This window comes from Acartia tonsa, chromosome 5, assembly GCF_053477335.1.
Source record: "Acartia tonsa isolate MP-2025a chromosome 5, ASM5347733v1, whole genome shotgun sequence".
In the NCBI taxonomy this organism is placed as follows: Eukaryota; Metazoa; Arthropoda; class Copepoda; order Calanoida; family Acartiidae; genus Acartia; species Acartia tonsa.
Genome location: NC_137264.1, coordinates 14,192,921 through 14,255,536, shown reverse-complemented (window position 1 = coordinate 14,255,536; position 62,616 = coordinate 14,192,921). Strand labels below are relative to the sequence as shown.

The 62,616-nt window shown below is 30.6% G+C and overlaps 1 protein-coding gene across 1 annotated transcript; it reads right to left on the bottom strand.

Moving 5' to 3' along the window:
* Positions 1-37,438: 37,438 nt before the first annotated feature.
* Positions 37,439-56,439, bottom strand: LOC145319943 (uncharacterized). The gene is made up of 10 exons (XM_080162344.1): positions 56,426-56,439; positions 55,943-55,998; positions 55,411-55,546; positions 50,846-51,677; positions 46,737-46,806; positions 40,936-41,003; positions 39,741-39,824; positions 39,339-39,400; positions 38,758-38,836; positions 37,439-38,186 (listed from the first exon to the last, which is right to left on the bottom strand). Exons 1-10 carry the CDS (start codon positions 56,437-56,439, stop codon positions 38,127-38,129), a joined length of 1,461 nt encoding a protein of 486 aa, XP_080018470.1. The 3' UTR covers positions 37,439-38,126.
* Positions 56,440-62,616: the final 6,177 nt, after the last annotated feature.

The window sequence follows — 62,616 nt, the reverse complement described above, 5'->3', positions numbered from 1 at the left end:
GTGTCTGTATGTATGTATGTCTGTCTTTCTGTCTGTCTCTCTGTTTATCTAACTTTGTTTATCTTTCTATCTGTCTTTCTGTAGGTTTATCCTTCTGTCTGTCTATGTATCTGTTTATGTTTATGTTTATCTGTCTGTCTGTCTTTCTGTTTGTCTGTCAGTCTACCTGTCTGTTTATCTAACTATGTTTGTTTATCTATGTCAGTCTTTCTGTCGGTTTGTACTTCTGTCTGTCTGTTTGTCTGTCTGTATGTCTGTCTTTTTGTTTAACTAACTATGTATATCTATAGGTTTCTCCTTATGTCTGTCTATGTGTCTGTATGTATGTCTCTCAGTCTGTCTGTCTGTTTTTCGGTCTGTCTATTTGTCATTCTGTCTGTCTGTCTGTAATGGCTATAAGTTTGTTTGTATAATGATTAGGACACTCTTACATTCTATTTCTAACTTGTCTGTCTATTTGTTTGTCCTACAGGTCCAACAAACTAGGTTAACAACTAAGCAAAGCCAAATTACCTTTTATGTCCCAACACCCAGGATATTATGTTAAGTAACACTCAACAGACATTCAACCTTTGTCTGGAAATCCCATCTGTGCATTGTGATAAGTTGCGCCTGTTTTGGTCCAAAGAGTTTCCCTTTCTCTAACTTTCATTGTCTTGCAACTGACATAGCAGAAGTAGGAACAATTTTTAACGTCTTTAATTATGACACCATTGACGAGTGAATGCGCCATGTGTTGAGCCCTGGGCGAGTTTTTTTATATAAAAACATCCACAGAAAATAAGCAACACTAAGATATATAAGTTGGAAAGAATTTTATTGTTAGAGGGAGATTTGAAATATGCATAAAATATTATAGATTTTTTATAAAATTCGTTTTTTGTATTATTCTTTATCTAAAAGCGGAAATACAATTTAAGTTACTTAATTCTCTATCTTAGGCTTCTCTAACCAATTAGAGCACATGTAGTTTTCAATCCACCTATCACGGATGTCAAAATCAATTAATTTAAATTGTATTTCCGCTTTTAGATAAAGAATTATACAAAAAAAAATAATTTTATAAAAAAAATCCTTAAAATTTAATGCATATTTCAAATCCTACTCTAACATTAAAATTCTTTCCAACTTATAGGTATATCTTAAGCAAAACACAAATTACAAATATGATATAAAAAAAAGTATGAATCAACAATTCTATATTCTAAAATCTCAAGAGGGTCGAGGCTTTTATTAACATAATCTAAAAGTTATTCAAGCTAGTTAGATAGATAGAATTGATATTCTTACAAATAAAGAGGGTCAAGGGGACTTTTATTAAAATAATCTGAAAATTATCTGAGATTTCAAGGACTTAAAGTTATATCAAGTTGAATAAGCTTCAATTAGACAAGTAAATAGGAAAATCTAGGGAGGGAGAGGACATTGCTCTGGAAATTACACCAGTAACCAAAGATGATTAGAAGCTCCCTCTCCTTTGTTGGCTTAAAATCTTTGAGTACTTTTATCAAATCATGATTGGTTAGTTCAAACTAGCAGTGTTCAAACTTTCTAAACAATAATTTTGGTCAACATAGGGGTAATTTTATTGATAATTCTCACCAATTTATCTCTCATTGGCTTATCTCTTTATAAACTTTGGGAAATTTTAGGCAGCAGCGTTATTAAGTAACTGTCTGTCTGTCCGTCAGTTATGAAAAAACTTACTCAACATTTATTTAAGATGGATGGCTAAATTTTTTTTGGCACTTTTACACATGTACCTTGGTAATTGGCAAACTAGTTCTTTGTTTGTTTGCTTATTACTTTAGAACAGGTTAGGTTAGTTTCAATTGGGTGTTAGGTAGTCCCTTAGAGTTAGAGCAGCCCACCTACTAATTAACAACCCACCCCCCCTTCTTTTAATTTTAATTTATTAAAGGAATTTGTGCCAAGCCGGCACTTTTTTGTACAGATTCCTCTATACATTTGATAAGCTTTTACGTCTAACTCAACTTTTTGGTCAGAAAACAATAAAGCTAGGTAAGATCAGGGAAAAAGGAATGTGATTCTGACAAACAACACTAAATGAAATTTCCCCAAAACCCCCTTCCCTTACGTTACATCAAAAAACAGTTTTGCGCCAACTCTACGCCAAAAAAAAATATTTTATTTTCGGTAATTTCAAATGGAATTAATTAGCTGAATAGCAGCAAAAGGGAAAATATTTTTTAAATTGGGTTAACACTTTTTAAAAGTTACTTTATTATAATAACATTGGTAAAACTTAAAAGTCCTTTCAGAAAACTTTTCAAGACAAGTTTCAATTTTAAGTGTCCTTGCTTAAAGAATTGATCTAGAGAAATAAATATGTGTTTTGTAACGATTGATTGATAGGATTTAAATCACTATAGATCTCAACCAAATAGATTTTTTGTACTATGATTTAATTTTGACAAATTGGCGGGTAAACAGACAGTTGGAATTATGTAGTTGCCTCGATACTAAAAAATATTCAAATTGTACTTTCTTATATTTATGAAATGTTTTACTGTTTTAATGTACAATATTATTAATGACGTAATTAAAAACTGTAGCATATATTTAATTATTCGGAAAAATGTACATTATTCATAATGTTCTTGATAAATGTATAATATTTCAGGGATCTTGAGGGATAAGACAATGGACGATTAATTGATATACATTCCTTATGATGACAAACAAAATCATTTCTTCTGTAGAATAAGTTATTGGTTGAAAAAGTTGGAGCCATCCAATCAAAATTCAATGAAAGTATCCAAATTTTTTGACCCAAAGGTATTTTTAAAACTTTGGGTACCTATTTTATACTACAAGAGGCCTCTAGGGGCACGGGGGATTGGTTGGGAAAGGGGGTTGGGAGTTACGTGGACCTGTGCCCATTTGTAATTTTAGTTTAAAGAGAAAAGGTTAAAACAAAATTTGGCGGTACCATTCCCAAAAATAGCTACAAATATTCTCTATGAACTATGGTATAGACAGACACACATACAAACATTATACTGTTATTTTTATATAAGGATTACTAAGATTATGCTCTGTTGACTTCCATCCCAGGGATCTAAAGGGATAAAACAATTGCCGATAAATTGATGCATATCCTAATGATAATACACAAAATTACCCCTTTGGTAGTTTACAATTTGTGATTGAAACGACTGGACACTCAACTAAATGAACTAACCAATATAAATTTATTAAAAGTCTCCAAGGTTGTTAAGCAAACGAATAAGAAAACGTTATTATGAGACTTTGTGGACTGGTTTAATAAACATCCCAATGTCCCCTCCCTCCCTGCTTCCATCCATATTATTTATTGCTAAATGACGTAATATAAAGGAGAGAGTTATTGTGTAAAACAAAATATTTTTTGCCATTAATTTTTTTTTATAAAGCACTATATAGAAGAATATTTTGTAAATTATATTTCATGATGGCCATCCTCCATTTATGGGCGATTTGCTTTGAGTGGTACCCTCCCATAAAAAAGCTATAAATCTTCCCAGGACCTAGGAGAAGATGCCCTGTAAAGAAGAACCATATTGGCTAGATCCTGTTATTTTATGCTAGGATTATCATTCATAACAAATTATTTATTAAAATTATTTGTTGTTTTGCTTCCTTGGAATTTTTGGCTTATTGTTAAAACACCAAATTATAAGAATATAAAAATATTCGAAGCGCGTACATCCTATTTCCGGATTTACTTAAAGCCGAGAATAGCTCTCTCATAAAATGGATTTTATAAATATTTTATATAAATTCTTTATTTTATAAAATTCCTATTTTTTTCCTTACTTTTATACTGTACAAAATGTAGAGATCTAAATGGATAAGACAATGGACGATAAATCGATGTTTACAAAGTTACAATTTTTGTAGATTAAGTTAATAGTTGAAAATATTGTACATTGTTAGTTTGCGCTGCGCCAATATAAAAATTTGAAATAAAAGTACCCAAAGTTTTTATGCCAACAGATGAGAGATTGTGTCTATAAAACATTGGGTACTATTGTCCTCCCTCCCCTCCCCCTCCTTGAAAAAATTGAAAATAAAAAAAAAGATTATAATGCATTAACATTTCGCAAAACCTGAAATTTGGATAGAAGGACATTCTCTATTAATTCTCAAAGCTTTTTAAAAATCCCTATCAAATACCTTTCTTTAGTCAAACTGAATTTAATTAATAACAATAAAATTAGCCATAAAAAAAATTTGTGAAAAACGTTTTGTTGATATCTATTTTAAATTTGGAATTAAAAAGGGGAGGGCGAGGTTAGTGAAGGATTTTAAGATCCATAGAAGGCTTATAACTATTTTTGTCTAGGGTACCTCAACCCTCCCAAGAGAAATAGCCCCTAGAATAAAGAAATGTTTTACTTTTTCTTTTTAAAACTAAAATTGAAAGTTAGGAGGTAGACTTCTCCCCCCACCTCCCATCCAACACTCTTTATTATAGGATATCTATTTTTCTGAGGAGGATCCCGCTAACCGCTGAACTAGTAAGGCTCTACTTTACAGTTAAGGTTCTGGAAAGGTTTAAAACTATTTTCATCGGAAGATACCTCCACGTTCCCAAAAGAAATCACCCCAAAACTAGAGGACTCTAATAAATGAATAGTAGAGCTATCTAATAATCCATTTATCTCCCAGATTCCTCAAAACAAAAGATAAATTTTGTTGTCAAAGGAAGAAATCAAATTTCCTTCATTTCTTTCTTTTACGTCCTAGTAGCGCAGCTACTATATAATAAAAGGCAGAACAACTTAATTCAAAATATAAAGATTGCCTTAAATTGAATCAACAACGTAATCAGGGATCTTAAGGGATAAGACAATTGAAGATAAATTGATGTATATCCTTGATAATGATAAACAAAATTACCCCTTCTTAGGACTAAAATTATTGGTTTAAAAGTTTGGAACCAGCTAATTACAATTCAAAAAGTACCCAATGCTTTTAAGCCAATGAATAATAGTTATAAAACATGCTTGTTTTTTTTATCCCAGAACAAATTTCCTCGCGCAGTATTTTTCTCCTACTTTATAACCTTTGCTCTAAAACTGTCATTACATACCTTTCAGGGTTATCAATATGAAATAATTAAACCACTGCTACTTTTTTGATATTTCTTAAAGCACGTTTATTTTATAATGGACATACATTAATAAAGTTTTAGAATATAAGAATAGTCCGCTTGATCTAAAACTTTGAATAATACATTAAAATTATTTTTCTTCTACTTTATAACCTTTGCTCTAAAACTGTCATTACATACCTTTTAGGGATATCAATATGAATTTTTTAAACCACTGCTACTTTTTTATGTTGTTGAAAAATAAGTTTTTTACAATAAGAGTGCATTAATAAAGTTTAAGAAAATTATAATTGGATACAAAAAGTTCATTACATACCTTTCAGTGTTTACAATATGAAATACTTAAACCACTGCTACTTTTTAAAGTTGTTAAAAGTTAAGTTTTTACAATAAAGATAAATTAATATGTATGTATGTATATTTCAAATTCAATTATTATACATATGACAACGTTTATGTAAGTTTATAGAAGAAAAAACAATTACAATTAATAATAATGCAAAATAGAACATAAAGTCAGTCATAAGTAAATAATTGCGACTTGACACCTAATTTATGACCATTAGTCAAGTTAGAGGATTTACCCAAGCCGCTGATTGTATTATCTGATAAGGGAGTAAAAAAAAAAACCCTTGGAGATATGATTGCAGTTATTTACACTGCATTAAATTAAATGTGACTTAACTGGTGTTTATTATGTGTTTCTATTGGAATTTGTTTGTATATATAGAAATGTAGTTATAAATGTAGTTACCTTGTAGTTATATATGTAGTTATTATTGTAGTTATAATGAAATTTTGTAGGTAAAACAATTGTAGAAATAATGAATGTCATTTAAGAGTTCTAAAATGTAAAAAATATGCTGATTTGTGTGTTTAGGAGAAAATTATGCTGATTGTATCATAAATAAAAAATTTGGATCATGGAAAGAAAACAAAGTCATTCCTAAATTAGGACAGAAGTCACCTTCCTAGGAAGGACATAAGTAGCCTTCCTTAAGTGAGAATTTGTTAGATGAAGGGCATAACATGCCTCCCTTAACAAAGATTTTGCAAGATTGAGGACATAAGTAGCCTCCCTTCACCTCACAAAACCTAGCTTTTTTATCCTTCACATAGCAAAATCTTGCATAGAATTGGTTTTTGGTCCATCACATAGCAAAATTTTGGAAAACTTAGCTTTTCTGTCCTTCACATAGCTAATTCTTGCAAAACATAGCAAATTCTTGCAAAAAATAGCAAATTCTTACAAAACATAGCAAATTCTTGCAAAACATAGCAAATTCTTACAAAACATAGCAAATTCTTGCAAAACATAGCAAATTCTTGCAAAACATAGCAAATTCTTGCAAAACATAGCAAATTCTTGGAAAACTTAGCTTTTCTGTCCTTCACATAGCTAATTCTTGCAAAACATAGCAAATTCTTACAAAACATAGCAAATTCTTGCAAAACATAGCAAATTCTTACAAAACATAGCAAATTCTTGGAAAACTTAGCTTTTCTGTCCTTCACATTGCTAATTCTTGCAAAACATAGCAAATTCTTACAAAAAATAGCAAATTCTTACAAAACATAGCAAATTCTTGCAAAACATAGCAAATTCATACAATGAGGGTCCCAAACTCAAAAACGAATTTTCAGCGTGATCCGACCACCGGTTCTCAAGATATGGTGACCTGGTGTCCTTAGTACCGATGGTAAGATTTGGGAAATGGTTCGAATCCTTAGTAAATTTGGCTAAGTCCAAAAACTTTTTGACACTTAGAATATTTTCGACCTAGTGTCCTCTCAGTAGGTACGCTTGGTGTCACCTGGGTATTTTTTCTTCAAAAATTTGACTAAGTGTCAAATTATTTTTGGACTTATCCAAATTTACTAAGGATTTGAACCATTTCCCAAATCTTACAGTCGGTACCAAGGACACCAGGTCACCGTATCTCAAGAACCGGTGGTCGGATCGAACTGAAAATTCGTTTTTGAGTTTGGGACCCTTAATGCAAGAATTTGCTATGTTTTGTAAGAATTTGCTATGTTTTGTAAGAATTTGCTATTTTTTGTAAGAATTTGCTATGTTTTGTAAGAATTTGCTATGTTTTGCAAGAATTAGCTATGTGAAGGACAGAAAAGCTAAGTTTTCCAAGAATTTGCTATGTTTTGTAAGAATTTGCTATGTTTTGCAAGAATTTGCTATGTTTTGCAAGAATTTGCTATGTTTTGTAAGAATTTGCAATGTTTTGCAAGAATTTGCTATGTTTTGTAAGAATTTGCTATGTTTTGCAAGAATTAGCTATGTGAAAGACTGAAAAGCTAAGTTTTCCAAGAATTTGCTATGTTTTGCAAGAATTTGCTATGTTTTGCAAGAATTTGCTATGTTTTGCAAGAATTTGCTATGTTTTGTAAGAATTTGCTATGTTTTGCAAGAATTTGCTATGTTTTGTAAGAATTTGCAATGTTTTGCAAGAATTTGCTATGTTTTGTAAGAATTTGCTATGTTTTGCAAGAATTAGCTATGTGAAGGACAGAAAAAGCTAAGTTTTCCAAGAATTTGCTAAATTTTGGAAGAATTTGCTATGTTTTGCAAGAATTTGCTATGTTTTGTAAGAATTTGCTATGTTTTGCAAGAATTTGCTATGTTTTGTAAGAATTTGCAATGTTTTGCAAGAATTTGCTATGTTTTGTAAGAATTTACTATGTTTTGTAAGAATTAGCTGTGTGAAGGACAGAAAAGCTAAGTTTTCCAAGAATTTGCTATGTTTTGCAAGAATTTGCTATGTTTTGCAAGAATTTGCTATGTTTTGCAAGAATTTGCTATGTTTTGCAAGAATTTGCTATGTTTTGTAAGAATTTGTTATGTTTTGCAAGAATTTGCCATGTTTTGTAAGAATTTGCAATGTTTTGCAAGAATTTGCTATGTTTTGTAAGAATTTGCTATCTTTTGCAAGAATTAGCTATGTGAAGGACAGAAAAGCTAAGTTTTTCAAGAATTTGCTATGTTTTGTAAGAATTTGCTATGTGAAGGACAGAAAAGCTAAGTTTTTCAAGAATTTGCTATGTTTTGCAAGAATTTGCTATGTTTTGTAAGAATTTGCTATGTTTTGCAAGAATTAGCTATGTGAAGGACAGAAAAGCTAAGTTTTCCAAGAATCTGCTATGTTTTGCAAGAATTTGCTATGTTTTGGAAGAATTTGCTATGTTTTGCAAGAATTTGCTATGTTTTGCAAGAATTTGCTATGTTTTGTAAGAATTTGCTATTTTTTGCAAGAATTTGCTATGTTTTGTAAGAATTTGCAATGTTTTGCATAAATGAGCTATGTTTTGTAAGAATTTGCTATGTTTTGCAAGAATTAGCTATGTGAAGGACAGAAAAGCTAAGTTTTCCAAGAATTTGCTATGTTTTGCAAGAATTTGCTATGTTTTGCAAGAATTTGCTATGTTTTGCAAGAATTTGCTATGTTTTGCAAGAATTTGCTATGTTTTGCAAGAATTTGCTATGTTTTGTGAGAATTTGCTATGTTTTGCAAGAATTAGCTATGTGAAGGACAGAAAAGCTAAGTTTTCCAAGAATTTGCTATGTTTTGCAAGAATTTGCTATGTTTTGCAAGAATTTGCTATGTTTTGCAAGAATTTGCTATGTTTTGTAAGAATTTGCTATGTTTTGCAAGAATTTGCTATGTTTTGCAAGATGACGGACATAAGCAGCCTTCCTAATTTAAGAATTTGTCAGACAAAGGACAAAAGTCACCTTCCTTAAGTTAGATTTTGTTAGATGAAGGACATAAGTAGCCTTCCTTAGATCAATTTCCAGTGACTTCTGTCCTAATTAGGAATAACTTTGTTTTCTTTCCATGATCCTTTTTATTGTGATATTTAGAAGGAAGCTACTCTATATTTAGATGTCTAAATTGTTTGAAGCTGTGATTTATTAGAATGGAATGTGGTGGCCGTTTAGGATACGGTAGTTTGGTTTGGAGAAGTTTACATTGCTGACATTTTTGTTAAATCATATTGACATTCCTGAAAGTTTAGGTTAGTATATGTAGTCATAAATAGATAAATGCCCTTGCCCATCATTCAATAAGCATAATCTAAAGACTTTTTTTGTAGACCTTTATAATTGAAAATGCTAACCCCACTACTTAGCTAGAAAAATTCTGATACTAGGCCATTGTTGTCACGTTGTTACAGAAATGAATAATGTAAGTATGATTTATAACTAATGTCTAGCAGATTAAGAATTGAACGTGGTGGCCGATTAGGATACATTATTTTAGGTTTGCAGTTTATATTGGTGACATTTGCTGTTAAATCTACTTAATAAAAAAACACCTATGAAGTTTAAATTATTATATGTAGTCAATATAGATTCATGCCCCATCTCATTAAGCGTAAATCTAAGGACTAATTTTTTGGAGACCTACATAAAACCTAGAAAAATGCTAACCCCTCCCTTAGCTAGCAGAATTCTGATGCTAGGCCAATTTTGTTATGAATATTTCAAAAGTGAGTGATGTAAGTATAATTTTACAACTAATGTCTGGCAGATTAAGTTATATTGGAAGATTTGATGGAAGATTATTTTTTGAAGGCTAAGTTGACTAGGAAATATTGCTTATTTTTTTTGGAATAAGTGGCCGATTTAGGTAAAATATTTTAAATTTGAAGAATTTTATTTTTATAAATGAAGGCGGAGATGACATAGTAGCGATTTTAATTTATGAGGATTATGAAATTTTGAAGATGAAGTGTTGATATTGTCTAGGAAATGTGGTTGACATTGAATTGGGTTTGTAGATATTATCACTTAGATCCATTTTGAGTTGTAGTTTCTAGAAGATATGTCTTGGAAAAAATATTTTTATAACTAAAGTTGATATTTATAATTTTTTTGTGTGAAGTTACTCACTTAAGTCACAAGTGAGTTTACTGTAGCTTTCACATTGTGCATGCGACTGTATGCTCTGAGAGCCTACACTAAACTGAGAGCCTACACTAAACTAATAAAGTTTAAGAATATTAGAATAGTCCTCTCAATTTAAAACTTTGATTGCTACATTATAACCTTTGCTCTATAATTGTAATTACATACTTTTCAGAGTTGTCAATATGAAATATTTAAACCAATGCTACTTTTTTAATGTTGTTGAAAGAAAATAAAGATGCATTTATATAAATAGTTTAAGAATATTATAATAGTCCTCTCCTTATAAAACATTAATTGGGTCATGGAAAGAAAACAAAGTTGCGGGTTTTGTCGAATTTTTACAGAAGCTTTTGAAAGGTTGTTTTAGGTTATGTAAGTGTTAACAATTGTCCCGCAGGGGGGGGGGGGCTAGAAATAGGAGAAAAGCTACTGTGAAAATGCGACGAAACCCGAAATTTCGTTTTCTTTCCATGATCCCATTAATTATTAGATTAAAGTATATTTAAGTTTTTTTTGACCATTACTCTATGACTACATGCACATTACCAATAATGATAAACAAATTTACTCAACCTTTAATTGAAAAGTTTGGACAATACTAGCTTAAACCAACCAATCATGATTTAATCAAGTAAGCAAGTAATAAAAGTTTTGCTAAAACTTTAGGTAAATGTGTATTTTACAGTCAAAAAAGCAACATCAGCCCAACTCTAAAAAAATAACATAAAACTATTACAGTATTATCTTTTAACAGTGAAGTTTTAATCAAGTTAAAACCAACCAATTAAAATTTAATTGCTAAAACTTTGGATAATATTGTTTTTTACATTCCAAACTACCCCTACCCCACAAAAAAGGTTGAACTCCAAACTAATTTCTAATACATTTTAAAGGCAAAGTTTTTCTAAAAAAGCAGTTATTTAATCTTTATTTGCTGGCATCCCGGTATTTTTACATTAATCCTATGCCAAGATTTTGAATTATGTTACAACTCCCACACCTTATAATTTATCTACATATCTTTCCTTATTCTAGGGAGGGAGGGGACAATGGGCTGTTTATTATACTAGTCTCCAAAGTTCTACAACATATATATGTCGTTCTGTGCGTCCAAATACCAAAATTTTGATTTATGATACATTTCGAACATTTATAAGTAGATTTGTTTAAATTTTAACCGACCAATTGGAATTATCATCACTATATAATGCACAGTTATCTCGAAGAGCACATAAATGCGCGAAAAAATGTTTTGAGCGTTTTTTCTTCAGATTGCCCTGTTCATCATCGAATCTTGACTATTCCAGATCATTTATGGGCCTTCAATTATGGAGTACTATCTAAAACACTTATCAATCTATCTTTCTGTTTATCTATCAATACCTTTATTAGGAGGTAGAAATCATATTCAAAAGTGCTAATCAATCTATCTTTTTATTTATCAATTAATACCTTTATTAATAAGGTAGAAATCACATTCAAAAGTGCTAATCAATCTTTCTTTCTATTTATCAATTTATCTATCTATCTATCAATACCTTTATTAGGAGGTAGAAATCATATTCAAAAGTGCTAATCAATCTATCTTTTTATTTATCAATTAATACCTTTATTAATAAGGTAGAAATCACATTCAAAAGTGCTAATCAATCTTTCTTTCTATTTATCAATTTATCTATCTATCTATCAATACCTTTATTAGGAGGTAGAAATCATATTCAAAAGTGCTAATCAATCTATCTTTCTATTTATCAATTAATACCTTTATTAGAAGGTAGAAAGCATATTCAAAAGTTCTAATCAATCTATTTATCTATGTATCAATCTATCAATACCTTTATCTAGAAGGTTGAATGCATATTCAAAAGTTCTAATCAATTTATCTTTCTATCTATCTATCAATACCTTTATTATATGGTAGAAAGCATATTTAAAAGTGCTAATCAATCAATTTTTCTATTTATCTATCTATCTATATATCTATTAAGAGGTAATCAATATATCTATCTATCTATCAATACCTTTATTAATAAGGTAGAAATCATATTCAAAAGTGCTTCTCAATCTATCTTTCTGTTTATCTATCTATCTATTAATACTTTTATTAGGAGGTAGAAATCATATTCAAAAGTGCTAATCAATCTTTCTTTCTATCTATCTATCAATACCTTTATTAGAGGCTAGAAACCATATTAAAAGTGCTAAATAATCTATTTATCTATCTATCTATCAATACCTTTATTAATAAGGTAGAAATCATATTCAAAAGTGCTTCTCAATCTATCTTTCTATTTATCTATCTATCTATCAATACTTTTATTAGGAGGTAGAAATCATATTCAAAAGTGCTAATCAATCTATCTATCTATTTATCTATCAATCTATTTATCAATACTTTTATTTAGAACCTAGAAAGCATATTCAATAAGTGTATATAACAATCTATCTTTCCATCTACCAATACCTCTGTTATAAGGTAGAAACCATATTCAAGTGCTAATCGATCCATCTTTTTATCTATCTATCTATCAATACCTTTATTTAGAAGGTAGAAAGCATATTCAAAAGTGCTAATCAATCACGGTAAACCATTACCGCAGTCTTGGACATGTTAAAACATTATGAAAAAATATTAATAAATCTTTGTATTAAAGTAACAGGATGTTTTTGTATCTGTCTGTAGTAAAGGATCTCACTAACTACTGAACCGATATGGTTCTTCTTTACAGGGAAGCTTTTTAAAGATCCAAGGAAGGTTTATAATTCTCCCCCCCAAATCCGCCCCCCTCCCAACCACTGAACCAATTTGTTTTTCTATTTTAAAGGTCTTTGGGTGGTTTTAGGCTTTTTAGATTATGGGATTTTGATGGTTTTAGGCTATAATTCTGCACCCTTCCTCACACCTTTGTATACAAAATTTTTTTAATAATGTTAATCTTTAGCTTTGGTCCAAGAGAGTTGTTTAAGAATACTTACTTTTACTTATTTTCACTGATTATTGATTATCTATACATAGATAGATAGTGGGATAGATAGACATATAGATGGATGGATAGATGGTTATATGGGTAAAAAGATTGATAGATAGAAGGAGAGATATTAGGGATGTAAAGGGGCGAGACAATAGCTGATAACTTTATGTACATCCCTTCTGTAGATTACAATTAGTGTTGGAGAAGTTTTGACAGCCAATTTTATGAACCAATCAATCGAGGTACAACAAAGTTATTAAGCCAACAAATAAGAAAGCGTTATTATAAAACTTTGGGTACTACTGTAATAAACAGCCATATGTCCCCTCCCTTCTTGAGATATATAGATAGATAAAAAGGTCATGATAAGAGTAAAGTTACAGAATTATACAGAACTTCTTATACATAATACTACTATAAATTGATGTACACCCCCAATGATGATACACAAATACCCCTTCTGTAGATTACAATTAGTGGTTGAGATGTTTGACACTCAAAATAATTAACCCACCAAATATTTTTTTTTAAAGTTCCAAAGTTATTAACACAACGAATAAGTAAACGTTATTATAAAACTTTGGGGACTAGTGTAACAAACAGCCTAAAATCTTCTATTTCCCTGAGAGATATAAAATAGATAGATAAAAAGGTCGCAATGCGAGTAAAGTTATAGACTTATAATACAACTGCATTATTAAGTCTGACACACAGACAAACAAAAACTCTCAGCTCATAACATTATAGAAAAATAAATACAATAAAAATCAATGAAAAGGCAAAATAAATATATACAATAGAAATAGATAGGTAGGAAGATAGCTAGATAGATAGATAGATAGACTACACAGCTAGATAGATGCATAGATTGATAGAAAGATAGATAGATAAAGAGATAGAAAGATAGATAAATAGAAAGATAGATAGATAAATAGATAGATATATAGGTAGGAAGATAGATAGATAGATGATTCTCATTTACAATGTAGCTTTTCTTAGTCATGAGAAGGTTTATAACCATTTTGGGTAGAAGTACCACCACCTTCCATAAAAACGCCCTTTAGAAAAAAATGACACTCCCCTCCCCCCCTCTAATATTTTTTTAAATTTTCTTTTTAAAACTAAAATCAACCTCCCTCTACTTTAAGTTCCACTAGAGTCCTCTAGGAGCGTAGTCGCTAGTAGATTAATATATAGATAGATTGATAAGGAAAAGTAAAAAGGTATCTCTAAACAATTTGTGATTTTTACTGCAGTATCATTGTAATACAATACAAGGATAATATGGGATAAGACAATGGACGATAAATTTATATAGAACCATCCAATCAAAAATAAAAGAGTATAATAAGTACCCAAAGTTTTTAAGCCAAAGAATTAGATAACTTGTTTATTAAAACTTTGTTTACAGTGTCCCCAACCTTCCTTGATATAATATCAGAGAGGGGAAAACCTTTTACTTAGGATGGCGGAGGTACCCTCCCCTAAAATAGTTATAAGCTAACACTGGACCTATAAGAAGCTTCACGCACTGCAAAGGAAAACCATATTTTATGAGAGACACACAGAAGGACAGACATCATGTTTCTTTGTATAATGATTAAACTTCATCCCTCTCTTTCTGATACAATAATGGATGTAGAATATACGTGGATATTGTAACAGGGGAAAAATTGTCATAAATTTAGGTTGCTATTTCCCCTGTCCATTGTTGGTTGGGCCATAAATCCATTTGGAAGTGAGGGGATGGAGCAAAGGGCGGTGATGGGTGAGATTTTTTTTTACCCCGCTATACGGTTCACTTTACTAGAGAACACGAAAATCTGGTGTTATATCCATGTAATAATAAATCTATTAGAAGAATACAGACAAAAAGTCTGTCAAGAAAATATAAAGATGCAGTAATAGCAGGAATCTTAAGGGATAGGACAATGGAGGTAGGATTAATGTCCTTTTCTAACTACGTTAAATGAAATAGATCCCATTTTGTAGAGTAAAACACTCAAAGTCGACAAATTAAAGAACATGGTTTTAAAACTTTGGGTATCATGTTGATATACACTATACAGTCCAAAGCCCCTAAAGGGGGTAATGCTATTTTAGCCAGCTGCAAGTATCGCTTTATCTATTTTTTAGGTTCTCAGCTAACCAGATAAAACAAGGGAGGAAAAGGACATTATACTTTTATCGCACTGGTACCCAATGTTTTATATGCAGGTTTTTTTTCTATGACTTTTAAGACTTTGTATTCTTTTACTGAATTTTGATTGGTTAGTTCAGAACAATTCGTGTTTAACCGCTGCAACCAATAATTGTAATCTAAGGATGGGATATTCGTTTTTTTCTCATTGGGGTATCTGTATCTGTCATCGATTGTACAAAGTATGTACTGTACAAAATCGGAACCTGAATCAATAGACCACCTAAAAAGATAATATGCTTTTATCTCCCTCTTACTTTTTTTATGTGTAGCATCACTATCATGATTTCATCTTTGCATTTTCAAACTTGAAACTGTTTTGTTGTCATATAATCTCTATGTTGTATATAGGGCAATAAAAATGTTCATGACTGATATATGACTCATATTTCGTCACTTTTTAGTAAACATGCATGTAAGAAAAATTATTTTAAAAAGCGGCTGCACCTCTGGCATCTAGTAGCTTTGTATTTCACAGGGTTTTGTGTGAACATATAATAGCCTAAAAACCACCCAGAGAGGCTCAAATCTAGAAATAAATTATCTTAAAACGATACTGGTACTTTCTTTAAAAAACCCAATCAGTCTAGTTGTAATTAAAATCTTAAACTTCAGACAGAAACCTTTCTACTTGATTTAAGAGGATTAGATATTTATTTTATGACACACACAAAAATATTATAATAACAGTATTATAATACAGGTATTAAATATTCATAAACAGACAATAAAATTGAATATAAATAAAAAAATTAATGATTATGTAAAGTGTCAAAGGACTAGACAATCTCGTGAAGGGGAAATTTTTTGTCCAATTACGCAACGAATGCACAAGAAAATAATATTTTTTCTTGACAATCCCTTGCAGCTATGAATATTTTCATGCTTGTTCTTTCATGCTGATGTTTGGGTTTTCTTTCTATTGGTAATCAATAAGCTGAGAAATAACTGATATTCATATCTATCTATCTATCCATCTATCTATCTATCTATCCATCTATCTATCTATCTATCCATCTATCTTTCTATCTATCCATCTATTTATCCATCCATTTAATTATCTGTCTATCTTTAGATTTTTCTATTGGAAATCAATAAGCTGAGAAATAACTGATACTCATATCTATCCATATATTCATCTATCTATCTATCTTTCTGTCTGTCTATCTATCTATGTATCTTTCTATTGGTAATCAATAAGCTGAGAAATAACTTATATTCATATATATCTATCTATCCATGCAGTGGCGTGCGAACCGAAGGGGACACTTGGGGCGATCGCCCCCCCCCCCTCCCTAGACAACGCCCCCCTGCCTCACCCCCTAAATGAACAAAATGCCCCATTTTGCCCCCTCCCCTCTCCATAAAGCAAAACTGTCCCAATGTTTCCAAAAGATCAAGAATAACCAATTTTAAACTTATTATTCAATTAATCATACCATATTTGGAAGTTCCCAATTATTTTTTTAACTAGTGATCTTCTATAAAAGATAAATGGCAACATTCCTATAATCAAGGAGCATAACCAACTATAAAACATTCATAGCAGTTGGACTGTCATTTAGCAGGTTTTTGGCTATTTTTATATTTTACATTTTCCCTTATCTTTGGTGTTTTGGTAAGATTTTCAAACTTTTTTTGGATAACAGTATCAAAATATTTTTCTCCATTGTTCTTAGCATCCAGTATTCAATTTACTTTGACTGTCGGTCTAACAGTCATCATACAAAATAAAAAAGGGTTTTGTGCTTATTTTCTCAAATAAATCTAAAATAATCATCTACGTTTTTTTGTGCTTTGCAGGGATCTATAGGAAAAAGACAATGGCCGATTAATTGATGTACATCCCCAATGATGATACACAAAATTAATCGTTATATAGATTATAATTAGTGGATAGAACGTATGCAAAATAACAATAACCTTCTAAAGGTTGGTACAAAATATTTGTTTTAAAACCTTTAAAGGTATGATAAATGATGGTTTACAAAAAGAGTGTTATTAAACTTCCTGTCTCATTTTTAAAACAAACAAGAAAGATTTTGTAGAGAGGGAGAGTAGTTAATAAAACATTGTGGTCTATATTTAGCTTGAAACTTTAAGAAATATAAAAAAATAATGGTGAAACTTTTAAAATAATATTCTGAACTTGAATATATACATATATGAAGTATCCAAAAATAAGAAATTAATTCCAAAATATTCTTTATTGATATTGATCACAGTTTTGAACTAAAACTAAAAGTTCATATTAGAAATAACTTTATTTTTCTGGTATAATTGTTTTTGACAGGCAGAAATGTTAAAGGAAAAATATCTTTTAATTATTTTATAAAAGTAACAGGATCTCTGTCTATCTATACCAAAGGATCTCACTAACCGCTGAACCAATATGGTTCTCTTTCACATTGTAGCTTTGCATAGATCATGGGATGGTTGATAGCTATTTTGGACAAAAATCAACAAAAATATCAACAAAATAAAACAAAGAGAGGCATAAAATAACATTAGTATAACATATAATAATGTTTTCTTATTCGTTGGCCTTACAACTTTGGGGACTTTCATTGAACTTTGATTTTTTGGTTCATTTAGTTGTAAACTAAAAAAGTGGAAATTTTGTGTATCATCATCGGGGATATACATCAATTTATCGTCCACAGTCTTATCCCTTTAGATCCCTTAGTTATACCAATAAAAAATATAGATAAATTCGATGTATATATAAAAAAAAAGTTTCACCATAATATTCTCAACTTAATGCATTTAAAGTATTCAAAGGTTAAAAACTTTTATCACAACATTTTACAAAATTTTCCACAAAACAAGAATGGCAACCCACAGAAAAGTAGAAAAACGATTTCAACAGAATAAAGTTACTCAATTTGAAGCACTTTACATTTAAAGACTTTATAATAAAGAAACTTTACATTTTAAGTTTTAAAAATAATCTAGCTTTCAGGCAAATTTTTTTTTTTAAATCATGTTATAAATTATCATTTTATATTCAGTCACTTATTTAGGGTTCCTGCCAAAAAATGATTATTCAGATAATTCTTTTAAAACAACATTATTTAATTCTTTGCTTTTTTAGTTTTGTTTATTGCTGTATAGAATTTAAAATTTATTATTCCAGTATGGCTTCGAATCCCATAATTTTTTTGCAGGATAATAACCTGAAACATAAGGATCACCTTAAGCTCTTGCAATAATAGAAAATTTTGATGCTTTAATAATGTGATATGTTATGCGGAAGTGATTTCACCCCCTCAACAATTATATACCTAAATTCTAAATCCCTCTATATGGAGGAAAAAATTCTTTATTTAAATTTTGTTCAGCTCCTCTATAAGTCATTTTGTCAGTCACATTGCCTTGTGGTAACTAAAGTTAAACCGCGACCAAGTAGGTTCAAATCTCGGCTTTACACCACGCCATAACAAAAGACGTTCAAAAATAGTTGCTATTGCTACTATGTTCTCGTCATTAATAGTTAGAGTAAGGGGAATGCCTTGGCCCTTAACAGACGCAACTCGTTACCATGCACAGTTATCACTTCGTGACAAAGGTCTTGCAATCAAAGAGTTGGTTGTCTGATGGGTGTTACTTAAGCAAATACTCTGTGTTAGGACAAGAAAAAGGAGTTATTTAAATTCCTTTAGTTATTTTGGATTGTTGGAACTGACGTTAGAGTGTCGTGGACAGGAGCTTCGCCTGTATGAGATAACTGATAGGAAACCTATAAGGCTATATTGGCTTTAACACTTGTATTAATTTACATTAGTTTTTATTATTTTAGGGAAAAATTAGTATTTCATCAATTTTTAATGCTTTGTTAAGTCGCCCTAAAATCCCCGATTGATTAAAACTTAAGTCATTAGGATAAAAACTTACTTAAATTATTCCCCATTTATTTATCCTTGTTTATTAGCGTAAAAAGCTCTTAGATATGTCCTAGTAATCCTAATCCTTGTAAAATAGCATAAACCTTGCTTAGATTTTTCGGGTATAGTCGGGTATTTTTCACAGTAGCTTTTCTCCTATTTCTAGCCCCTGCGGGGGGCTCTAACCCTGTGGGGTAATTTCCAAACACAATATAACCTAACCTAACCTAAAATAACCTATAAAAAGCCATTTTAAAAATACGAAGAATCGCTCCTTATGGAGGGATGTCGTGGAAAGGACTATACCCGATTTTTCTTTACTTAGTTATGTTATCCTGGTATAGAACTTGCTTTAATAATTCCTATTTATTGATGCTATTATCCTTGTTAAATAGCATTAAACTTGCTTTGATTTTTCCCTACTTTTGGTTATGGTATCCTAGCGTAAAACTTGCTTTAATCATTCCCTCTCTATAAATGTTGTCATCTTTGTTTAATAGCATAAAACTTTCCTTGATTTCCCCTACTTTTCATTATGTTATTCTAGCGAAAACTTGCTTTAATATTTCCTAGTTATAGATGTTGTCAACCTTGTTTAATAGCTTAAAACATGCCTTAATATTTTCCTACTTTTGGTAATGTTATCCTGGCGTATAATTAGCTTTACTTTTTCTATTTGTTGATGTTGTCATCCTTGTTTAATAGCATAAAACTTGCTCAAAGTATTCAGTAGTTGTCACATTATTTACAAATTATTGATCCATTTAGTAGGAGCGAAGCTACTACGTAAATACATTTCATGTTAGTCTGCCCGTCAGTTAGAATGTATAGTATACAAGTTAGTATATAGTAGTACCACTTTTAGCAGACTTTATAATTTATATTAGGATTTATATTTAATTTTTTGTTTTCAGGATTTTATTTTCATGAGATTATTTCTTTTCTTACAATTGACATATACCAAAAAGTAAGCTTTTCTGATAAGGAGAGCCCTTTCTAAGCTAAAATTATTACATAGGCAGACAGTTCAAGGTCTTAAGAGACAAACAGACAAATTTTAAATAGATATATTCAGAAATTTACCCTACAGTGCACAGAAAACAACATCTCCCTTACTTTTAAAAAAGTAAATTGAATTAACTTAAGGAAGACCTTTTTTCGTTATTCGTTTTTTTATTTACTAATTTAGGTTTGGAATATATTTTATTTCAAATATACAGGGGGAGATAATTGATTTTTCAGTCAGAACTTTGGGGAAGACGCAAGATTTATCTTATCGTATTCTTAATTTTTGTTAAAAAAGCTGCGCTACTTTATACTCAAATCTTCTTGTTAAAAGGCTTGGATTTTATTTTATTCCAGCCATATCAATTAAATTAAATTCTATATCTATATTTTTAAACATTATATCTATAAAGATGATACCTATTTATTTAAGTACTAGCGGCCCTTAAAGCCTCTAGGGGCACTTGAGAAGGTGTAAAGGAGAACCCTTTCACTTAAGCAGTTAGCGAGATCCTTCGGTACAGACTAAAAAATAATTAGACATCCTGTTACTTTATTATAAGGATTAAAATATTTATTTCTAATGATATACTATATATCTTTATAATGTTTATAGCCATTATTTTTATTAAAGCTTTATCGATTTAGTCAAATTTATTTTATTAATCGTCTCTAAAACCCTCTCCGAAATAGTTATAAATTTTCCTGGTACCTATAAGAGCTACCCTGTAAAGGAGATCCTTCGGTACAGACGAACATCCTGTTACTTTATTATTAGTGGCTATGTCCTTAGCAACTAGAGTTTATAAGTTCTAAAAGGGAAGGGATAATTAGCTTAAATTAAAATACTTGAATTTAAAAACAAAATACGTGGATATTCCCTGAAATCGTAAGCGAGATCTTGATGGACAAACAAACAATAAATCCTTATTTAGAATATAAATTCTGTCCTTGGTTAGATTTCTACATCCATATATCTACGAACTTGATGTGAAATGCAAGGTTCTGAAGGGATAAGACAATGAACAATACATTGATACATACCCCAAAGACAAAGATACTAGTTTTGACTCTACTTGTTTGAACCAACAGAGAACAATATGATTTACATTCCAATGTCCCCTCCCTATCTCCCTGATATTGAAAGCAAAGCTATGTCCGTGACAGTTATTATAAATTTCAAGTGCAGCTGAACTTTTATATAACAATTTCCAGTATGGCTTCCAAACCGAACAATATCCGCTGGATTAAAATCGGTTCTAAGCCACACTAAAAAATCAAGTTTAGCATCTTTTACAGACAATTTTCCACGAATATCAAAATAAAAAAAACATAAAATTAAAACCAGTTTTGATCCCTTGACACCTCGTGGCTAACAAAACTTTATCTTATTAATATCCGCGGAAATCTGTCTATAATACGATGCGATAAATAACTTTTATATAACCTTAATTTTAGTAGTAGTACATTTTACACAAAATATTCCTATATTTCAAAGTTAAAAAATCCTCCCTCTAACAAATATTACTTTTGTAAATTTTTTACCATTTTAGGTAAAATCTTGTAGATATCATTATTATCCAGCACTAGTTGCCGGAAGGAAAAAGCAGTTTTTTGAAAGGGGCTATCTGAGATTATTACAGATTCTGATATATACATATATAGACTAATGAAAAATGCAAAAAACGAAATCAAAAGCATTCCTTCTTGGGAGAAAATCCGGGAAAAAGATTTTAGCTATTTTTAACCTAAAATTCACATTGGCAAGCCTGCAAAAAATATACAGACATTTTAAACATGTCATTGCTCAGCGCATAGAAAAGGTAGAAAAATGATATGCATACCATTGGAAAGCTTATAACCTCTATTTTTCATATTGGTATATTACGTTTTTGTACTATTATTAGTTTTTGAGCTATCCTCTGAAATATGCACAAGTTTTGAAAATGCAGTTTTTTACTTGAATTTTAAGTTTAATACTTGTTACACAAACCTTTTAAAAATTATATTGCTTAGCACCTAGAGTTATATAATTATTCTATATATATATCTTTGTATATTTTAGATACATTGGGTACTTTAAATTTTTGCTTAATTACAAATTGTCTTTGAAATGTGTATAGTTTGTAGTAAGAACCAAGTAGGGAGGGGGAAAATTTATACACTTATAGGCAATGAAATTCAGTATAAAATTTTGTCATGGATGTTTTTGGGCTTGTTGTTATAGCCATTAAACTGATTCTTTTTGTAAAATCTCTTATACGATTAAATATACCAGTAAACCTAATGTTTGGTATTTTCCTTCAAGGGGTTAGTGGGGTAAAACTGCACCCAAAACTACTAAAACTTTAAGTTCTGGGCTTATTTTTAGAGATATTAAAGTATACTTTTTTTTGCATAATTGAGCCAAGTAGACACTTTTTATTTCATTTTGGCACTTTCCTCCTTAGGGCTAGTGGGATAAAACATGCCCCAAAACACTATAAATTTAAGCCTTTAAGACTTGAGCTTATTTATAAAGATTTCAAGCTGATTTTTTAATGTAAACTTTTTCACATAATTGAGCTAAGTAGCAACTAAAGATTTCATTTTAACACTTTCTTTCTAGGTGGTAGTGGGGTGAAAGACCCCCCCAATAATTAAGTTATAAGATCAAAGGGGGGGGGGGGAGTTTATATAATTTTTATAAATTTGGTACAAAATTTTGCTCTAGATGTTTGGACTTGTTGTTAGAGTTATCAACCTGATTATTTTTGTAAAATCTCTTATATCCTATTATATAAAGTAGTAAGCTATTTTTGTCTGTAGCAAAGGACCTCTGTAACCATTGGTCAGTTATGGTCCTTCTATACTGTGTAGCTTTTCATAGGTTCTGGGAAGGTTTCTAACTATTTTGGGGGAGGGTACAATCACCCTCCCAAAGGAAATCACCCTAAAAAATTAACTCTTCCCATTTTTAAAAACTTTTCTTTTTATAAGTACTATTGATAGTAGAGGGGTCACCTTCACCACAAGGGCCTCTAGAATCCTCTAGGGCCTAACCGCTAGTGATTAAATATACCAGAAAGTCTTAAGTTTTGGCACTTTCCTTCGAGGGGATAGTGGGGGTATAACTGACCCCAAAACTACTAAAACTTTAAGTTCTGTGCTTATTTTTAAAAATATTGGGCTGATTTTGTTAATGAAAACTTTTTTTAAATAACTGAACTAAATAATCATTAGATTTCAATTAGGCACTTTCTTTCAAGGACTATATCATTTTTTTCAATTATGTGAAATATGTTTTCATCAAAGTTCAACATGATATCTTTGAAAATAAGCTCAGAACTCATAATTTTTGTATTTGGATGTGTTTTACCCCACTAGACTCAAGAAGGAAAGTGCCATAAGGAAATCTATAATAGCTACTAATTCAATTAGTAAAATATGTTTATATAAAAAAAATCTTCAAAAATAATCTCATAGCTTATAATTTTAGTGTTTAGAGGCTTTTTTACCCCACAAGCCTCTAGAAGGAAAGTGCCAAAATTCAATTTTAAAGTTTTACAGGTAGATCTATTCATATAAGAAAATTTTAAAAAAGAATCATTTAATAACTATAACAACAAGTCCAAACAGCCAAGGCAAAATCTGGTACTGACTTATGATTTTAATGTTTTAGGGAGTGTTTTACCCCACTAGCCCCAAGAAGGAAAGTGCCAAAATGAAAAAAAACTTAAATTAAAAAAATCTTCTTGACATCTTTAAAAATAGACTCATAACTACTCCAAGAAGGAAAGTACCAAATGAAATCTTCAGTGACTACCTAGCTTAATTATGTAAAAAAGTTTACATTAAAAAATCAGCTTGATACCTCTAAAACTAAACTCAGACTTTAGATTTTAGTGTTTTTGAAGCTGTTTTACCCTACTAGCCCCAAGAAGGAAAGTGCAAAAATTCAATTTTCAAAGATTTGTTGGCAGATTATATCATATAAGAGATTTTACAAAAAGAATCAGGTTAATGACAACAAACCCAAAAACATCCAAGGCAAAATTTTATACTAAATTGCATTGCCTTTAAGTGTATAAACTCCCCCCCCCCAAACTACAAACTATGAACATTTCAAAGACAATTTTTAATTAAGCTAAAATTGAAAGTACCCAAAGTACCTAAAATATACAAATATCTATAATACAAAGTAGATGGATGTCTGTCCGTCTGTCTGTCTGTCTGTCCGTCCCTTAAGATCTTGGTAACCACTAAACCGATCGGATTCTACTCTTCAGGTTATATTGGTCCTGTGGTGGTTTTAAGCTATTTTCTTGGGGGGGTGGGACACCTCCAACCCCCCAAAAAATGAAAATCCCCCCCCCAAAAAAAAAAAAAAAAATTCCTGGTGCTGCTCATAAAATATTTTTTTAAAATTACCTCATAGGCCAAAGCCCCTAGAGGCTAGGGGGGAAGCCGCTAGTATCTATATAAAATAATTATATAACTCTAGGTGCTAAGCAATAAGATTTAAGGTTTGTGTAACAAGTATCAAACTTAAAATTCAAGAAAAAACTGCATTTTTAAAATTTGTTTATACTAGTAGAAGATAGCTCAAAAAATAATAATAGTACAAAAACGTAATATACCAATATGAAAAATAGAGGTTATAAGCTTTCCAATGGTATGCATAGCATTTTTCTACCACTTCTAGGTGCTGAGCAATGACAAGTTTTAGGTGAAAAATAGCTAAAAAATTTTTCCCGGATTTTCTCCCAAGAAGGAACGCTTTTGATTTCGTTTTTTGCATTTTTTATTAGTCTATATATGTATATATCAGAATCTGTTATAATCTCAGATAGCCCCTTTCAAAAAACTGCTTTTTCCTTCCGGCGACTAGTGCCAGCTATCTTAAGGGATAAAGTCTGTATAATAATTTGGAATCAACAAATTAAAATTCAATAAAATTTAGGAACCAACGAATAAGATAACCTAAATTTTTATTTTACAAATATTGGCTCATCTCCAAGATATTCAGGGTGATAGTCTTTAGCGTTGTTAGTAATAAATTTTGCTAGAAATAGGTTTAGTGCTTTCTTTTGAGGTGCCTATCGAGCAGTGAAGCACATCCACTTTCTTAGAAATAAATTGAAAATATGTGAGAGGTAGCTTTTTTTCTTTGCATAACCTCTGCGGGACTACCCAGTACCAATAAACATAACCTAACATGAATTAATGTAAAGATCAAACAAAACCACCACCTTACATTTAATTTAGACACAACCCAATCTGTCCCGATTTTGTATCACTTTGAAAAGTGCGATTCCAGTTACGTCATATACGTTTCGGGAAAGAAAAAGGGAAGGGGGGAAGAAAATCTCTTCAAAAGAGATGGGAGAAAAGGGAAGAGATTTTCCTCCCCCCTTCCCTTTTTATATGACGTCACAGGAATCGCACTTTTCAAAAGTGATACAAAATCGGGACAGATTGGGTTGTGTCTTAATTTATTTTGAAAATTAGAGGGAGGTTTTTGTGCTCAAGAGGGCACTTTGAGAAAAAATTTCCATAGGTAAAGTATTTATATAACCCATATGATATGAAATAGCATTTAAATAAGATGAAAGGTCGAGAAAAGTTTTATAAAAACGTTTGCTCAATCGTTGGCGCACACACTTTGGGTACTTTTCTGTTGAATTTTGATGGGTTGGTTCAAAACTTTTCATCCACACGAGCGGTAATTTTGGATTTTATTATTGGGAATGTATTTGTATAACGCCCATTGTCTTATCCCTTAAGATCCAAGGACAGAAAACAATAAGTGGCTTGCTAAATAGCAAAAATATGCAGGGAGGGAGGGGACATTAGACTGTTTTGTAACGTTTGTCCTGTGCCTTGGTTGCATTAAAAAAAATCGCAATAATATCGTGATAAAAATTACGAAACCTTAACTCACCACCCATAAGATTGACGTGTAAATTACCCACAAGCCCTAATTGAAGTGTCAAGGGAAATGATGGGAAGGATGCAAACTCGAATCCGCATCATACCAAAGACGTTAAAAATGGTACCTACCTGCTCTGTTCGGCATAGGACATCAAAGAGTTTGAGTGCAATCAAAGAGTTGGTTGCCTGCAATGTACTGTACCACGGGTATGAGGTGAAGGACCAAGAGTCTGTCCTTAAGTTGACAAGTTGACTGTTCAGTCCAGGTGCAACTCACCCACACGACATTAACATTAACAACGTTTGTAACGTTTTTATCCGTTTGCTCAACAACTCTTGGGGACTTTCAATAAATTTTGATAGATTGCTTCATGCATTAAGTTCAGTGTCCAAATGTTTAAACCACTATTCGTAATCTACAGAAGGGGTCATTTTATGTATCATCATTGGGGATGTCAATAAATGTATTGGCTATATTATTAGATCCCTGAAAAATACGTCTAAATAAGATTTTAAGATTACTTGTCATTGGTTTAAATTAAATATTTAATTAAGATTACTGTCATCATGTCCAAATTTCTGACCTTCTCTATAATGTATTTCAAAGTTAAGTGAAGATTATCCTTAATCTATGGATCGTAAGGAATAAGACAAAAGTTGATAAATTAATAGACATACCCAATTACTATGAACAAAACTACTACTTCTGTAGATTAAAATTACTGGTTGAAACGTTTGGGCACTACTAGCTTACAATCTACCAATTACGATTAATAAAAGTACCAAAAGTTTTAAAGCTTACGAATTAGATAAAGTGGTTTTAAAACTTTGGGTACCAGAATAATTTACAGTTCAATGTTCCCCTTCCTCCTTGTCATCGTTTCAATTAATGTCACTTTGACATTAGAGTAGTGTTTGATAAAATTAATTTTATCCGCCCACTCGAAAAAATTTCCAGTATGGCTTCGAAACCGATTAATATCCGCTATATTAGAACCATTTCTCAGCCATACTGATAAACCATATATAGTATCGTATTACAAACAATTTTCCACGCATATTAAAATAATAGTCATAAAATTAATACCAGTTTTGTTACCCAGGACTTTAGCTCCTCCTGACAACAAACTTGGTATTAATTTTTTATTGTAATATCCCTGGAAAGCTGTCTGTAATACGATGCGATAAATAACTATTAGTACCTACCTTGAACTTATACCAATTTTTATAAAAAGATAACAGTGTGGACTTTATTAACAAAATTATTTATATTTAAATAGACATCTGGGACTTTCCCTCAAATTAGCCTGTCAAGCATATACTTCCCCCCATCCCTTATATTTTCATAAAAGGTGTTGAGTTTTATCCCCTGACTGGCCTTATACCTATGGTGTCCTAACCCGTAGTTGAAACGTTTAGACACTCCACGTAATAATCCAACCAATCAAAGTTCATTAAAGTCCCCAAAGTTGTTAAACCAACGTATAAGAATTTGTTATTACAAAAGTTTGGGGACCTGTATAATAAACAACCCAATGTCCCCTTCCTTCCTGGTTTCACGTGCTCAATAAGGTAATTAAAGGGAAACATTTTATTTTATTATTTCTTTCAGATAGATTATTAGATCAGACAGAGAGGTGACATTGGGCTGTTTATTATTCTAGTACCCAAAGTTTCATAATAAAGTTTTCTAATTCATTTGCTATATAACATTGGGGACTTTAATGAATTTTGAATTATTGATTCATGAAGTTGAGTGTTCAAACGTTTTAACTACTAATTTTAATCTACAGAAGGGGTAATTTTGTGCATCATCATTGGTGATGTAGATAAATTTTTCGGATATTGTCTTATCTCTTTAGATCTTTGTTATTAGATAGTTGCATAACTGCACTTAAACTTGAAATAAAAACCTTTAAAACTTATTTTATTCTTCTTTATTCCACTATGTATTACATAGTTTAGATAGAATAGAATTTTAATCATGTAGAAAATTGTTTAATTGAAAAAAAAGAATTACAAAAGAATAATTATGACAACATCCATAAAAGCGAAGCTACCAAATTTTACAAAGTAACGAATAACATTAGCAAACTATTTTTTTGGTTTCTAAAGTATACTTTATTGCAAATTTCAAAAGGATCATTCTAACAAATCTAAAATAACAACTTGAGCTAACCATTACTGAATAACATAGACTAATTTTATAAAAGTTTAATGACCAATTAAATGTAAGTTCTATTTCATGTTCTATGTTACAAATAAGATTAAGAATTAAATTGATAATGCAATGCGTCGATTGAATACATTATAGATAGATAAATCCTGATATAAAATCAAAATTATGACTCTGTGTGTGTGTAGCGAAGGATCTCGGTAACCGCAGAACCGCTATGGTCATCCTTTATAATGAAGCTTTTTATAAGTCTAAACATTATTTCGGGGGAAAGGGTACCACCCCACTCCCAAGAAATACCCTTCAATAATTTTTAAACATTTTCTTTTTTAAACTAAAAATCAAAAGTAGAGGTATTGATCTGGGGCAGGTTTTGATATTAGGTCTTAAGAAAAACAACATACTCCTTATGAAGAAAGAAGAAAAATGTTATTGAAAACATGAAATAAAAATATGTTATGTAGAATTGAGAGGGGATGTGCATAACTTCATTTTAAATCTATTTGCATTCAATATTGTTACTAACCTATGGTTGCAACAGATATTTCCACGAATTTTAAGTGATGATGATGACCTCTTGGGGACTTTATGTCACTTTGGGCTCTAGACTTCTCCATGCACCTTAAAACATACTTAGTCAAAAAGCGTCAAATCGCCTTATAGACAACCAACCTTTAATAAAACAAACTTTGTCTTAATGTCCTACCTGTGCATGGTAATGAGTTGTGCCTGTTTCTGGGCCAGGTCATTTTCCCTTATTTTACTATTGTTGTTACACGACTGACATAGCATCAAAAGGTACTATTTTTAACATCTCTAGTATGAAGTGGTGTTGATCAGACTCAACCAAATGAAATAACCAATAAAATTCACTAAAAGTAAATAAAGTAAGAAAACATTATTAAAAGACTTCGATGACGCGTGTAATAAACAGCCCAATGTCCCCTCCATCCATGTTTTCAATTACTATAAAGGACATAACCCAATCTGTACCACTTTTGATTCCTGTGACGTCTTAACAATGAGGGAGATGAGAGGAAACGTGGAATAGAAAACCCCTAAAAAAGAGAAGGAGAATCTTTCGTTTTTATTACGTCACAGGAATTAAAAGTGGTACAGATTGGTCTTTGTCAGTCACTATTATGTAAATATTATCATATATGATACAATAAAAAAAAATGATATTTCGCCAAAACTCCATAAATTTTACTGTTTACTGTACATTCCCCGCAGAAGATACAGTTTCCCATATGTAAATACATATTCAATAACACTGTCAAACTTTTGTGCTGGTATTATATCAACATAATACTGTAGTCATAATGCCAAAATTATGTCAATAATGACTACCTGAATGCTTGTCGAAAATTATGTTAAACAGTTGGGGAGTTGAATTCATTTTTATAGAAGCAAAAATATATTCTATGATTACGGTTTTGACCCTCTAAAAAAACCGTAATCTACCATTTCACTTTCCCCTCTCTTGGTGATGATATCATCAACACAGATATGATTTTTGTAATCTACCATTCCAATTTTGCATCTCTTGGTGATGATATTATCAATGATGATATGATTTTTGAAATTTACCATTCAACTTTCAAGAGAGGCGAAACTGAAATGGTGGTTTACACTTTTAACATCGGCATAATTGAAATCATACATGCTATTTTTAAATTATGTTAATCGTAGGAATGTATAAAATACTATTTATTATTTTAAAAATTTTATGTAAAATAAAAATAATAACCAGAATATATACAATGTGTTTTAGAAAAAACTGCGTTTTCCAGTTTTGGGAATTAACCAGAAGGAGCATGAAAAAAATAATTATAGGTCCATATTCTCTATAAAAATGCACATAACATTTACTTAAGGTGGTTTTCGATATCTCTAAAAATGTGGCTGTACTGATAGGTTAAAAATGTCTGATCCTAAATCTGTGACAACAATGAGATTCAATTAACTTATTTTTTTGCAACATATAGGCTGAAAAGTGCAATATTAAAGTAATAAAAGGTTAAATCAATGTCCGCATTTGAGACTTTTTACATATTTTCTTTTTTTGGCTACATGCACAGAGCTTTTTGAGTTCCTCAGAATTTAGTTTTTTCTATTTCTATATTGCAAAGGCATTTTTCATAAAAAATCTCTTTTAATTACATGCGCATTGATAAATAAAACAAGTCACTTTTTAGTTCATTTCAATATCTTAAAAAATAAGCAAGCTATCTTAGTTTGAAAATGTTGTTAAAAGTGCTTCTATTTATATCATATTAGGTTAATATGTCACAAATGTCAAATCAAAAGGGATTAAAAGATTAAAAGGGGAGGGGTTGGAGGAACAGTTATGAGAGCATAATTGAATGATCATGAATGAATCGTAATTAAAGCAAAAATTGGTTATTTATTCTTTAACCCTTACAGATCTAGTTTTTTCAATCTCATTTTTTTTGTAGGTAAGATGGAGAGTTGTAACTTCATGACTTTTTAAGTTTAGTAATTATACGTCGGCAAGAGTTGATTTTATTAGGATATCTGGTCTATGTCGGTCGTGGTGTCCGGTCAAAGTCGTTTGGGTAGCAAAAAAAATTAGAAAAAATTCTAAATAAATCTTAATTTCTACATTATGACTTTTGTGTATAAGGTAGAAACCTAGAATTTTTTTGGTGAATACTTAGATATCAATGACCATCTGAGAAAAGTGGTGTTATGACCGTTTGACCGCTCCCTGACCGACTTTATGACCAATTTTTGTCCGGCTTTTACTACAGACATATATCATGAATATTGTGGCTTCTATTACAGCTAGAGACCTATAATTTTTATTGGTAAATCCTTGAGCAATAATAAACAGATAAAAATATTAATTTGCGCCGCCAAGCGCCGTTTTACCGCCGTAACTGCCAAAATTGGCGGTTTCCGTTATTTGCCGTTTTTCGGCGATGATCAGAAAAAGTAATTTTTACTGTTATGAAAAATAAAAGTTCGTCCTAAAATTTAGTCATCCTAGCTGCAAAATTGGCCGCTTTACAGCTGTTTTAAAATTTAGCGGCTGGCCACTAAAAAGCAGCTAAGGAGCGGTCTTAGCTATGACTAGAAAAAGTAATTTTCTCTAAAAATACACATGAACCACCAGAAAAAAAATTTATGTCTTTATCTGTACCAGGAGCCGAGATAGAGGGGGGGGGCTCTTTGAGCCCTCCTCCCCCAATCTATTAAGGTGGGAATTGGGGCCTGATCTGTAAGGGTTAAAAAAGAATTATTGAATTAGATTTTAAATGTAATTATTAGAATATTTGGTTGAGCATGCTATAATGTCGTTTCCAAGAAAAAAGAAGAATTTAATTGGTTGTTATAGCCCTAAATTCTACAAGAATAAAGCAACACACATACATTTTGAATTCTTTAAGCTCTAAAAAGCGCTATTGTTTTAAGAGATATTAAAAAACACCTTTTATAAAATTGATCCATATTTTTATAGAGATTAAGAATATATAATTATTTCTTTCATACTCCTACTGGCTGTTTCCCAAAACCGGAAAACGCAGTTTTATTTGAAACACCTTGTATGATATCATCACCAAGAGAGGGGAAAGTGGAATGGTAGATTACGTTTTTTAGGGGTCAAAACCGTAATCATAGATTATATTTCTGCTTCTATGAAAATGGATTCAACTCCCCAACTGTTTTTTTGCACTGTTCTTTAGTTTTTGTATACTTTGCAATATAAAACAAGGGAATAAAAGGAATAGAGAGAATTATTGATGTTTTGTAATAGGACTTGTATTAACTACATAGATACATCAAATTTAATTTTTGTTTTATTTTACTAAGTGACATGTGCAACATGTCGATGTAAAGAAAGACCCTTCTCAAAAGCCTTTAAAAAAAATTTTTTTTTAGTAAAATATGTTTATATTAACCCTTAACGGTCGGGGGGGGGGGGGCGTTGAACGCCCCCCCATCCGGTTTTTTCTATCTCATTTTCTGTGTGTGAAAGATAAAGAACCCAAACTGCGTGACTTTTTAAGTTTGGGTATGACACATAACTGAGAGTTGGAATTTTTTGAATATCTCCATCCTGGCGGGCACAGGATGCCAGCAAACCTGGCAGGGTCATCCAGGTAAAGAGCAAAAATTCTTTTTTTGACTTAAACAAAGTATTTTATCTTGCCAAAATACTAAAATATTCTCTAGTAGTACATTCTTATATGAAATACAGGTGTTCAAGTCAATTTCAGGTTCCAGGTATGATCCTGCAGGTCCTGATCCTCCAGGTCTCCAGAAATCTTTAAAAGGCTCCTGTGGCCTCAATTTTTGACTTAGAGACTTCAAATTTTAAACTTAAGCTTATCTTACATGTCTACATAACGTATTAAAATTTCATAAAGATCCACCGCCGTTTTCCCGCCGACCGCCGACTGCGGCGGCTGGCAGCTGCCAAGTACAGCTGCGGCCGCTGAAATTTATATTTTGACATTTCAAATATAAAATTTACATAAAGATAAACATTTTCTGCAAAAAAATGTTCTTCTAGCTTCAAAAATAAGAAAATTACAGCCGTTTGAAATTTTTAAGTAAAAAAGGACCTAAAAACAAAGGTTGTTAAATAAAAGGGTGAAGGAAGCGAAAATTGACTTTGACTTACTTAAGGTCGGAAATTCATCATAACACAGGGGACTTGTACAAAAAAAATTTGCCCCCTAGCTCTAATAGGAACTGAGATAATATGGGGGGCGTTGAACGCCCCCCCCCCCCCCCCCCCGACTGATTAAGGTGCGGCAAGGGGCCCGACTGTTAAGGGTTAATAAAAAAAAATTTAGACATTTAAATTGACGGAAAATTGATAAAAATAGAAACCGAGTAAAAATCAGGTTTTTCCTGATCATATCATTGGGAAAACTCTCACCATCCCCCGAACTCAGAGAGGAAGGAGATATTATATTGTTAATCATATGCCGTTAGTACTAAAGACCTAAACAAAAAAGACCTTAGAGACAAAAGTCCCAAAGAAAAAAGACCTAATTGGGCACTTGACCTATATTTGACTGTCCATTTCCAATTTACCTTTTTCAAATGGGAAAGGGTTATTTCTCCTGAGAGTGTAGAGGTACCTCCCTCAAAATAGTTATTTACCTTCCCTGGACTTATGAGAAGGTTTCCTATAAACAAAATTGGTTAAGCGGTGTTTGCTACACCGAAAAACATCATGTTAATTCTTTATAAATTTGCTGTTGTTTTGTTCAATATCAACTAAATGGAACATTCCGCCAAAAATTTCCAAGTCACTGTGTAGTAAAACTACATGGAAATGCTTTTTGTCTCACATTTTTCAAACTCTGCTCATTCATTACAGCTCAATATTTCAGCCAATTTTTAGTGAAATAGATTTTAGCCTAAAGTATAGTTTACTGTATTTTAATTCAAACACTTTGCATGGTGATTCATGTATCAATAAGACATTATTTGAAGTGCAACAGTTTTCAATTTTAGAACACGTAAATTTCTATTTGTTTTGAATTTATTTCAATAATATAGATTAGATTATACAACAATTATATTTATAGCAACTAAATAAAAGTAAGTATAGTTCTCTCATTCTATCTGATTTGTAGAGATTCACTTTTATGGATGTTGTCATTCTTGTTTAGTAATATTTGAAAAATTGCTGTTTTTAGAAGAAATTAAATGAACAATATAAATAAAAGAAAATCTGATTGAAGCAGGAAAAAAGAAAAGAAATTAAAATGAATCCTAGAAGTTTACAATTATTTTATTTAAAGGATATTGCACATAGGGGACATTTGGCTGTAATTTACACTGGTTTTATATTAGAGTAAAAACACTAGAGGGAGAGAGGGTTAAATAATAATGTATCTCAACATTGCAACTGCCTTGTGCAACCTTTCTATTGGGTCATTTGTGGAATTAACGGCATTTTATTACAAAAAGATCAGTACAAAACCGTGACATATGATCACACTGCCAAAAAAAATTAACTCAAATGACATTTTCACATCTTTATTGATAATAACTGTAAAAAAATACATACTTGAACAGTAGAGATTAACAGAGGATACAAATGACCAACACTTGGCCCTTCCAACTTTATCCAGGGATGTTTATCTTTCAAAGTGGTTGGACACAAATGTGGACACCACACAAACTGGATCAAACAACGGAAATTCTAATAAATACATAAAATTACTACAAAACAAATAAAAAGATAATTTGCATAAAAAGCCCTATAAACTTGAATTGTAGAAAAAATTACTTAAATTAGAAAAGAAAAACTTAATAAATGAAATAAAATGATTTAAATGAAAGTACCTGATTAAATTTTGCCTATATATCACTAAAATGCAAAGATAATATGTACAGCTCGCACTTTTATACCTTACTGGCATTAATATTTACAAATAGAACTGGTTTTTCTTAATATTTGCTGTACACAAAAAATAAATTTAACTTATACTCATTTTTTTATATATATATTATTAACATTACACAAAATTGATTATTTAGACATAAAATGCATAAATTTTAATATTTCAATTGATTTTTTTTATAAGTTTAACCCTTTTCAGACGACATCATTGAAAATCAACCAATGGTGACGCTTATATTAACACAGTTAAGTAGCAGACAATAATTTAGAAGCAGACGAAAGAGGTCTTTGAAAAAGGAAGGAAGGTAGTTGCTTGTATATACATCTATACTATAGATCTGTTGGTTTTATAACCACGTTTGCCTATTTTTTTTAACTATAGAAGGGGTAGTTTCGTTTATCATCATTTAGGATGTATGATGTCATTTACCATTATCTTCACTATTAAGATCCTTAGATTTTTGAAGAAATTTAAAGAACAAAAGAACGAAAGAAAATAAGATCGAAGGAGGAAAAGGGAAAAAGATTTATAACATAAATAAATGAAGTGAACAATTATATTTTTTAAAGGATTTTGCACATAGGGAGGGAGGGCACATTTGACAGTAAAGTTCTCTTGTACTCAAAGTTTAATTACTACGTTATCTTAAATATTAGCTTGAAAACTTTGGTTACTTTTATTAAATTTTGATTGGTTTTAACCTAGTAGTGCCTAACTATTATTATTGCAGGAAGGTTTGAAGATGATTGGACAATTCTAACATGCCCAAGTATATATATTGAGAACATTGCGCAGATACGAACAGACATACCATAATTCTAGAAAAGCTTCGCTACCGATAAAAAAGTAGATAGTATGGTGACAGGGATCTTAAGGGATAAGACAATGAACGATAAATCTATACAAATCCCCAATGATGATAAACAATAGTATCCCTTTATTTTACAATATTTTTGATCCAACCAATCAAAATTCAACAAAGGTACCCAAAATAAATTTTGCCAACGAATAAGATAACGAGGTTTTTTAATTACATGTTTAATTCACACTCCAATGTTCTCTCCCTCCCTGGTATGTAGTAGATAATGTTAATAATGTGGTTTATTTTTTTTCTCTTTGGACAAATTTTAAATTCAAATTTTATACTGCGACAAAAACACCAACTTTTGTTGTTGTTTTGAGCGAAGCTTTTCACAATTGGAGCCTGTACGTCTGTCCATAAGGAATGACTCTTTTGGGAGTGCGCACCATAAAAATGATTTAAAGATCCAGCTCTGGAAAAAGTTTTTTTTTAATTAGACTAATTAGTTGATATTTGTTTGAATTTTTAAGCTTTACCTTTCAAAACGTTGTCATCCTTTTTTTTTTGCTTGCAGTATATTGAGTATTTTTCTCAATTTTTCTCTTTGTTTTTCATATTTGATGGTATTTTTATAGAAAAACATTTTGGCAAAAAGTCAAGAATCTTAAGGGATAATACAATGACATAAATTGATATACAAGCCCAAATGATAATAAAAAGAGTATTGTAGATTGAAATTAATGGTTGAAACGTTTGAACACTACTAGTTTTTAACTAACTATTAAAATTCAGTGAAAGTACCAATAGTTTTGAGCCAAAGAATAAGATTACGTGGTCACAAAACTTTAAGTACAAGTGTAATCTACAGCCCAAAGTCGACAACATGGAAACTGTCCCAATTTTGTATAACTTTTGCGGAACATGTTCCAGTTACGTCATATTTTTCTTTCCCGAAAAAGAGAAGGGGGGAAGAAAATCTCTTCAAAAGAGATGGGGGAAAACCCCCTTTTCTCCCATCTCTTTTTTCTTCCCCCCTTCCCTTTTTTTCTTTCCCCCTTCCCTTTTTCGGGAAAGAAAAATATGACGTAACTGGAACATGTTCCGCAAAAGTTATACAAAATTGGGACAGTTTCCATGGTGTCCCCAAAGTCCCCTCCCTCCCTGTGATTTTAGCTTGCAGTATATTGGGTATTATTCTCAATTTTTCTCTTTGTTTTTCATATTTGATTGTATTTTTATAGAATAACTTTTAGAAAAAAAAGTAAAGAATTTTAAGGGATAAGACAATGGACAATAAATTGATATAAAAGCCCCGATGGTGATATAAAGAGTATTAAGAGCCAACGAATAAGATTACGTGGTTATTAAACTTTGGGTACCAGTGTAATTTACAACCCAATGTCTCCTTCCTCCCTGGAATTTTTAGCTTTACCTTTTTTAACGTTGTCATCCTTGTTTTTTTACCTTGCAGTATATTGAGTATTTTTCTCTTTGTTTATCATATTTGATTATATTTTTATAGAAAAACTTTTGAGTAAAGAGTGAATATTACACAGAGGCGTGCAGAAGGTAGGTTTATGCACACCCCTGGTAATATCCTGGTTGGATATACCCCCTAGGTGTCCACCCCCTACAATCCCCTTGACAAGGGTCAACATCCCCCTGATGTATCCACCTAAAACAGTCAATGGGGTTGCCAATATAAAACTTTCACACTCCCCTTAAATTTAAGGTGGGGTTTATAAAATTTTATCCACCCCAAGGAAAATAAAATAACACCCCTTTGTTGTGTATTCAACACCAACCTCGATTTTGTTTTAAGGGGGGTATCAAAGTTTTCACCCCCCACCCCCCACCCCTGGCGAAACATTGTACACGCCACTATATGATAGATAATATGATAAAAACAAAACTATGTATATTGAAATAAGAAAAAAGTTAATTTTGAATCTTTTTTATTTTTTAAACAAACAATAACATACAGTACAAATAGTAAAAGAATAATATAACAACTTATAACATCACTAGCGGCTTCGCCAGTAGCCTCTAGGGGCTTTGCCCTAAGAGGTAATTAAAAAAAAATAAGTATTTCTGGTGCTGCCATTTATTTTAAAATAACTGCCTAAACAAAATAACTGCCTAAAAAATGGTGGGGGGATTTTTTGTTTTTGGGCGGGTTGTGGGTGTCCCACCCCCCCCCCCCCCAAGAAAATATCCAAAAACCACCACAGGACCACCAGGAGGTATATTCCCTGAAGAGTAGAATCCAATCGGTTCAGTGGTTACCGAGATCTTAAGGGACGGACGGACATACTTCATTCTACTTTGTATTATAGATTAACAAGTAGTGCTTTGTACAAACAATAAGATCATATAGGGTACCAATCAAGAAGGGAGGGGATACTGGACTGCAAATTATAGACCGGTACCCAAAGTTTTATAAACATTGTCTTATCCCTCAAGATCCATGGCAAGACATAAACTGCATAAATACAGGGATCTTAAGGGATAAGACAATATACGATAAAATTATGTACATCCTCAATGATGATACAAAAAAATGTGTATATTAAAATTATTGGTTAAAAAGTATGGACACTACCAGGTTTAAAACCAACAAATTACAAGTCAAAGTTTTTGTTACAACAAATGATGAAACTTTGGGGACCAGTGTCATTTACAGTCCAATGTCTCCTCCCTCCCTACATTAACAGTAACAATTATAAAACCAATAATATTTTATGGAGTAGCTTCAAGTTGAGACTGTAGATCCTCTATAATCTCATTCAGCGAGGGTATCTACAAAATAAAACAAGGATGACAACATCCATTAATAGATGACAATTTAACTTTAGGCCTCTAGGAGCATTTAAGGGTGGTAAGTTGACATTTCACTTTCCATATTAGTTTTAAAAAGAAAAAAGTAAAAAAAAACTTTAGTGGAGTATTATTTTTTTCCAGGGGTGATTTCACTTCGGGGGTTAGAAGTACCCTTCCTCAAGACAAAAATAAGCCTTTCCTGAACCTATAAGAAGCTTTGCTGTAACTATATAGGCCCAGTGATTAGCGTGATCTTTAGCTACAGACACAGACAATAATGATGTCACTTTTATTTAAAGTCAGCCAAAAAAAACATAGACAAAATGAATAGGAATCTTCACTGGTTCACAAGAAAAGTCAGATATTTATCTTTAAAAGCTTGGGTTACAATACCTCATACTAGAAATGTCAAAATTATATTAAGGGAGGGGGGAAATGCAAAAAATAGGTGTAATTATTTATAATTAACAAGTAGAACTTTCCGACAATAGTCATGCAATCAAAGAGTTGGTTGTCTAATCTGTAAAGCATTCTAGCAGACATTTCTCACCTGATAAAGTTGTTGGAACTGTGATGTTATGTTGTTTTCACTTGTAGCGTTCAGGTTCAAAGAGTTGTGAAATATTGCACTGAAAAATAATATTATGAAATTTTATATATACACCTTTAGATCTTGCAACTGTTAACAATATCACTAAGTAGATGTTTAAACAGATAAATCATTTTGGTTCTATTTTCATTAATTTTTAAAAAAAATTTTATTGAAAATGATTATGCGCAAAGCTGAAAAGGCATGTTTTAAACGTAACAAAGTAAAAATGGAAAAATCCTATTGTTACTGCTACTCTACTAACTTGCTTATAATTTGGTCACTGGTGCTTGGATTAAAGCATTTAGATACCTACCTAGCAGATGATGCAGTTAATAATGTAACCAGAACAACATTTATGATAATGGCATGATATAAATTTAAATAGGAAGTAGATTTTGCTATTGGTTTTTAAAACTTTACAAAAATTTCTTTAAATCTATTCTAAATACCAGCTGAGTAACTGTCATTTTCTGGATTGTATAATAAATGATTGAACAGACATAGTAAGTGGAAGAATTTCCAGGAATGGAAATTTTTACCTGGCAAACAAAGCAGCCATTGATGTGACCAGCACAGGATTAATTACATCTGGAGAACCAACCTAAAGAAAATCTCTTAGAGATTCATATACTAGAAAGTTAAAAGTTTTCATTCAATTTTGAATGGATGCCAAAGACAGGGGAGCAAAAAATTCATCCCAAAAAAACTTAAGCTGCTTCCTATCTAGAATTTTCCTTTGTTAAATTGTTTTAATTGTACTAGTTAAAAAAATTCTATTTCTTGCCTTTAAATTTTTTTCATTCTTCAGATACATGATAAACTTAACATTTTATTACTTATGGGAGGGGCATATTAGAGAAAACCCTCTTTCTAATCCAAAGTTATTATTGGTCATTTTTATCTTTGTTGGGTAAATATTTAGTATTAGAATCTTTAATAGCCTTTTTCATGACATGTTGAACTACACTAGCAATTGGTGGCTGAAACCCTTTTGATATTGATAAAACTTTTGATTTTTTTACAGCCTAGATTAAAAAGGAAAATTCTATCAAACTTCAACATAGCATAGAATTATGGAATTGATAAGACTTACATAAAGTTGACATTACTTTTTTGATATTCATATATAAAAGTAAGAGATTGTCTGTGGAGTCTGTCTATCTGTCTGTTTGTACAAAAGAATCTTGCTAACCAATTACCCAATATGTTTTTCCTTCACACTGTAGGTCCTAAGAATATTCATAACAATTTTTGGGGAAGAATGCTATCTCTTCCATTAGAAATCATCCATAAAAATGAAATTCTCTACAAAATTTACTTTAAAATCTGAATGTTGGTAGGACGACCAACCCCCCTGCCCCCCATCTTAGAGGAGTTATAGGAGTTAATCTAAAAAAGTTTATATTTTAATTATTCCTGAGGGAAGTTTGTTGTTGATATGGTTAGCCAAAGCACCTTTTACACCATCTCCAATACTTCTCAGTCCTGATATCAAAAGCTTGCACATTGGGGAGAAGGGGGCAATGACTGTAAATTACAATAGTACTTAAAAGTTTTATAACCAGGTTACCTCATTTTATAAATTTATATTGGTTGGTTCCTAACTTGTATTGTCTAAACATATCAACCAATGATTTTAATCTAAAATTGGGATAATTGTGTTAAACATCATTAAGGGATGTACTTAAATTGTCTTGTAACTTGGGAAGGAGAATTGGAAGTAAATACTTGTAATTAAGATCAAAATTTTTGATTATGTACAAATTTGTGCATTTTTAATCATGTGCAAGCCATTGCCTGATACTGTTCTTAATAACCCATTATTAACATCCTTTATTAGCATTTTGTTGATATTTGACTAACTAATATTGCTTTAAAATCATATTTGTTGTTATCTAATGTCTCATACCTATATTTTATTAGACAAAGGGAATTGGAAATGATTGCTAAAATCAAAATGTATCTTCATGTCTTAGAATATTGTATTTTGTATTATAAAGTATCAATATTATTAGAAAATAAAATTGTAATTTTATACTTTTGGTGCAAGGTTTACTTATCAACAAATTTATAGATAAAAAAATTAAGATCTAATAATTTTAACTTCTTAATAAGATATGGTTTTTCATCATCAACTAATTCCTGGATTGGATTGGCAAGTTTCGCAGTTGCTGGATTGATCAGCTTCTCAGATGTTCCAATACCTAATAAAAATATTAAAAATATGTATATTAACAATTATTAGATCAATTATATTATAACAGATCATATTTAATTTCAATTAAGGCAATAATTTGTATAAAAATAATCTCAATAAGCATTGAAATTAAAACTGGTCATCAATACTAGCTTATACCAGTTTGTTTTAAGACATACTCCTTAAATAAAAGACAAAAAAATCATATTTTAGAAAAATAAAAAAGTTACATAGCAAACTATGAATCTATGAGAGACAGACATATACTTGTATAACAGATTATCTATGGGAATAATAAGAAAATTAATCTAGGTTATGACAAAAAATATTATTTTTCTTGTAAATGCTTCCATACATGAAAATGAAAGTAAGATTATTGTTCTATTATGTTTGTCTGTTTGTCTGTCAGTGTGCATGTCTGTCTATCTGTCTCATGTTATTTCCTGAGAATATCTAGATAGACAGTATCTTTTAGTCATGAGTAGGATAGATATCCTCTTCTTGCAAAAGATAGAAAAAGATATAGTTAGAAAGGTGGTATAAGAAGAATAATATGTTCAATTTATAAACAGATATAAAAATAGATTGATAGTTAGATCAGTGGATAAATAGATGTACATAGTAAGACAATCAATTAGATAGATAAATACATACTTTAATATATATATATAAATAAAAGCAAATATGTATAGATTTCTTGATTGATAAAGTAAGACATAGATAGAAAGCTACAATCAAATAATAGATAAATGAATTCTAGCTGAATAATTAAGACCATTAGAAATCTATCACAAAATACACTTGTTAGTGCAAAGATATAATGGATATGAATATAGGTATTCACTAATATAATATAGTTCTTACAACACTAGGGTTGGTTAGTAATCCTGGATTCCTCGATTATTCCGAGAATCTTCTATAATCCTAGAATCTACGATTATTCCTCCTGCAAAGATATAATGGATATGAATATTGGTATTCACTAATATAATATAGTTCTTACAATACTAGAGTTGGTAATTATTCCTGGATTCCTCGATTATTTCTAGAATCTTCAATAATCCTAGAATCTATGAGTATTCCTCCAGCAAAGTTATAATGGATATGAATATAGGTATTCACTAACATAATATAACTTTGCTACGCTACTAAGGTTGGTTAATAATCCTGGATTCCACAATTAATTCTAGAATTCTTGATTATTTTAATAATATTCAATGAATCCTTGATTCCTTGATTATTCCTAGAATCTTTGCTAAATTCTCATATCCATACAAAGTTATAACATCTAGAAAATCTGCAATTTGATGTGAAACACCCTGAAAAAAAAGATCTTTAGCTTCAGACAAAAAAATAAGAATGCATTTATTATTCCTTTTTGTTTTTATATGTTTATTTTAAATCAGATTTTTCATCACTACCCTATCAATAGCTAAGAACAATAAAAAGATAAAGATAGACAGGAGACAAGGAGAGAGAGAGAGAGAGAGAGAGGTATATAGGAAAATTGCTATAGATGAATTGGTAGATTAGTTTTTTTGGGTAAGGATCAAATTCTTTCGCTGCATAATCAATATAAGTAAACAGGAGATAAGGAGAGATAGAGAGATAGAGAGAGAGAGAGAGTGAGAGGTAGATAAGAAAATTGCTATATATGAATAGGTAGATTATTTTTTTGGGTAAGGATCAAATTCTTTCTCTGAATAAGCAATATAGATAGACAGGAGACAAGGAGAGAGGGAGAGAGATAGAAAGAGAATGATAGAGAGAAAGAGAGATAGGAAAATTGCTATAGATGAATTGGTAGATTAGTTTTTTATTGGGTAAGGATCAGATTCTTTAATAGATAGGAGACAAGGAGAGAGTGTAAGATCTCATACCTACTTAACTGATTAGGTTCTCTATTTTAAGTAAGCTTAACATAGGCCCCTTGATTTCATTTTCAGCCGCTAGTTAATGATATAAAGCCCTTAGTTTGTACAAATCAGATGAATATGAGTATGATATATAATAATCTTAGTTAAAAAAAGAATATGATCCAACTATTGTATAGAAATTATTATATCTTACACATAATAACAATAATATATATGTAATATTCATATATTTTGTTTCATATTTATGTATCAGTGTATCAGATTTATTCAGGGATCTAAAGGGATAAGCCAATGACTGATAAATTGATGTACATCCCCAATAATGAACACAAAATTACCTTATCTGTAGTTAACAATTGGTGGTACAACTTTGGAACACTAAACTTAATGAATTAACAAATCAATATTCCAAGTTCCGAAAGTTGGTCAGCCAACGAATAAGAAAACATTACTATAAAACTTTGGGGACTAGTGTAATAAACTGTCCTCTCTCTCTCTCTAGATTTTTTACATAGCTTAAAGAAAGCCATGCAGTAAATACACCCTTTAACTGCTGAAAATAAGATTTTACTTCTAGCTAGTGAGATTTAATATTGAAATTTATTATTAAAATCCCTAAAATGGCATGTTTTGTCATTAAAGAGGGAGGCTTTAAATTTAGATTATTGGGTCTACTTATGCCATTAGATTAGAATTATGAGCTCAATGTTTCACTGTAAAACTTTTAGCTGTTGTTAATTCAATTCAATTTCTTGATATAAGTACTAGCGTTGCTGCGCTCCTGGCATCTAGGAGCTATGCATTCAACGTAGTTTTAAAAGTAGGAAAGGTACCTTAATCCAAACTATGATATAGGAATTAGATAGCCTAAAAACCACCCATGGGACCTATAAGAAGGTTCCATATAATGGAAAATTCAATCGGTCCATATAATATCGAATTCTTAATCTACAGACAAAAAACGACTACTTTCTAAGATACAAGCGGCTTCGCCCCTAGCCTCTAGGGGCTTTGCCCCAAGTGGTTTAATCAAACCAATTTTTCGTATTTTAGATTTAAAAGAAAAAAAAAATTTAATTTTTTTGGGGGGTTGGGGGTGTCCCACCCCCCAAGAAAATAGCTTAAAACCATCACAGGACCAGTAGGTCTAATCCCTGAAAAGTAGAGCCCAATCGGTTCAGCGGTTACTGAGATCTTAAGCTTCAGACGGACATACAGACATCGTTCTACTTTGTATTATAGATGATATGGAAAAAATATTTCAAAGGTCAATTATATGTCAATAAATACCATTTAGTTGACATAAACTATTGAAACTATATTTCAACAAAATGCCTCTAGGTTTAATTTGGTTTTGGATGGCTGGGTGGGAAACTAAGCAAAAGGAATGGATATATGATGTACGTGGATATATTGTCAGGGGAAAAATTTGTTTTCAATTTAGGATGCTTACATGGACTTGCTTATTAGTCAGTTCGATCATCCAGATGGAGGGAGGAATGGATAAAGTAAAAGAACTGGATTGTGTTAATCATTATTACAGTCAGCTGCAAGTATCACTTATTTAGAGTACATGAAATCTGTTGCAACATCCAAGTAATAATATATCCATTGGAAAAGGTTTCTCACATTTCCTTTCCTTGTGCACTTACTACAAGATATTCTCAAAATTGGCTAACTAATAAATTGTGCGTGTGAGGTTATACGTAAAATATACAATTATTAAATATAGATCTTTAGAACACTCTAAAAATAGCAAGCTAAAAATTGACATCATGGCATTTCCTTTCCTTGTGTACTTAAATCAAGATGTTTTCAAAATTAGCAAACTTTTAATACCGCCTAATTTACAAATGAATTTATGTTTAAAATTAGAAAATGTAAAATATGCAATCCATAAAAAAAATTCTTAAAATAACAAGTTTAAAATATGGAATCATATGTTTGGAATGATGCATTATCTACAAATTTCTTTAAAATATGGCCCAAATATTTGTAGCTATTTTTGAGATAATCATAGCAGGAATGTAAATTAAAGTAGTGCATTTAGTAGTTTTAATGATGTGAAAGTATTTTGACTGATGCTAAATTTATATAAGCTACATTTGAGTATACTTTTTTTAGTGTAGCAAAAAATGAGAAGCTTATTTTGAGAAAATATAAGAAGAAGGAATGGAGCTGGAAGTAGTGCATTTAGTGATATGATATGATATGATATGATTTATTAGCAGTAAATTACAGATTAATTTAACAAATAATTTAATACATTTTAAATTACATCAATTTTTATAGATATATTTATTTACATTGACATAATTAGGGTAACTGTACTACAGGGCCTTTAAAGTCAATCTTGACTGTCCTTCGGCCCAATTTTCATTTAAGTTTTTTTTTCTTATATATTTACAAGTTTCACAAATGATATAAAATAATACTAGCTATTTACAGGGTATGGCATTTAAGTAGCTTACTGGTTGCGATATTTAAATTATATTTAGGTTTTTCCACAGGGATAACACTTTCTCTCCCTGCATTGAAATGTTTTGTACTTTGATATACACTTATTTTTTACATATTTTTTAACAGCTTTGGATGAATTTAATGATCTTAGCTCACCTGCCCAACTATTCCAAATTTTCGGGATTTTTACTGATAGTAATAGATGCTAACAACAAAAAATTTTACTAATGCAAAATTATCAAATGCTTTATTTCAGTACCTTTACATTTTTAAATGTTGCCAAAAAATGATTAGCTAATTTTAAGATAATCTTAGAAGAAGGAATGGAGATGGAAGTAGTGCATTCAGTAGTTCACAAAAATTGTAATGGTGCTTAAAATCAAAAGCAAAAAATGAGTATTTTCTTAAATACATACTATTTAAATGTAACCTAAATATTAGTAGCTAATTTTAAGATAATCATAGAAGAAGAAATGTAGATAGAAGTAATTTACTAGTAATGATGATGATTGATGCTCACAAAAAATTCTGACGCAGAATTCATGAAAGCTACCTTTGAGTATACCTTTTTTAGGTGTAGCCAAAAAATGAGCAGCTAATTTTGAGATAATCTTAGAAGAAAGAATGGAGATGGAAGTAGTGCATTTAGTAGTAGATGATGATTGATGACAATATAGAGTTACTCACACACATACACAAACACTAACATATTAACACCAAAAAAAAGTGTACAATAAATCTTTGAAGGAACATTATTAGTTTTCTTTTATAGAATAGAAGAAAACAAATACTAAAAGATCTTTATGAAGCCGGTTTTAGGCTATTTGACATCTTTTTAATGCTCATATGAAGAAACAATAAGCCAAAATCTATAAACACAGACAGACATCCAATATAAAAATAATACATTCCAAATATATTATAATGAAACTTCAACTTAAGTACACTAGGAAATGCTTCTGACTTTTAAACTATGAAAAGTTTAAACAAAAGTTTAACACTTATCTTCGATTTGACAGTGTACTATTATAAATAAAAATTGACAGATGAATTAGTAAGCAAGACAATTATTAGATAGATAGTAGAATCAATAGATAGTTAGACAGGCAGACAGATGTATAAATATCTTGATAAATTAAGAGTTATCAGAATTTAGAATTTATTGATTGCTCTATTAAATCTATTTTTTGCTAAACTAGCTGATCAAGAAATATACTGAGAAAATTTTCACATTTTATTAGGGAAATATTATACCTGGAAAAGTTAGTCCATCAGTATGATAATATACAGGGAGAAAAACTATACCTGGAAAATTTAGTCCATCTGAATGATAATACGCAGAGAAAAATTATACCTGGAAGATTTTGTCCAACTGTATGATAATATGCAGTGAAAACTTATACCTGGAAAATTTTGTCCATCTGTATGATAATATGCAGGGAAGAAATATTCACCATAAATGTCTCCTGATACCTAAATAGATTATTAAATGTCAATAGGTGCATTGATAAATAGAATGATAGATTTCTTTGGTACATAGATAAATTAATTCAATAGAAAGGTTGATAGATAGATTAATAGATAGAAAAATAGATAGATTGATAGATAGGTTGATAGATAGATTGATGGATAGATAGATTGAGAGATGGATATAATTAGGGATAGATTGATAATTAAATATACTTGTGGATAGATTAATAGACAGATTAAAAGATAGATAGAAAAATTGATTGATTGATAGAAAGATTGTTACGTAAATTGCTGGATCAAGAAATAGATGGATAGAGGCATAGATAGACAGATAGATAGATTAATTCATTGTTTAATAAGATAATAGAAAATTAGAAAGATAGATTGTTAGGTGAATTAAAAGAAAGATTAATATATACATAGATTAATAGATGTATTGATAAAAAGGATGATGGATAGAGGCATAGATAGTTAAAAAGATTGATAGATATATTTATAGATAGAATTATAGAAAGATTGATAGATAGATTGGCAATAGATAGATTGCTATATCGATTGATAGCTATATTTATGGATAGATATTTGGATTGTTATATAAATTGATAGATAGATTTTAGATAGATTGAGAGATAGATAGATGGAAATAAAGATGGATTAATAGATCAAAAGAAGGATAGATAAATATGTAACACACAAATTCATTTTGTTTGTTGCTCTATTGTATATAATTGACCTTGTTTATGTTACAGAATATTATATCCCTATGAAAAATCTTTGACATAACCAACCAAAAAAAATATTAAATTGATAGATGAATTGATGGTTAGATTGATAATTAGATTGATCGATAGATATACTGATTGATAAATAGAATAATAGATTAACAGATTGATAGTAAGATGAATAGATAAATGGAAGGATAAATTGATATGTAACACACAAATTCATTTTGTTTATTGCTCTACCGCAATAAAAATATTAATTTGATAGATAAATTGATGGTCAGATTGATTATTAGATTGATAGATAGATTTATAGAAAGATTAACAAATTGATAGATAAGTGAACGATAGATTTTTTATTGATAGATTGATAGATATTTAGATGAATAGAAAGATGGATTGATAGATAAAATGAGGATAGATAGATATGTAAAAAACAAATTCATCTTCTTTATTGCAGCACTGCATATGAATGACCTTGTTTATGTAACTGAATGATACATCTCTATGAAAATCCATGACAATCCATAAAATGATATTACATTTCAAAGATGGAAAGGAAAATGGTTATAAGCATTGCAATGGATGATAAATTGATAGTAACCCACAATTATCATAAACAAAGGTACCCCGCTTCCAATTTATATGGATTATATTAACTTTATATACAAAATTGTGAGAATAAGGAAGAATTTGTGAGAAATGGGAAGAATTTGTGAGAAAAGCTAGATTTTTTTTGAGAATTAGGAAGTTGATTTTTGTGCTCTCTCACTTATGAGAAAAGGGGAGTGGTCCAAAGTTTTAATTCATATATGTACAATTGCTAACTTTATATTGGCTATGACAGTGAAGTAATCTAGGTTCAGGGAAAGAACGGTGTGTATTCAATAATTAACCATATATCTGCTATATTAGGGAGGAAATAATCAGTGAAGGGATAGAAATATGTATTTATTTTATATCAGGAATCTTAATGAGAAGACAATGGACGATAAATTAATACACGCGCATAATTATCATTGACAAAATTACCCCTTCTTTGTTAATTAATATAATATGAAAAATGAATGGACACTGCTAGTTTGTAACAACTAATAAAGATCTAATCAAAGTACCCAAAGTTAATAAGATTGGTTTAATTACTCTTTGGGTACCAGTGAAATTTACAGTCCAATGCCCCCTCCCTCCCTGATATGATAAATATGTATTCTATTTGTATTGCAGCCCTGCATAAGAATGACCTTGTTTATGTAAAATGTTTTTACAGGGTAGAAAAAAATATTGATGATTTCCTAGAAATTTAATTTAAACCCACAGTACAGCGATAAATTGATATTCGTTCCCAATGAACATACACAAATTACCCCGATTGTGGATTAAAATGTGTGGTTGAAACGTTTAGACACTTAACTAAATGAATCAACCAATCAAAATTCTATAATAGTCCCCAAAGTTGATAAGCCAACGAATCAACGAATAAGAAAACGTCATTATAAAAATTTTGGAACTAGTGTAATAAACAGCCTAATGCCCCCTCCCTCCCTACCCTAGTATCTATAAACAGCCAAGCTTTTATATAATTAGAGTATATACTTCATTAGGTCACAATGTTGATTACTTTTTGAGAATTTACTCATCTTTTTCAAAATGTATTACAATTTTTTGTAATTTAAAAAAAATTGTTATTTGTCTTAGTGAATGTATACAAACTTTTTAACCAATAGTTTAAGTACAAAGAAGTGAAAATTTTATTTGTCGTAATTGTAAATGTACATCAATTTATCATCCATTGTCTTTTTCCCAAATTTATTTCTAGGGTAAAGTTAAACCAAAGTGGAAATTATCGAAAAATGCACCAAAAAAGTTTTTTTTTCTACATAAACAGAGAAAAGTTAAACCTGGGCTGGATTAAAATCACGGATAGGTAAGAAACATGCAGGAAAAAATTGTAGATTGTCCGAGGTGGGGGAAAAAAATTTACTCAACACATTTTCCCCCACTCCCACCCCAAATGGGGGGCACGTAGTCAACATTAAATTTTTTGGAAGAATTTTAGATTTGAACCCCAAATAAAAATTTACTACCTGTTTAGTAATGCCACAGGCACCGCCAAACTTTAGGGGGTCGCCCCTATCTAGATTTTTTGAGTCAAAGCAAGTAAAGAGCTTGGACGTCCTTATCTAAGATTGATGATACGAAACCATTTCAATTACCAGTCATAAGCAAACTGGCATTTTCACTGATTATTTATAAATAACCATTTTTTTATTAATTAATTGGGTACTTTTATCAAAGTTTGTCTGTGTATATGCTACTATTGGCTTAAATACAGGCTAACCACAGACTTTAAATTGGGCATAATTTCTTGCATCTTTGGGAGCGCAGCTTCTCTCCGTTTTATTTGCCAGTCCGTTAGTCCTAAGTGGATAATCTATTTGCTCATCTGTCATTGGGAATGTGTGGTTAAATGTTTGTGACCAATGAGCAATTATTATATAATTTATTTGGTCTGCCTGTATGTCTTTACTGCTCTAGAGATATAAAAAAAATAGCCGTAAAACATCTTGAGACCTAAATTTAAGGATGAAATAGCCTAAAATTACCCGGGAACGTGTGAAGCTTCCTTACATGTAGAACTCAATTAAAGTAGTTGTTTGTGAGATCTTAACAGTCCAGAAAAAATCCGTACTTCTTTATACAATAGGTTGAAAATCAAAAAAAAAAATTTGCTAGTTTTGCTGAGCTACTTATAGAATAGTTATTTATCGCATCATAAAATAAAAATTACAAGAATTACACCTTGTAAACAAAACTGGTATTAATTCTATGTTTTTTATTTTATTATTTGTGATTATTGTCTGTAATACTGCTGTATATGTTTTTTTAGTGTGGCTGAGAACCGGTTCTAATCGGTTTCGAAGAAATCCTAGAAAAAATCTTCCTTGTTCTATTTATATTTAGGTAAATAGAATATTCAGCAAACAAAAAAAGGCAGGCGGATTTATATTAATCTGGGCTAAAATTATTTAATAGCAAAAAGATAAAACGAAAAACAAATATTATTGTATTCTAAAGTTTATTTGTTACTTTAGGCTTTTACATTTTTGGCTTTGATTATTTTGATTGCCTACTGTTTAATATATATACATATATTTATGGTTTTATAAGACAGTTTTTATACCTTAGTCCCTTCAGGGCCAACAAAAAAGGAACAGATATTATGATTTTTATAAAAGACACGGTAAAATTTCCTGTGTCTCTACTTTCTACTTTTAATTATAAATATAATAAAACCATTTTTGTAAACATACAAACTTTACCTTTGGTACGTAAACAGGATAGTTGTTGGTGCTTGCTGTCTCTCCTTGATGGCTAGATATCTCATCTAGATATCTATATGTCTCTGGGTAGCTTGACATTTCTGGATAGCTAGATGTCTCCTCTGGATACCTAGATACCTCACTCTGATAGTTAGACATATTATCTGGATATATAGTTGTCTCTGGATAGCTAGACATCTTTTCTGGATAGCTAGATATCTCAAACCTTGGAGGCTGTTGAAATTTAGATAGCAAGCTAGAAGTATAGGTACCCAATTGATAGCTAGGCAGACTTGTCAATGAAATCTCATTTTTAGGGGTAGGAATCTCAATCATATCAGATGTGTCTATTTCATAATTAGGAAGTTGATCAGTTGTATAAATATCATCAAAATATTCTGGTGATTCTGCTTCATAATTGTCTACACGATTAGGTATCTCATTTTGGCTTGCTATCGCATTTTGTTGGACTAGATAGCTGGGATTGTAATTTGATGTCTTGGGATTTCTAGCTTGTTCATCTGGATAGCTAGGGTATTCATTATATGTCTCTTCTTGATATCTAGCTCCAGGATAGATAGAACTTGATATCTCTTGATATCTAGGCTGATCTATTTCTGTATATCGTATTTGTTGAGATGGATATCTAGAGCTCGGATTTGATATCTCTGCAAGGTATCCAGTATTCAGGCCCTTATAGCTAGAAAATGAGTCATCTTGATGTCTTGGATAGCCAGGATTTGATGGCTTTTGATTTCTATCTTGCTGGTCTAGATAGTTTGGGAACCAGCCATCTTTACTCAGTGGAACGTATTCTTCTTTGTTTGTTGACCTTGAAATAAATACAAATCTATTATTACATCAAACACAAGTGGATATACCCCTAGAGGCATCCATGGGGACTTTAGGCAAAAGGGGGGAGATTTTATTTCGGGGGCGAAAAGTATTTTTAAGTGCCATTTCTATCAGGGGGTTTAGGTGTCTTTCCTATAAGAAGCTTCACTGTAAAGAAGAACCATATCGGTTCAGCGGTTTCTGATATCCTTTGCTAGACACAGACAAACATCCGGATACTTTTATATAAGAGAAAAGAAGAAAAAATACATTCTCAGAAATAATTATGAAGAAAGAATTAAGATAAAAAGAAAGAAAAAAAATTTAACAATAAAAGTGTTTTTTTTTCTCCAAAATATAGAATCCAATAAAATCAGAAAGAGAGGGATAATGTAATAGTACAAAAAAAATGAAAACGATCATTTTTTATTACATCGCATCTAGGGGCTCTGTTTCAAATGTATCTTTAGTTATTAAAAAAGTTACCTAGCTTTAAATCTATAGGCAGTTATCTTAATAAATAGCCTAAAATCTTAATGGGGAAAGAAATATTAAATACCCACAAAATATCAGCATATCAACATACTACACAGTGCCTTCGAAGGTGCTTTGACTTTAGTGTCAGAACCTAAATTAGGACATAGTGCATTTCATTACCCTAGGTTAGGTAGCTTTATTTCGCTTTTCAATAAAATCTAAAATGCAGCGGTTTCTGAGAAAATTAGATTTAAAAATTTCAAGTTCAATTTTCACCCACTAGGAGTTACCGCATAATCAAGACAAGAAAAACAAAAAAAACATTTTTTAATTTTGAACAACTTTGCTTTTATAAAGTAAGTCATAAACCTCTCTATATATGATTTATTTAAGGCTGAATTTCCGTGACCTTAGCAAAGCAATTGATAAAAATGGCCATTAATTAACTCACTTCAGGAGTGGTTTTATGAAGAACTTTATAAAAGCAAAGTTGTTCAGAATTTTAAATAAATAATCTTTGCTTTTCTTGTCATGATTATGCGGTAACTCCAAGTGGGTGAAAATTAAACTTGAAATTTTCAAATTTAATTTTCTCAAAAACCGCTGCATTTTAGATTTTATTGAAAAGTGAAATGAAGTTACCTAATCTAGGGTAATGAAATGCACTATGTCCCAATTTAGGTTCTGACACTAAAGTCAAAGCACCTTCGAAGGCATTGTGACTAAGTTAGATTTCATCCTAATTGAATTAAAATCATTTATTATGATTTTTTATTTAGTTAAAAAAGTATAAGTCTAGAATTTTTCCACTCTCAAATAATAACCAGCTACCAAAGAGAAAGAGAATAATTTCTCTTCCATTGTCCTATCCCTGTATATCCATGAATGAGAGGAGGTGTCGACAGCTTGCCAACGAATATTTGATTAAAATTGTGGCTTGAAAGAGATAGACAGATAGATATAGACTGATAGATGAATAATTCTGTAGAAAAAAAATGAATAGATAGATAGATAGATCAAAAGATTGATTGAGGAATAGATAAATAGATAGTTGGATAGATGAATGAATAGTTGGATAGATGAAGATAGATGGATGAAAAAGATATATAGATACACTTTCCCTTTAAAAAATCTATTACCAAATATACAAAACTAATCAAAATGAAACATTTAAAGAAAACGAGAAAAATATTAGAAGGTAGAAACAGGTGGACCAAAAACTTGTAAAGAAACTCCAACACTAAAAACACAAAAATATTTTTCTGTTTTGCAAGTTAAAGTGTATTTTTCTTTGTTTTCCGCTATTTTAACTTAAAATTACTTTAAATTTTTGAGCTTATTTAAAATGCACTGTTGGTTCAGGGATCTAAAGGGATAAGACAATGAACGATAAATTGATATACAACCTCAATGATGATACACAAAATTTCCCCTTCTTTAGTTGGTTAAAATATTTGAACACTCAACTTAATAAATCATAATGTTCCAAAAGTTCTTAAACGGAACAAATAAGAAAACGTTATAAAACTTTGGGGATTAGTGTAATAAACAGCTCATTGTCCCCTTCCTCATTGAATGTTGGTACAGGAACTCAAGGACTTTAAATCTTAAACTTTTTGATACACTCTTCAAATGTCAGTTTGTTTGTCTTTAAGTATTTTACTTTAAGAAATGTGAATTTCTCGTCTACCATTTAAGATAGAAAGCTTGTTTTATTAAATATTCAAATTCAATGAATCAATGTTATTTTTTAGCCGGGAAGGAAAGGACATTGGGCTGTAAGTCCTGCTGGTCCCCAAAGTTAATCTTGATTGGTTGCTTTTAGCTCACTTTGATTTTGGGACCTATGTAGTAAGCTTCCCTAAAAAGTAGAACTCAATCCGTCTAGCACTTAATGAAATCTTAAGATTCAGAATAATAGCAGCCTGGCCCCTAGCATCTAGGGGCTCTATAATTATACTTAAAAGAATATAGAAAGACCATACCAAAACTTTCATAAGAATGATATAGTCTAAAACCATCCTGAGACCTATAATAAAACCATTTTGGTTCAACAGTTAGCGAAATCCTTCGCTGCAGACATAAAATCTAGAATACGAGTGCTTCCCATGTATACTTTTCTCATCAAAATCCAAGCATATAAATCCCTCTTCGCTGAAAACAGTTGCACATAGCATATCTTTAAGTTTAGTTTTTAAATGTTGAATTTAAACTTTTTAATTACTTTTAACCTTAACTTTAAGGTAAGAAAAATATAAAATGATAAAATAACTTTTTAAAAACATTGAGCGCAGCAATAACAAGCTTATATTTCAAGCATATACATCCTTTCTTACTGAATACAGTTGCACATAGCATATCTATCTTTAAGTTTAGTTTTTTCATGCTGAATTTAAACTTTTTAATTACTCTGAACCTTAACTTAAAGGTTAGAAAAAATATAAAATGATAAAATACTTTTTTTTAAACATTTACTAAAATCCTTATGATAAAGTGACAGGATATCTGTCTATTTGTTTGTGTATACCAAAGAATCTCGCTAACTGCTTTACAGGATAGCTTTGCATAGTTCATGGGAATGTTTATTAGGGCGGGTTCATATCGGAATTAGACAAAGAGGGGATATGCAACAGAAAAAATTAACCTTTAAAACATTTCTGACCGAAAAAGAATTTTAAAAAATTGAGTTTTAAAACGCGACCACTAAAAAATATATTTGATTATTTATTAATATGCAAAGACGACATTTAAAAAAAATTTGAATCAGAACTATGGCTTCCAATTTGTAGAGGTTTTTTAGATTTTCTCAGGCTAGGAACGAGATTTTTTAAAACAGTCAAAAGTTCCTGATTCTACGCCCCAATGCCTTTCCTGGGAGCACCATGAAGCCATAGTTCTGATTCAAAAAAAATTGACTCCCATTTACAAATAGCTATACAATTGAATGTTTGGTCGTCAACGGTTTTAAGACTTTTAAATTTTAAAAGTCCAGAGGTGTATTATACTCATACAAAACATTTGCAGATCCCCGCTTTGGCCTCAGAAAAAAAATGTCCAAAATCGACCCACCCTAATGTTTATAACTATTTTGGGGGAGGGTACCTCCCCCTTCCAAAGAAAAATCGCAGCTAGAAAAAAATTACCTCCTTCTAAAAAAAACTTAAACTTACAAACAGACAGTCAGATATAATGAGTTATAGAGTAGATGTATATTAGATTCTTGGTTTTAGAGAAGTTTTGCTATTAAAAAATACCTTATAACATCAGTAGAATATTCAGGATAAGCTTGAAAAGATCCATCATTAATTTCTAGTATTCTATTATCAGCAGTTGTATAAATATCACCATCTTTTGCAGCAAGATTCTTTTCAGTAGTTGCAGCAATAGGATCTTAAATCAAATGGATGATTAATTAAAGAATATTTCTATGAATTTTTTTTGTTTAGTTTAAAATTATTGGTAGAAATGTTTGAACACTTCTAGTTTTACAAGACGGATCAAAATTTTAATAAAAGTCCCCAAAGTTTTAGGGACAAGAATCATTATAAAGTCCCCTGCCTCCACTATACATTCTTTTACAAAATATTTATGGGCATAGCCTATTTATGGATTAACTACAACATTAATGATCAGGGCTCGGCACAGTCGCACGTCAGCCGCCTGTAAATGTTACAATTTTAAAAGATCTGCTGGAATTCTAAACCAAACACAAATATTGCAATCCCTCTTTTCAAAAACAAATTTAAAGCATCCAAACGCATTGATAAAAAAATATTTTTAGTTTACCTGAAGAATATTTTTGAAGGATTTTTCTAGTTCCAGGTAAGTAGTCATTGTCTTGGCTAAATAGATCAATTAATTAATAAATAAATACTTATACAAATAAATAGGAAGATGGATAAACAGTCTAATAGATGGACAAAAAACAGATAGCGAAAATATATGTTAATAAAAGTTTAAGTTATGAAAAAACGGATAAATGGATTGATAATAAGATAAATAAATATATAGATAGATAGAAAGAAAGAAAGATAAAGATAAATAGATAGACGATAGATTAATAGATAATTAAACTTATAAATAGATAAATGAATATAGGTAAATAAATATTCATAGTGTAGGAAGATTTTTTTTTAAATGCTAATATACAAAACAAAGTGATATTTAAAGGAGATTACCAATTATACTTTTTATTAATTGTGCGTTTTAAATCTGCATGGATTGTCGGTCTAGTGGATAACTTTTAACAACAAAATAAAAACAGTTTACTGTACAGTGTACATAATCCCTTTTTTCTAACATTTAAGTATAAATGCTTTGTAAAACCTTTTATTTTTACCAGTTTTTACCCATAAAATATTGCAAGTAAAGGCTCTTTGCAAAACGTTCCCATAATTGCGAAAATATGTTAAGAAAAAAATAAGAATTAAAGAAAAACTTTTTAGGGTAGAGAAGCTACTCTTTTGGAACAATGATTTCTAGGACAACATGGTACAATATATCAAGTCCTAGAAATGCAAGTATGTCCTTAAACCGAATCCTAGATTTATGCTATTTCGAAACAAGTTTTATACTTCAAAATTAATATTCTGCTTTCTTAGTTTTTGTCACTCTACATGTGTTTGTGTTCCTTTGTTCTATTGTTCAATTTTAGAGCTTTGCTTTTATGGATATTGTGATCCTTGTTAAATTGTATAAAAAAGTAAAAACTATACTTCCAGGATTTATAAAAAAAAGGGGGTTTGACGCTTGATAATTTATTGTTGGCTGTTTTTTAGGGTAAAGATGTGTGCAAAGAATGAGTTAGTTCTACTTAGAGGTGGTCCATCATTTTCGCATAAATATCAACATAACAAAATGACATTTGTATATTTAATTGTTGTTGTTATAGTAAAAACTAGCGGCTAGGCCACTAGAGGCTTCTATTAGGAGAGGGGAGGGGGGTGGTCAACCTTACTCCACTTTCAATTTTATTTTATGTTTTCTACAAATAATGAAAACATTTAGGTTGTAGGTTAATTTTTTTAGGGGAGATTTCTCTTGGAAGAATTATGGTATCCTCCCCCAAAAATAGGACCTAAAAAAACTACAATGCAAGAGAGTTTTAGCGGTTAGCCAAACCTTAAGTACACATATACAGAATTACAACACGTTACTATTACATATTTTTATGTTATTGTTGTGAAGAAAAAAAGGTTTTTTTTTATGTATAGCGATGGGATACAACCATTCAAAGACGTCCAAGCATTTTATTTGGGGCAGGGGGTAAAAACACTGGATAAAGTGGTAATTTTCATTGGGTGAAAACAGATATTTTTGGAGTGAAATGAAAAAAAAATGTGGGGGGGAGGGGGTCCTTGGAGCCATTGGATGTAAAGGTATGTGCGTGTGTGTTTGTGTGTGTATGTGTGAGTGTATGTATGTGTGTATGTGTGTGCATGCAGTGTATTTCTGCAAGGAAATGAACTAGGGGGAAATAAATCATTTTCAATATTTTCTCTGCAGCTTCAATTTCCCATAAAAATTATTGGTGGGTTATTGGACCCTTTAAAATGTATGTATAATATACGTGGATATACACTCTCATTTATTGGTCAATTCGTTCATAGAAAGGGGAGGGGATGTGATACGTGGGTGGGGTGGAAGGGGGAAAAGGTTATATTAGCCCGCTACGTGTTTAAATTTTTTAGAAAACCTGAATATCTAGTGTAAGATTCATGTAATAATATGTATATTCATTCCTTTTAAGAAGAAAAAACACTAGGGGTGTGTATTCGTGAAAGCCCTAGGGCTTTTTTAGAATAGTATATCCTAAGGGTTGGTTTTAGTCTATTTTTAGGCCTATGCCACAAAAAATGATGTCCTTGAGTGTTAAGTAAATATACATATAATTCCATTAAAAGTCAAATAATGTATGAGATAAAAAAAAGTAGTATGTTTTTTTTTGTGTGTGTCTGTTAAGATCTCAGTAACCACTGAACTGGTTGAGTTTTCCATTTAATACAATGTTTTCATAGTTTCTAAAAACTCATAACATAAACCTTAGGGGTTTTTGTTAAGCATAGTATATCCTAATGGCTGGTTTTAGGCTATTTTTAGACCTATCTGCCAGAGAAATATGCCCTATAGTTAGTAAATATTCCAATATTAATTTAAGAGATTAAACACTACTCTAATCTTTAGATTCAGCTATTATCCTATTACATAGTTTTTGAATGTCTATCTTTAACTAATTATGTTCTCCATATCAGGAAAGGTTCACCAATGTCTGGGTGGTTTGTAGCTATTTTGTTATTAAATTTAAGCCTTCTAAATATTTCTATCTAAGACGGTAAATATAAAATTTTCTTGGAAATTGATCTATATTGGTAGTTGCAAGAAATAAACACAATGATCCAATTGATAATAAATAAACAAAGCTTTTAGGAAAAAAATGTGAAGCTATGATTATCCTAGAATACTCATAATGCAACGCTAAATTTGATAATTGTATAAGTGTCCAAAGGATTCACTCTATTGATAACTAGCGACTATCCACCCCAAACTGTCAATTTTTTTTTAAAAAGAAAAAATAGTAGGAATTTTTAGAGGGGTGATTTTTCTTGGGAGGGAGTATAGTTATAAACCTTAAAATATGAGAAGCTACCCTGTAATGGAAAACCATATTGGTTCAATGGTTTTCGAGATCCTTTGGTACACACAGAGAATACTTTAATATTATAAGTATTATTGTGCAATTTTCTGTAACCATATGTACTACTAGGACAATTATATCCATAAGTTATAGAGCAATTACAATAATAATATGGTCTATATACAGATAATTGCAAGAAAGAAACATCTTTAGGCGTAGTAATGTTAGTAATTTTTATCAATATTTAATGAAAAACCATAAGCTTTTATTTTCCAAAAAAAAATTAAATTGTTCTAAACTGAAATAATAATATTCTAAACAAGTCAATATAAAAGCTTTATCGTCGACGTATAATGTATATAATGAAAACAAATTCTGAAAATTTGATGTAATGTCAGTAACAGCCACTTTTATTAAATCTTGTCAACACGTTTTTGTATAATTTTATAAAGTCACTATAAACAATAATAAGTTTTTTTATAACATACTTTCTCGTTTGATCTTAGTGACAATTTATTTTTATTATATTATTCAGTTTTTAGGCCATTAATGGACCAGAGTGTAAAAAAAGAAGGAGTGAATGAAACATATTTTTGCCCTGAACTCAGAATAGGAAATTCCTAGTACTACATCAAAAATTGCATTATACAGCCGTTTCCGAGGTCTTATATTACATACAGTCACATAACTCTGAAAGCCTAAAAGGGGCTAAAAATGTAATAGAATTAGGTATTTTCATGAACTTTAAAACTTGGGTTATGTGAACTATTCAAAACTATATTTTCTACTATAAATACTTAGAGTACTTTATAAGATAGATAGATAGATAGAAAGAAAGATAGATAGATAGATAGATAGATAGATAGATAGATAGATAGATAGATAGATAGATAGATAGATAGATAGATAGATAGATAGATAGATAGATAGATAGATAAATAGATAGATATACCTGTCTATAAGTTTGTTTAAAAATCTGAGTCTCGCGTTTAAAAACCTTTCATGTACATCTCTAGTATCTGCTGTTACTAAACCTTAATTAAAATTTATATTTACATCTTTTTATGTAATAATATCATTCTTATTTTTAACCTAAAATAAAATTAATTTGATCTTTTATAAAAATGATATCCATCTTATTTTGAACTATAATGGCTACGCCTTTAGCCTCTTAAAAGGGGATGGTAAATTGTGTATTTCCCCTTCCACAAGGTAGCCAAGAACCTTCACTGAAAAGTTGCAAATGAATAGCTAGCTATCTAATATAGGATTTTAAAGTTCTAGGTTTCGTGATGATATTGATTCAAGAATTAATTGCTGCTATATTTATTAAACTTTTTATGTTATTTCAAACTAATAATAATTTTAGCACTGTTTTGTATCTTTTTATAAAAGTAACAGGATGTCATTGTCTAAATGTCTATATGTCTGTGTGTAGCAAAGTATCTCACTAACCGCTAAACCGATATGGTTCTCATTTACAATCTCCTTACCTTTTAAATAGGTATAAGGTATAACCAACAAGCGAAATAAATATAAAATAATATTTTGGGGGCAAATGGAGAGGTCGTCAATTTTACGATGTGTTGCCCCCCAACGACAGCTGAAAAACACGTATAGATTTCGTGATTTTTTTCTAATTAATTTCGTTATTGGTATATGCTGCCTTTTAAAGGGAAGGTAATACCATTCTAGATAAAAAATGACCGCCGAAAATTTTCTTTTCCTTTTAAAATCTAAATTAAAGGTTGATGGTCGAGTACCCTCATAGATTAGGGGCGGATCCGCTAGTAAATCAACAGCTGCTTTTAAAACAACATACGACCATGGGAAAAACATATTACCTGTAATAGCCAACAAGAGATAAATTGAACATGTCTTAGAAATCATGTTCTAATACTATAAATCTGTAAAGAAAAATATCATATTAGTTATTTATCGCATCGTATTATAGACATTTTCCCGTGGATATTATAATTCAAACTTATAAATTAGATAATTCAGAACGATTTTTTAAATTAGAGTTGGTTGTGGATAAAACACAACAAGGTACAATGTTATAACCGAAGCATCTCTTTAATCAAGTCTAAAAATCTAAATTTATCCTTCCAATTAAAGGATGTTGTCAACCTTGTTTAAACTATTATCACCAAAAACGCACTAAACCATATTGTATGACAAAACGACAGTTAGACAGGATTTTAAAAAAAGGCTTTATCATTACTGTTCTGCTACTTATGTATTAAGGGATCTAAAGGGATAAGACAATGACCGATGAAATGATGTATATCCCAAATTATGATATACAAAATCATATTCTGTAAATAACAATTAGTGGTTGAAACGTTTTGACAATCAACTTAATGAACCAACCTATCAATATTCAATAAAATCCCCAAAGTTGTCAAGCAAACAAATAAGAAAACTTTTTTTAAAAACTTTAGTGAACTATTGTAATATACAGTCCAATGTCCCCTCCCTCCCTGGTATAAACTATTATCACCAAAAACGCACTAAACCATAACGTATGACAAAACAGACTGATTATGAATATAGGGAGAGAAAAAAATGTCAAAATTATTTTTTGTAAGATATTTTTTTGCATTTTAGCCAAAATATGTTTTAGCTTTTTAGATTTTGTATATAGAAATAAACGAACTGCATTTCTGTATGTCTGTAAAGTTTTCGTAAAAGCCAGACCTAAAAATTTGTAATAAAGGTTTTAGGCTATAATTAAGAATTTTTAACCCCCCCCCCCAAAAAAAAAAAAAAAAAATCTAAAGAACTTTTGGGAATTTTATAAAAGCTTGATTGGTTTGTTCAAACTAGCAGCTTCATGTCGTGACAATTAATAATTTTAATCTACGGAAGGGGTAATTTTGTTTAGCATCATTAAAATAAATCGTTTATTGTCTCATCACTTCGGAGCGCTGGATTTTAAGGACTTGTGAATTGTATTCGCTAAAAAACCTTAGAGGTTTTGTATGGACATATCTGTTATGATAATACAATAATACGTTGAAAACAATTTAGGGATAAAAATATTAAAATCATGATATACAGAGTTTTCTTTTAGTTAAAACAGCAAATTTTTGTGTTGGTTTCAGGCTATTAATTTCAAGGTTGTAATTTATGGAGACTAGTGGATTCGCCCAACTCTCTAGAGAAAGAATGAAGTAGGTCGGGAAAATAGTATAAAACCACCCAAAGGCATTTTAAAAGCTTTCCTTAAAAGTACAACCATTTCGGGTAATTGTTTTCTGAGATCATTGGCTTCAGACAAAAAAACCTACTACTTTTTATTTATAGGATTTTCCATCGTGCTTTAAAGTTTCTTGAAGTAGTAGGTAAGGATTGTATTTGTCTCAATAAGTTAAGTTATACATTTTAAGGTTCCTTAAAAAAGGTCGTGGAATGGTTTTAGGCTTTTATTCTGTCCCCTGGGCTAGGGGCGTTTTAACTATTGAATATTAGATTATATTCTACTGATTTTATTTTTAATTATCAATTAAATTTTTTGCTTAATTGTAATATACATACATATGTATATGTAGTGTTTTTTTCAAAATACTTTAAATATAAAGATTTTTGTAAAAGATATAAATAAATGGTTTTTAAGTCATCATAAGCGAGAATGTAATATTTTGTCTTAATATGTTAATATTTTTTTCCTATTATATAAAGTAGTTTTTTTTGTCTAAAACTTAAGATTTCATTAACTAATAAACTTATTAAGTACTCCTTTATACGGAAACTTAACATATTTCATGGGATGGTTTTAAACTACCTTATTTCTATATTTAGTCCTTAGGATGGGTTTAGGCTA

Excerpts from the sequence above, each read along its gene's own strand:
- LOC145319943 (XM_080162344.1), bottom strand. Across the intron at positions 39,825-40,935 it reads CCAATCCAATCCAGGAATTA|GCTGTAAAAAAATCAAAAGT; the intron begins GTTGATGATGAA and ends TTTTTAATCTAG. Across the intron at positions 39,401-39,740 it reads TTCAACATGTCATGAAAAAG|GTTGGTTCTCCAGATGTAAT; the intron begins GCTATTAAAGAT and ends GATTTTCTTTAG.